Below are 72,089 nucleotides of genomic sequence, written 5' to 3'. Positions count from 1 at the left end.
GCATTAGAGGGTGGTCTGCGTTGGTCGTTAGGTCCCCGTGCATTATCATGCCGTGGGGGGCCTCTGACAGCAGAGCCTAACTCTGAGTTCCTCCTGTTGCCAGGAGGATGTTGGCCTCTGCTCGGAAGATTAGGCTCGTCGCCCCTATGGCGTCTAGGACTGCGAGGCTGCTGCCCGGTCCTATTCTGCCTCTGCTACGGGGGATTTCCGCGACCAGTTTGGGATGGAGGTTGTACTTCAGGGTCCCATAGCGGGACATAGTCCTGAGGCGCCGGTGGCTGCTCGAGCCTTTGTGGGCTCGAGGGTTGGATAGGCGGGCTAGGATTGGGACCCCTCTGGGGTGGCCTATCTGTGGGTTGATCAGGCTGCGAGGCAGGTGCAGCCTGATTCCTAGCCAATTGTAAGGCTGCCTCGAGGACTGCCATGGCCTCCCTCTGGCGATGGTCCGTCTTCGCCTGTCTTTCACTCAGCTCCAGGCGTTGCCGCTCAATTTCTTGTTGCTGCCGCGCCATGATTTCGGCGGCACTCTCCTGGATGACCCTCAGATTGGCCAGTTCCTCGTGCAACGCCCCTAGGGTATTCTTCAGCGTCGCGTCGTCCATTTCTTCCTCATCAAATTCCAAATGTAGCTCATCTTCAGCCACGTTTGGAGGAGGAGGAGGCGGGTTAGATGGTGCAGCGCCGGCCGCCTGTCCAGTTTTCCTGGTAGTTTTCGCCATTGATCTTTCAACGATAACGTATCAAGCTCTCAACGAAATCACCATAATGTTTACTCTGATTTTGGCCAACTGACACGGAGTCAAATTTGCTTGATGTGGACAAACACGTTGGAAAGAATGTGATGGCGATATGATAAAGAATACAAGGGTTTATAGTGGTTCAGCCCCAGAATCTGGTAATAACCTACGTCCACTTGAATTGTTATTGATATAGGATTCAAAGGAGTGATCAAAGAACTAGGGTTCAATGAGTTTCAACAACCTCTGAAGATAAATACAATATATCAAATAGGATAACTCTAATCTCTAATGATCCGAAAGCAAGAAAGAAGAAGAAGAAGAAGAAAATCTCTTTCCCTTGAGCCCTCCTTCTCTATTTATAGGCTCAAGAAGGATTTACATTAATTTGTTACAGATATCATTTCCCAAATAATCGGATACTCAGGAAATCATGGGAGATAATTTCGGATACTATCATAACTGCATAAGATCTTTTCCGCGCATAGCATTCGTACGACCAGGCTGGTCGTATGAAGAGATCGAACATCATGACACTAGATGTTTTCCTGGTCGATAGTCGAGCACGAATTCTGCCAGATGTTAGCCACGTGTACTAAATGTTTGTCATGTCATCCATGCTTGTTTTTTGGATAACAATCCCTACTTTAGAAAAAATGTAAACATTAAGTGTATAATACTATAATTTTAGTTAGAAACAAATATAGTATGAAGATGATGTTTGTTACCTTCTCTTTGACTGAGTGAGCTCGTGTTTCTGTTTGCGACGCCATGTGAACTGATGCGGCCTCTTTCCTACTGCAGGGATCTTCAACATAAAAGCTATCAATGAACAGTTTACTCTGCATCAACAAAGAAGGAAGCAAAAAACACCATGGATTCATAACTTCCTCCAGCTTTGCGTCACTAATCACCGAGTTGTCTGAATCATAAACAGCGAGAGTCCAACTTGAAATAGAAGCCTCAATGCCAAACCAATGTTTCTGTTCATAGTTCTGGCACCAATATACATCCTCAACTCCTCCCCAAGATGCCAGAATGTAATGCCCCAAATTTCCTAATAAGGTTTAGGACCTTGGTTAGGAGGCCGGGAGGGCCATAATTGCTTTATTGTGTTACTTAATGATAATATGCATGTTTTGTTGTATTAAATATGCATGTGAACCCATTTTTAATTAATTGGGTGATTTTCATATTTTGCCCATTTCGGGCATGGTACCCACAGATGTAGCTCGGAAGGAAAGGTTTGTTCAAGGATTGAATCCTGGAATAGCTCAGGGCATTAGAGTTGCCCCAGTGCATGAAGTTTCTACCTATGCTCAGGTGGTAGAGAAGGCTCTTGCTGTTGAGAGCATCAAAGATGAGAAAAAGAGTGCCACGGAGCATGGAGCTCAGATAATGGTATCTCCATTTATTGGAGCAAGCAAGAAGAAAAGCTGGAAGCCTTACCCAGAATGCGCTCGGTGCAAGAGGCATCATTTGGGAGAATGCCGAGCAAGGTCATCTTTTGCTTGTGGCATGGTTGGGCATTTCAAAAAAAGATTGCCCAAGGCAAAGAGAGCTTGAGCAAAAGAGGATAGACAGCTCGACTCCAGCTCGAGTGTTTATTCCGAGGCAGTCAGAGTTTGAGACCGAGACTAGTTCCTCAGGAATGGTAGGTCAGTTTTCTAGTTCTGATTTCTGAGTTATGCTAATTGGTTTTGGTGCCATGCTGTTCCTTTGTTTGTTGCACATAGAAAGGCATAAAGTTGATATGCTGATCACATGGTTACGTGTGATGGGAACGCAGTGTTGTTTTGGCAACTTAAGATATGAGTTGGGTTATGGAAATGACTCATCAGTGATTTTAATAAAGCTGGTTATGAATGGCTTCGGTTTGATCTTAGATATGGATTGGATAATTAAGTGCGGGGCAATGCTAAAAGGCAAGGAAAGAATAGCTTCTCTTGGGCTTGGGAGCTAGAGTTTTATGGCGGAGAAATGCATAGAACTCTTAGCTAGTGTGATGGACACCACTTAGGTTGTGCCAGTGGGATCAGGACAGGCTGGACTAGTCTGTGAGTTCTTGGATGGGTTTCCAGGGGATTATTCAGGGTTTCTTTTATATGAAGAGATAAAATGGTGGTTCGATTAGTGCCAGGAATAGAGTTGAATTGAGGGCATTGTATTGAATGGCTTAGTAGATTTGTAAGAACTCAAGGCTTAGATATTGAGTGAGATGGAATTCTCAAAAGTTGATCTTTGATCTGGTTAGTACCAGTTAGGGATTAGGGGAAAAGAATATGCAAAAGACTGTGTTTATATCAGATAAGAGCACCAGGAAGTGCTGGATTATATTTTGAGAATTTGTTTAATGCTAAGTGTTTATGGATCAGATGAACAGAGCATTCAAGGGATTGTTTGAATGGGAATTTGTGATCGTCTTGGACGATGGTATTGTGGCGTATTCTCTGTGGAAATTCGCCAAGGTCAAGAAACACCTTAAAAGGCAGAAATGACCTTGGACGGGCATGATATTTATGTGTTTTGTGGGAAGAGTTCTGAGTTTCTTTTTACAGATCAGAATCAATTGGTAGGTTGTTATGACACCTCAGTGACACAGAGAAAAGATTGCTTATGCAACATGTTGGTTAAAAGGATCTGATCAGAACTAGAGTAAGGTTTCTGGTGGGCCAGATGGCCAGTTCTGTGTTTGAGATTACCATATCAGAGAATATCAAAAGGAAAGATGACTAAGTGAACCACAGATAGGAAAAGTTGAGTGGGAAGTCTTAGCTGGATTAGCTAAGGGTGTTACAGTGTCAGGTATGAATTTACTGTGATATAAGGATCGGATTTGGGATCCGATGGACACTGGAATTAAATGGGGGATTCGGGATGAATCTCATGTTACTCTTTTATTCTCTTCATTCGGGCATCATGTCAGTATACCAGAGTATGAAAGCTTTATAGTGGTGGCCTGAATGGAGAGGGGTATAATGGAATGCGTGATAAAGTTCTTAACCGGTTAGCAGGTCAAGACAGGATATCAGAGATCAGTAAGGTCATTGCAGCCTTTGAGTATTTGTAATAGAAATAAGAAAGCGACGCGATGGGTTTCGCAGTGGGGCTGCCCGGGAAACTGGGTCAGCATGATTGATTTGGGCCATTGTGGACTAGTGTTGTGAGTAAGTGTATTTTTGTCTGTAAGAATAAGTGATACAGCGGACCAGTATTCAGATCTCTATGTGAAAGAGATAGTGTGCCTTCATGAAAATTTAATGTCTTCTTATCAGATGAAGACTTTATTGTTACTTCCTGCTTATGGAAGGGTGAGGGAAGGCGATGAATATATAGATGGAATTCAGTACAATTCATTGTTCTCGGGCTGATCATAATCAAAGGGAGAATTGTCCAGAGTTGAAAAGGTACCTTATGCGATAAGGTATGGTAGAACATGTTCGTCACCCGTTCATTGGAATAAGATGCGTGAGATGTTATATCTGAATCATGAGATGGTTCAGGGGACCATTGAGATTATTAGAGGTTAGAGCTTAGATGCTCACTTATCAAAGTAAATGGAAAAGTATTACTGAATTGAAAAGCAGGAACATGGAGTTCCAGGTAGGAAGTTGTGTCTTCCTAAATGAATCACCATGGAAAGGGGTGATGAGTTAAGGGCAAGTTGAGCCTAGATTAGTATGACAGTTTGAGTCCTGAATAGGACTGGTCAGATTACCTTTTATGGGGACATAGTTTTGGCTCTAACAGCTGTACATAGAGTGTTATGTATTTTCATGCAATGGACATGGGTTAAAAGAATTCATGAGTTGAGTTATGAGAATCTGGGAACTAAAGCTAAATTATCCTATAAGGAATAACCAGTTCAGATTGTAATAGAAAGAATAAGGTTCTGAGGAACAAAGTATACCTTTATTTAAGGTATGTTGCAGAAGCAGTGAGGTCGAGGGAACCACCTAGGAAAATGGAATCAGTTGTGCGGAATTCATATTCCGGGCGGTTCAGATAAATTTCGATGACAAAATTTCTATAAGGAGGGGATAGTTGTAATGCCCTTCCTAATAAGGTTTAGGACCTTGGTTAGGAGGCCGGGAGGGCCATAATTGCTTTACAATGTTATTTAATGATAATATGCATGTTTAGGTGTATTAAATATGCATGTGAACCCATTTGTGATTAATTGGGTGATTTACATATTTTGGCCATTTCGGGCATTTTTGATATATATGTGAAATGGGCGTGGTGCGTTATTATTGTTTGGTTATGTCAGGGTTACCCATCACAAGACGATCCTAGGAGGTAAGCTAGGGGAAAGTCACAACGGGATTTAAGCTTGACTTGGAGTAAGTCAAGGGGTATTTAGAGCATTACCAGGTTATTGGGTAATGAGAATTAATATTTGGTGATAAATTGGGAGTTAGTAAGATCAGGGGGAAATTCTGGAAGTTTTGACTATAATATCCCCGGGGGTGTTTTTGGGACCCCGAGCACTAGGTTTTATTGGAAGCTACTTAAGCTTGAAGTAATCTTTTTAAGAAATAAAAAGAATGTTCTGTACGTTCTCTATCCCTAAAAGTTCCCTTTTCGTCTCCCGATCGCGTTTTCGAAGGTATCTTGAGTTCTAGGACTCAGATTCAAGCGAGGATCGAGGCATATCAATCCTAAGGAAAATTAGAAGCTTATTAGCCAGAGCATTTAGTTGAAAATAACTCAATCGGAGGTAATTCAAGTTTTAAGTTTTTAAAAGTGTTAAGCTTGAATTGGATTTTGTAAATCATTGAGTTTTTAGTTCGTTTGAGCCTCAGGTTTTGGTGGTTTTGGACCATTGGGGAGTTTGGGAACTTTGATTTGATGATTTGGGAATGTTTAGACATGCTTTTGGGAGGTTTTAAAAGGTTAAAAACGAAGGAAAATGGCTGCCCCGAAGTTGGGCCGCGGCCCTTGCTCAATGAAGCAGGTGCCCCAGCTCTGTTCTTGCTGGGCGCCGCGGCCCTTGGTGTTGGGCGCTGCAGCGCTTGCTTCAGGTTGTGCTGGGGGCCACGGCTCAAGGTTCTAGGATCGCGGCTTAGGCAGGCTTTCGAGCTCGTTTGCGTGTTTTAACCCCGGGAACATGGTTTTAGGCCTCGGGATCATTCCTACTACCCAGATTAGTGAGGATTGATGTCTTGGAGGCTAATTTTTAGTTCAAGGATTGGTTTTAGAACTTGAACTCATTGGATCACCATTTGTGGTTGTGACTAGGTCTTCACTAGAGGCTTAGAATCGAGATCGTGCTTGTGGCTCGTTTGTTGGTAACCTGTGCTTGGACCGAAGGTAAGAAAACTGCACCCCATGTGTGACATGCATGGCTATATATGATGCATGTTGGATGTTTAAATGTAGACTGTAATGCCCCGAATTCTCCGATGTGATTTAGTGGCGGGATTAGTAGGCCGGGAGGGCCATACTTGTTTAATTAAGCCATTAAATGATATTATGCACGTGTATGTGAATTATATTATGAAATGATGTTAAATGCATTCATGTGGGTCCGCACTTTAATTACAGGGGTGTGATGGTAACTTGGCCCGTTGAGGGTATGATTGTATATTTGTATGCATGTCGGTGACATGTTGTGAGACCACATTATAATGTGGGCTTGTTTGAGCAATTCGGCATGAGACGATCCTGGATTACTAGTTAGTGGTCTGGTCATAATGGGTTTAAGTTCAGGGCTCGGGTTGAGTCTCGGGGTGATTTTAAAGATTAGAATGTTGCCGGGAGTAAAAGGGTAATGGGTTATGAATTATTGGTGTTTGGGATTATTGAGAATAACGGGAATTGGGGAGTGTTAATTATGATTAACGGGATAGGTTGGAAAGGACAAATATGCCCTTGGGAGCCTTTAGAAACCCATAATTGACCTAGGGGTATAATGGTCTTTTTACCCCTAGGATAGATATAAACTGAGTTCAGCAGTAAAATTGAAGAGAAAAACAGAGCAAGTTTGGAGCTTACCCGTACCTTCTCCTTCTTCCATTTTCTTTATGATTTTTGGTGATCTTGTTGAGGATTCAAGCTTGGGAAGTAGAACTTGGGATTTTGGGAGAGTGTTCCACCATTGAAGAGCATCACAACCTGAGTTTGAGGTAAGTTTTCTGCCATTAGTTTTCTGGTATGCTCTGTTTTGGTGTTAGTTTTCAGCTTGTGATTTTGTTGTGGATGGTTGGAATTGATGGAAGTTTTGATTGGGATTTCACTTGGGTTTTGATGAGGGAGTGTCATAGATCAAGTTTAGGGATTGTATTGGAGGTTTGAGTGATGTTTAAGCTTGGTTTGAAAGGTTGGTTCCAAGAGAAATTGCAAGGGAAGAAAAACAGGGATTTTGGGTGAACTGGAGGTTAGGCCGCGGCATGGCCAGGGAGGGCCGCGGTCCTTGAAGAGTGTTGAAGTTGGCTGCCTCTGTTTGAGGGGCGAGCCGCGGCATGGCCAAGGAGGGTCACGGCCCTTAGTGGCTTTTTGGCCAAAAATGGCTTTTTGGTTTAGGGATGTTAGTCTTAGGCCTCGGGATCGATCCTACTACCCGGTTTAGTAGTGTTTGATATCTCGGAGGCTAGGTTTTGGTTTGGGAACCCTTTATTATTCATTTTATTGATGGAATCCCATAATTGGTTATGACCAGGTAACCGCTAAAGGACCAATAGGTTAATCGTTGTCAAGGGTCGCTCTTATTATTAATTCTCGCTCGAACAGGAGGTAAGAAAACTGCACCCTGTGTATATATGACATGCGTGATTATTATTGAGGCATGTTGATTGATAAATGTGGACATGGATTGCCTTTTAAATGCTAGCGAATGTTGAATACTTGTATATGTACTGACTAGTCAGGGACACTGACCTAAAGAGTCAGAAATGACATAGCGTCATGAATGTCGAGCCAAATGAAGATTAGATCTAATCGATAACAATGTTGAATGGCTCTAAGGCATTAACACTGGACCGACCCTAGGGTCGATGAACTTATAAGCGCTTGGCTAGTCTAAGACTAGTTACTCAGAGCCAGGGCATGTGGCCCCGGTGACTGTTTGTCACATGGCTAGGGAACGTTGTTCCAAGGTTATGACTCTATGGTCATGAGGAAGGTTATGTTGGTGACTATTCACCATACACCTATCATGTTCAAATTTATGAAAGGTTCACTTATCAATTAAGCCCGAGTGACCCTATCATCACATGGCTAGAGGGGGTTGTACCCACTTTTGTGACTTTTGCGACTGTCACCTATTTGTTTGGACTGATGGTCCTAAATGATTATTATGATCATTGTTGATATTATATCATGCTTTATTGTGTTTTTCTTGCTGAGCCTTTGCTCATGGGCGCTATGTGGTGCAGGTAAAGGGAAAGAAAAGCTCACCCAGCCTTGAGTGGAGAGCTTAGGTGGTGATGTGTACATATGCGGCCGCTTGACCACCACGGCTAAGGCGTTCTCAGAGGAACTAAGGGGTTTACCCTATTTTTGCCGCTTAGGTCGGCGGGATTGTAAATTTGAAACAATAATGACCATTTTGTACTGAGAACAACTTGTAAATGTTTTGATTAGCTCTGCAGAGCAGTTTGTAATGAAAGATATCCATTCCTTTTTATTAGTTTTTCCACCTTAACCTATTAATTACACTTAGAGCACGTTTTTAACCAAAGGACTCGGGCAGCGGGTCAAATTTCCGGTTCACCGTAACTGTTCTGGGGTAATCAGGGCATTACATAAACATTGATAGCATAATGAATGCTTAGCAATCTTGCTCATTGGCATGTGATTATTATTAAGGAATGCTGGATAATTAAGTGTGATGCATGTGATGCACGATAAACATGTGATTAGGGCATGCCATGAATGATGATTATGAGATTGATCAGAGCTTGAGTCTCTGTGTTTGTGCATGATCATAATTATGCTAGCAACTGTTAAGTAAGCATGCTGAATGCCCTACGTTTGAATATTCGACATATGACATGTGTTTGGTGGTAATGCTTACTTGTGCATGGTACTGACTCATTAGTCAGAATTGGCAAAGGTGTTAGAATCAACTGTGAAGCTGTGACTTATTAGTCAGGTTCGACAGTGGTACTAGGCACTGGTCACACAAAGCTGACTCATAAGTCAGGACGGTCTTAGCGTGTTCCACGCAAGCCAACAAAGATTAGATCTAATCGACATCTGCATTAGATGACTCAACAAGAGCATTAATGCCGGATCGACCTCAAGTTCGATGAAAACTAAAAGCGCTTGTGTGATTTACCCATCAGTCACTCATCTGTTAAGTTAGAGACTTACCCATCAGTCTCTCATCTGTTTAAGGCTAGTGGCTTACCCAACAGCCACTCTTCTGTTTATGCTATTGACTACCCATCAATCACTCATTTGGTTAGAGCCATTGTAGGAAAGCCCAGGTAACAGTGTCGTTACACGGCTATGGGCACTGAGCCCCCTAGTGACTTGTTTGGCAGTCACTCATTATGGTTTAACAGGACCTCAAAGTGATATTTACTCATCTGATCAGAGCTATGAGCTCTGTATGATCATTTTGATCATCATATGCATGGCTTTGGGTGCTGAGCCCCGTAGTGACTTTCTTGTTGGTCACTCAGTATGGTTTATCAGAACCTCAAGTGTCGAAACACTCATTTGATTAGGATTGACTTGATAGTCCTCCAATCAGAAGGGCAGGATTTCTTATCCTGGATACCCCAGCATTGTTTGAATTCATTTGCATGCTTGAATAAAGACAATGGGATCCCATATCCTACTTGATATTTTTTTAGAGTAACTTTTATTTCTACAAGTTTCTAATAAATTTATGGTATTTTCGCAAATGTAAGTTTTATTAAGGATTTGTATGTATAGTTTCGTTACTGGTACAAAAGTCTAGAGTAGTGGGTCATTACAATCCTTGAGTTGGAGAGCTTAGGTGATGACGTGTACATATGCAGCTGCTCGACCAATACTTGGACGAGGTTTGAAAGAGGAACTAGGGTTAAACCCTGTTTTGCCGCTTAGAACGGTCTGTTGTAAATATTTTCTTGTAGTAGACTCTGAAATTATATTTTTGGGATCCCAATGTATACAGTAAACGTTCTAATGAAACGTTGTATCTTAACCAAAAATTTTAATCCCTAAACCGCTAATCATACTTAGTTACACGTTTATGGCCAAATGACTCGATTAGCGAGTTTAACACTGTTTGCAATGTGCACTGTAGCGGTCCCTGGAGTTGGGGCGTTACACAGAAACTGCTGCTCGATGCCGGTCAACATGGACATAACGTCAGAATATCACGTGAACTTTGTTTTGTCAGCAATTTTCTTGAACCGATCATATCGGGCAGGTGTCACTTGTGAGAAATAAATGTTCATCGCAACTGCATTTTGTAGATATGTGTTGGGAAAATACTTGTGACGCATACAAAACATTTGTTCTTCCGCATCAATATGCTACAAAGAGAGTACGATATAAAAAGTTAGCAAAGACCATCATAAATGGCTAAAACATGAAACATAAACGAATAAATTGAGTTCTCATCGAGCACTACCGAGCTTATATTGAACTTGTAACACCCTAAACTCCAGGGACTGTTACGGTGTGCATTTTGAACAGTGCTAAACTCGCTAACCGAGTTATTTGGCCATAATTGTGTAACTAAGTATGATTAGCGGTTTAGGGTTAAAATTTTTGGTTAAGATATAACATTTCACTAAAACATTTACTGTATACATTGGGATCCCAAAAATATAATTTAAAGGTTAATTACAAGAAAATATTTACAACCAACCGATCTAAGCGGCAAAATAGGGTTTAACCCTAGTTCCTCTTTCAACCCTCAGCCGTGGTGGTCAAGCAGCCGCATATGTACACATCCCCTAAGCTCTCCAACTCAAGGATGGTCCAGCTTTCTTTTGCCTTTACCTGTACCACATAGCACCTGTGAGCCGAAGGCCAGCAAGAAAACTCCATATGCTCATGAACAGTAATAACATGTCATCAAATCATAATGTGCATGCCTAGCAATAATAGCCTTAATCATGCATGCAAACAAGTTCAGATAATGACAAGGGATTCATGATGAGGAATCCTGCCCTCCTGAATGGATGACTATCAAGTCAATCCTAATCAGATGAGTGGTTTAACACGTTGAGGTTCCGTTAACCATAATGAGTGACTGACGAGCAAGTCACTATGGGGCTCAGCACCCACATCCATGTGATGACGCAGTCACTCGGGCCTTCTGGCCCGGTGTTAATAACACTTAGATACACGTTTTTAGCCAAAGGACTAGGGTAGCGAGTCAAATTTCCGGTTCACCGTAACTGTTCTGGGGTAACCAGGGCGTTACAATGTGAGTTAAAAATGTGTCACTAGCTCACTAATCGAGGTTTTAGGTTAAAAGTGTGACTAAACTGAAATAAAACTCGTTTGACAACATTAATTCTAAAATTTGGACATTCATTGAAATAATAGAAAGTTATACATTTGGGATCCCAAAAAATACTGTTTAGAAAATTGTATTACAACCCAAAATATACACACGGTCGACCTAGGCGGCAAAACAACCATTACAGTACATTTTCCCAAAAATAATCCTGGTCGTGGCAGCCAGGCAGGCAGAACATGTACCTGTCTCTCCACGCTCTCCGTACTCATGGTTGGTCGACCTTTCCTTTACCCTTACCTGCACCATAGAGCACTCGTGAGCCGAAGTCCAGCAAGAAAACTCAACATATAAAATATCACATAACATTCAACAGTATATAGCAAAACAACCAACGGACTAACCACATAGCGACCTACACCGTTCCAGGCGCTTTACCAGGCCCTGGGTTTGCAATCTTCACCGAGCGGGTGGATACAGCACCCTAAAAGGGTCTCACCCTAACGAACTGCAATCAACGTGCTCAACGCCGTACCCAGCTTCTTGTCATTCTTGGCCTTTGTTGTTCCCGGCCCTTGCCGTTCTCAGCCTTCGTCGTTCATTCATAAACATACATAATATTCACATATATTTATTAAAGACAAGCACTAGAGTTGCACCCTGCAATACAAACAATAGGGCCATGCCCTGCTATACGGGTACAACAGTTTTCTTACTTGTGTCCCGAGCTATCTGAGTACCGCGATCCCGAGCACAGTCCTCTAACCCGAGCCTCGTTGAAGACCTAGTCACAACGCATTCATAAAAATCATCCATCAAACCTTAAACCAATAAATAACTTCATAATATTAATCTAGCCTCTGGGACCTTGGATCCTACCAAACCGGGTAGTAGAACCCTTCCTGAGCCTTAACATTTGGGTTCCCGAGCTTAAAACCCTAAAACAACCATTATTTGCATTTGGGCCACGACGCACCCCAAGTCGGAGGCAAAATGCCTCTTTGCTGAAGGGCATGAGCCGCGATGCTCTAGACCCTACACCACGGTGCTTGGGAAAATTCCTGAAGCCCCTAGGCCTCTTCGTTCAAGTGGGTCGCGGTGCTTGAAGAACAGGGTCGTGGCTCAAGCCTCTAAACCCAGAATTCCCCATGCATTTCACGAGCCAACCTCCCTTAAACTCACCAATTCTGAGTCCTAATCCTAGACTTCATCCTAGGATTCATATCCAAAAAACAAAACTAGTATTAACATCCAAAAATCCAATAAGTAGCCTCATCATAGCCTAAATTCAATCACCCAAGTTCCAACTCTCAAAACTCTAAAAAAAAAAGAGAAAGTTATACAAAGACTTGCTTTAATCCTTACTTTTATTCTGATCTCGCCCTGAGCTAACTTTAATTGCCACAAACTTTAAGTCTTCCCAATCTCAGCAAACCTCTAGCCTCAAATTCCTATGCTTCAATCCTCCATAATTTCTCAACTTCCAAGTGTGTAAGAGAGGAAGAGAGAACAGAATATGACAGAGAAAGTGAGCTGAGTTTTTCTTGTTTTGTATTCCCTTCTATTTCCTTCTAAGTCCCTCTAGAGTCTCAACATCCTAAACCATGTATATCCCTTTGCCAAAAAGTCCAAAATGCCCTTAAATCCACTATAAATCCTTTAATGCCCCCAAGGGTAATCCCATCATTTGCCATTTCCCGCTAATTCCTCAAGTGTCCTATAAATCTTCACTTAACCCCGACATGCCCAAATAATTGCTAAATTACTACCCGTTACCCGATAATTCCCGAACACATATCATATTCCCAAAATATCCCTAGGCTTCCTCCGAGCCAGATATTCGACCCCATTATGACTATTTAACTAAACTGCTCCCTAAAATCGTCTTGGATCATGCATCAATGATATATCACCACTCATGTGATAGTCAGAATCTCGTGATCCGTAAGGGGAAAGACCGGGTAAAGCTGTGTAATCCCACACCGCCTGGGGAAGGTTAAGTGTGATGATTCTAAGACTGTGTATATATGGGACTACACAGTTGAAGATGGCTTAAATGGATTGATGGGTACTACCTATGCCAACAAGATGCATCTTCTTTTCGGTAGCTCATCACTTGAGAACTCCAAAGTTAAGTGTGCTTGACCTGGAGCAATCTGGAGATGGGTGACCTCCTGGGAAGTTCTCCTAGGAAGCGTGCGAGTGAGGACAAAGCACGCTAGAAAGACTCGTGTTGGTTTGTAGGGCGAGTCGTCATTCTAGGAAGCAACCATAGTGACGTGGAGCGTTGTTAATGGTATCAGAGCGAGCCAAGGTTTAAGGGTTCCTGAAGACAAGCTGGGCATGTACACTCGTCACTGAAGATAGCTTCACTCAGGGAATGGTAACTATTTCTGTAGTTATGTGCTTAACTACTTAAATAGAATGTAAATGCTTTACCTGCACATTGGATTAGGGAGCATGAGATTCTGATAGAGCCTGACTCTTGACTATATGATTACATGCTCCGTGAATATATATATATATATATGAATGTGATCATATGATTACCTGCTTCATGAATATATAATTGTGATATTTTCATGCTGGAGTTGGAAGCATGAGGTGAATGTTGGAAGAGCGGGGATTGTGATTGATGAATGAATGCCATGGGCATGTTTTTAGCACGACAGTGGCTTGTGAATGTAGTGTGGTATGATTGTTCCCGCGGGGAAAGCTCTTGATATGCTCATCATGATTAATGGGTCAAGTTATTGACTGCAGATTCAATCAGCAGGTTTATATCCAAGGTAGATTGTGAGGCCTGATGGTGTTTATACAGAGGCTGGGAGTTACAGCCAGGGTTTTAGTTCTTCATCTGCCCCTCAGAATTTCCAGCAAATGCTTATAGATGTGCAATTAAGATTGTAGAGATAGGAGGAAGAGATTAGGTGTTTGAAGCAACAACAGAATCTGTTGGGAAACACCTCTTCCTTTGTTGTGCCAGGAGTGCCACCAGATTTGGCTCAGCCTAGGGTTGAGAACAGATGAAAATTTCTCTGTGGAAGATTCCAGGAGTATTACCCTCCAGTTTTTTAGGGAGGCCTAGATCCATTTAGAGCTGAGCAATGGATGGGCATAGTCAGTTCCATTCTTGACAGTGTGGGGCTGGTAGGTCACGATAGGGTAATCTGTGCTACATATGTATTGCGGGATGATGCCCGGACATGGTGGGAAGTAGTATCCCAGACACGAGACACAGCTGTGATGGACTAGAAAGAATTTAGGCAGCTGTTTAATGAGAAGTATTATTGTGATGTAGCCAAGACTGCTAAGATGAATGAGTTTCTGAATCTCGTTCAGGGAAAGGCATCAGTAACAGAGTATGTTAACAAATTTGATGGGTTGGCCAAGTTCGCTTTTGATATGGTACCCACAGATGTAGCTCGGAAAGAAATGTTTATTCAGGAATTGAATCCTAGAGTAGCTCAGGGCATTAGAGTTGCCCCAGTGCATGAGATCTCTACCTATGCTCAGGTGGTAGGGAAGGCTCTTGCTATTGAGAGCATAAGAAATGAGAAGAAGAGTGCTAGAGAGCACGAAGCTCAGGTAGTGGTACCTCCATTTATTGGAGCAAGCAAGAATGAAAATTGGAAGATTTATCCAGTATGCACTCGGTGCAAGAGGCGTCATCTGGGAGAATGCCAAGCAAAGGCATGTTTCTTATGTGACATGATTGGGCATTTCAAGAAGGATTTCCCAAGGCTAAGAAAGGATGAGTAAAAGGGGATGGACAGCTTGACTCTAGCTCCAGTGTTCATTTCGATGCAGTCAGAATTTGAGACTGAGACTAGTTCCTTAGGGGTGATAGGTCAGCTGTCTAGTTCTGATTTTGTATTGTGCTGACTGGTTTTGGTGCCATGCTGGTTCTTTGTTTGTTGCATATAGAGAAGCATAAAGATGATATGTAGATCACATGGTTATTTTGTGATGGGAATGCGATATTGTATTGGTGATTTAAGAGATGAGATAGTTATGATAAAAAAGGACTCATCAATGATTTTGATAAAGCTGGTTATGACTGGCTTGGTATGATTCAGGATATGGATTGGTTAAGTAAGTATGGGGTAATGTTAAAATTGCAAGGAAAGGATAGTAACTCTTAAGCTTGAGAGTGGAAAGCCTTGTGACAGTTGGCACTGTGCATGGATTTTGTATGTTGATGACATCTATATTGAGAGCTAGATTTTTATTATAGGGAGATGCATAAAACTCTTAGCTTGTGTGGTGGATACCACTTAGGTTGTGTTAGTGGGATCAGGACAGATTGGATTAGTCTGTGAGTTTCTGGATGTGCTTCCAGGGGACTTGCCAGGGTTTCCTTTATATGAAGAGATAGAATGGTGATTGGATTAGTGCCAGAGAATGAAATCAGGTCTAGGGCACTATTTTGAACGACTTCAGCAAAGTTGTAAAACCCAAGGAATTCAATTATTGGATAAGATGGATCTTAGATTTGGTTAGTACCAGCTGAAGATCATGGAGAATGATATGCAAAAGACTGTCTATTATATCAAATAAGGGCACTGGGAGTGTTGTGTTATGATTGGAGAGTTTTTTTACTGTTGAGTGTTTTGATGAATTAGATGGACAGAGCATTCAAAGGATTATTTGAATGGGATTTGTGATCATCTTGGACGATGGTATTGTGATGTATCTCTTGTGGAGATTTGCAAAGGTCAAGGAATGCCTCGGTAGGCAAGAGTTTCCTTGGATGTGCATGATATTATATGTGACTTGGAAAAGAGTTATGAGTCTTCTTGCAGATCAGAATCAGTTAGTAGGTGGTTATGACACCTCAGTGACAGGGAGAAGTGATTGCTTATGCAACAGGTAGGTTAAAGGATCTGACCAGAATTAGAAAAGAGATTTTGGTGGGCCAGGTGGCCAGTCTTATGCTTGAGATTAGTATTTCAGAGAGAATTAAAAGGAAAATAATTAAGTGAACCACAGATAGGAAAGATTGAGTGGAAAGTCTTAGTTGGATTAGCTAAGGATTAAACAGTGTCAGGTATGAATTTATTGAGGTATAAGGAGCGAATTTGGAATCCAATGGACACTGAGATTAATTTGGAAATTCTGGATGAATCTCGTGCTACTCTTTTATTCTCATCATTCAGGCATCATGATAGTGTTCCAGAGTTTGAAAGCTTAATATTGATGGCCTGGGATGGAGAGGAACATAATGGAATACATGGTAAAGTTTTTAACCTGTTAGCATGTCAAATCAAAGTATCAGAAACCAGTAAGGCTATTACAATCTTTGAGTACTTTATAATGGAAATAAGGAAACATCGCGATGGGGCTGCCTAGGATAGTGGGCCAGTATGAGTTGGCATTGGGTCATTATGGACCAGTATTCCAAGTGATTCATTTCTATCAGTGAGAACAAGTAACACAGCTGATCAATTTTCTGACCTCTATGTGAAAGATGTAGTGCGCCTTCATGGAATCCGAGGTCTATCTTATCAGATGAAGACTCTATTATTACTTCCAGGTCTTGGAAGGATTAAGGAAGGCGATGAGAATATAGATGGAATTCAGTACAGTTCATTGTCCTCAGACTGATGGTAAATCAGAGAGAGGAGAGAGAGTAATCCAGTATTGGAGAGGTACCTTATGAGATGAGGTATGATAGAAAATGTTTATCACTTGTTCACTGGAATGAGATGGGTGAGATGTTATATCTGGATCCTGAGGTAGTCAGGGGACCATTGAGATTATTAGAGGTTAGAGCTTGGATGCTCACTTTTCAGAATAAATGGAAAAGTTTTACTAAATTGAAAAGCAAGAACATGGAGTTCCATGTTGAAGATTGTATCTTCCGAAAAGTATCACCATGGAAAGGGGTGGGGAGTTAAGGGCAAGTTGAGCCCTAGATTTATATGACTGTTTGAATCCTGGATAGGATCGTTCAGGTTGCCTTTGGATGGGCCTAAGTTTTGGCATTGTCAGTTGTATATAGTGTATTTTATATTTCCATGTTGAGGACATGGGTTAAAAGAAACTCATGAGTTTAGTTATGAGAATCTGGAGATTTGAGGCTAAGTTATCCTATAAGGAATAGCCAGTCCAGATATGAAACAAAAAGAATAAGATTCTGATGAACAAAGTTATACCTTGGGTTAAGGTATGTTACAGAAACAGTGAGGTCGAGGGAACGACCTATGAAACTGGAATCAGTTGTGCGGAATTGATATTCCGGGTTGTTCAGATAAATTTCGAGGAAGAAAATTTCTGTAAGGAGGGGATAGTTGTAATGCCCCAAATTTCCTAATAAGGTTTAGGACATTGATTAGGAGGCCGGAAGGGTCATAATTGATTTATTGTGTTATTAAATGATTATATGCATGCTTAGGTGTATTAAATATGCATGTGAACCCATTTTTGAGTAATTGGGTGATTTTCATATTTTGGCCATTTCGGGCATATTTGGCATATATGTGATATATGTGTGTAATGCTTTATTGTTATTTGGTTATGCTAGGGTTACTCAGCACGAGACAATCCTAGGAGGTAAGCTAGTGGGAAAGTCACAACGGGATTGGTACTTGACTCAGAGTGTGTCAAGGGGTATTTAGAGCATTACCGGGTTATTGGGTAATGGGAATCAATATTTGATGATAAACTGGGAGTTAGTAAGACCAAGGGGAAATTCTGGAGGTTTTGACTATTTTGCCCCCGGGGACGTTTTCGGGACCCCGAGCGTTAGGATTTCTTTGAGGCTACTTAAGCTTGAAGTAACCTGTTAAGAAATAAAAAGAACGTTCAGTAAGTTCTCTCTCCCTCTAAGTTCCATATTCGTCTCCCGATCGCATTTTCGAAGGAAACTTGAGTTCTAGGACTTGGATTCAAGCGAGGATCGAGGCATAGCAATCCTAGGGAAGATTAGAAGCTTATTAGCTGGAGGATTTAGTTGGGAAACAACTTAATCGAAGGTAATCCAAGTTTTAAGTTCTAAGTTTATAAAGTTTTTTAAGCTTGAATTGGACTTTGTGTTTTGATGAGTTTTTGATTGATTTGAGACTTGGGTTTTGTTGGTTTTGGATCATGGGGATGTTTGGGAACTTTGATTTTTGAGTTTAGAGATGTTTGGATAAGTTTTAAAAAGGAGAAAACGAGGAAAAATGGTTGGTTCGAGGTTGGGCCGTAGCCCTATTCTAGGGCGCCGCGGCCCAAGCTTGCTGAAGGGGGAGGAGGCTCTGTCAGAGGGGCGGGCCGCGGCATGGTGTCTGGAGGGCCGCGACACTTAAGGGAATGTTTGCCCAGAATTGTGTTTTTGTCATGGGAACTTAACTCTAAGGGCCTGGGATCGATCCTACTACCTAGTTGAGTGGGATTCGACGTCCCGGAGGCTTGGGTTGGGTTTGGAAGAATTTATTTACTCATTTTGATGAGGTTTTATATTATGGTTGTGACTAGGTTTTTCCTAGGGGCTTGGAATCAAGATCGTGCTTGTGGCTCGTTTATTGGTAACCTGTGCTTGAACCAAAGGTAAGAAAAATGCACCCAGTATGTGATGCACAAGAAACATGTGATTAGGGCATGCCATGAAAGATGAATATGAGATTGATCAGAGCTTGAGTCTCTGTGTTTGTGCATGATCATAATTATGCTTGCAATTGTTAAGTAACCATGTTGAATGCCCTACATTTGGATATTTGACATATGATATATGCTTGGTAGCATTGCTCACTTGTGTGTGGAACTAACTAACTAGTCAGAATTGGCAATGGTATCAGTATTAACTGTGAATCTGTGACTCATTACTCAAGTTCGGCAGTAGTATTGAGCACTGGTCACATGGTATTGACTCATAAGTCAAGAACGGTCTTGGCGTGTTTAACGCAAGCCAATAAAGATTAGATCTAATCGACATTTGCATTGAATGACTTAAATGAGCATTAATGCCGGACCGACCTCAAGTTCGATGAAAATTATAAGTGCTTGTCTAGCCAAAGGCTAGTTACTTAGAGTCAGGGCCAGAGAGCCCTAGTGACTGTTAGTCACATGGATATGGGTGTTGAGCCCGAAGTGACTTACCCAGCAGTCACTCATTTGATTGGAGCCAGGGCCAGAGAGCCCCAGTGACTGTTTAGTCACATGGCTATGGGTGTTGAGCCCAGGTGACTACTTCGTCACATGGCTGTGGGTGCTGAGCCCCGTAGTGACTTGTTCATCAGTCACTCATCTGATTAGAGCCATTGCTAGAAAGCCTAGGTGACTGCTTTGTCACATGGCTATGGGCGCCGAGCCCCGTAGTGACTTGCTTGTCAGTCACTCATTATGGTTTAATAGAACCTCAAAGTGATATTCACTCATCTGTTCAGGGATATATGCTATGTATGATCGTAATGATCATCATTTGCATGGTTGTGGGTGATGAGCCCCGTGGTGACTTGCTTGTCAGTCACTCATTATGGTTAATGGAACCACCAGTGTTAAATCACTCATCTGATTAGGATGGACTTGATAGTCATCCAATCAGGAGGGTATGATTTCTTATCCTAGATTCCCCAGTATTATCTAAACTTAATTGCATGCCTGATTAGAGCTATATTTGCTAGGCATGCCAGATATGATTTGATGACATGTTATTACTGTTCATGAGCATATTGAGTTTTCTTGCTGGGCTTCGGCTCCCGGGTGCTATGTGGTGCAGGTAAAGGCAAAAAGAAAGTTAGACCATCCTTGAGTTGGAGAGCTTAGGTGACGATGTGTACATATGCCGCTGCTCGACCACCAGGACCGAGGGTTGAAAGAGAAACTAGGGTTAAACCCTATTTTGCCGCTTAGATTGGCTGGTTGTAAATATTTTCTTGTAATGAACCTTTAAATTATATTTTTGGGATCCCAATGTATATAGTAAACGTTCTAATGAAACGTTATATCTTAACCAAAAATTTTAATTCCTAAACCGCTAATCATAATTAGTCACACAATTATGGCCAAATGACTCGATTAGCGAGTTTAGCACTGTTTAAAAGGCACACCGTAATGATCCCTGGAGTTTAGGGCATTACAACTCACTCGTGGTAACACATTTATGCCCTCAATGGGCTAAAATTACAAATATGCCCCTAATAACCAGATGGGGCCCACATGCATATTTAATTCACCTAAATATGCATTTCTATTCACATAATCATTAAATTCACATATTAACATAATTAAATCAATTATTGTCCTCCCGGCACGCTAATCAAGGTCGTAAGCCTTATTAACAAATTTCGGACGCTACAACTGCCCACTAACTTTATGGGGAACATGTATCCTGACAGTGTTAGGATGCGGCTACACGTTCGGTCATGTCAGGCGGCGTTGTGGGAAATGTCGATTATCGAGTGTACGAACTCGACACCGCTACTCGAGACTTACCAAAAGTTGTCAAAAGAACTTCTAGTGGGCCACAACTACAGCGATTGACACCTGGCAGCTACTGCAGGTCTGAAGACAAGAATCCTAGACCTGGGGATTGGTGAATGAAGAAGGCGAGAGGACCACCTTACTGGTCCTTGGGGTGTGGCCTCACTTGGAGACATTCATGTCTTGGAAACAGACCACGGGGCGTGGCCTCACTGTAAGACATCCACATTTGGCCGGACCACAACACACTGAGGAGTTTTACACTCTGATGAGCTCTACGCGAGTTGTGTGAAATCTCATTAACGCTCAATGAGCTTAATTACTCCTCTAATGACTGCCATGTGTCCAGTGGTGAAATCACAAACAACATTTGCCCCCCAAGTCTTCACTCGTCCTCGAATAGTGGAAACTTAGATGGAGAGAAGTAATTCGAAAGGTCTTCGGGAGGAGATGCGTGGGTTCTTCATGACGTCACTCTTGAAAAGGTAGTGCCATGTGTTGACTCCCTATTACTGGGACCATCAATCCATGCCATTATGAGGAGTCCACTCCATGACCCAAAACATCTAATCCATACCCTAGGTGTCCTTTCCCCCCATGCCCGAGGCGTCATTTTCCCATGCTAATGATCACGATCCATGCCTTTTGGATCCCGTCTGTTAGATTACTCTCAAGTGCCTATGTCGTAGGTAATCAACGGTTGGGGTGGAGTTGCTTCCACCCCAAGCTCTTCGAGTATAAAACTCGAGAACCGCCCTTGAGTAATCACTTTTAGCATTTGAAATTCAAAACCTCAGAACCTTCAAACCCTATCTTCTTCTTCACTTCATAGCTTCCCAAATATTCCCCATTTTCCGAGTTCCTGACGCCCTGGACAGTTGGCGAGAATCATCCTACTTCTGGTCAGACGACAAACAATTTTTTAAAGTTCGGACTCACTTCAGCACATACAAGCACTTCATCTCAAGTAAAAGCATCAGTTAGTTGAAATGTCAGATCTTTCACTCACCTCACCTTATCCCATTGCGGTGTTTCGTGGAAATTTTATTTGGCAGAATCTATCCCAACAGATCATACACTACTCCAAATATAGGCTTTATCTGCATTTTTTTCAATCTTAAATAAAAAACGTTAAGAAAAAATTTGAACGGGGAGGCGGAGACTTTTCTCTGTGATTATGTTGAAAAAAACCGCAGAGAAAAGTCTCCTTCCCCATATACTCGACCCTGACCCTTCACTCTCCTCATTTCCCTCATTTTAGTCGCGCGCGAGAATGGAAAACCCATCGTCCCTAGCCACGGTAATCACCATCTTCACCCTTTTTATGTGTTTTTTTTTTTAAAAAAAAAATTCCACATTAATGCTTTAAATCATGTATATATTCATAAAAATGATTTATTTTGAAGTTTTAGGGCAAAAATGAAGAAATTTTGAGTGGGTTTAATGGGGTTTTAATGTATGTTTATAGGTTGGGTTTTTTTTTTTGTGCAATTTTTGGACGTATTTTAATGTTTGTGGAGGATTAGAAGACATTTTCATGCTTCAAAACAAGTATTGATTTCTTAAACTTGACTTTTTTTTTTTTATAAATATTTCAGATTTTGGGATATTAATGCCTAATGTATTTATTTTTTCATAATGTTAATATTAATTATGTTAATTATTTACAATATATATTTTTTTACATAATTTTTTATATTATAATATTATTTTTTACATATCTTTTTATATTATTTACATAATGAATTTTTTAAGTTAATTTTTGTTAATTATTTTATGAATCCAAATTTATTATTAATTTATCATTAATTTTGTAATTATGGTTTAGTAAATTTAATTTTAGTGGTTTGACTAATTTATTAGAAAGTTAGCAGTTAAAATTTGAGTTTACTTGTTTTAATTTAATAAATAATTTTGAATATTCTAAATCATACCAACTACCATATTTACTAATCACTGTTTAAACTTTTATTGTAGGAAATACTTGTTTAAATTTGAATTTGTTGACCCTTGATTTGGTCAACGACACGAAGTCAATAAAAACGATAGAAATTAGATGAATTCAACTCAAAAAGATAAATGACACAAGGATTTATAGTGGTTCGGTCCTAAATGATGGTAATGACCTACGTCCACTTAGTGTTATTATTAATATATGATGAGAACTTGCAATCACTAAACGAGGGTTTACTAAGTTTCACAAGCTCCAAAAATAAATACAAAGAACTGTGCAAAAACCCTCATTCCTCTTTTCGTCTCAAGATCCCTCTCATGAGCCTTTTTTAGTCTTAGTTATAGGCTTAAGGATCTATACATGGGCCGATGGGCCTTGTCCATATTTAATACAAACATATTTGAATAATAATGGAAATTACAATTTTGACATAAATACAATATCAAATATCTTTGGAAAATATCTGATATACTACGACCAGCCCTGGTTGCTTATGAAATACTCCCTTTGCGGTACGAATTCTTCTTTGGTCGATGGCCAACCAGAACGTAACCACTTAAATAGTCATGTGCATCCCACGTGCGTACTAATCTTGCCACGTCAACAAATGAATCTTTTTTGGATAAACAGAAGTGTATGTGTAGAAATTTTTGAAGATTAATTTTGAAGGTGAGTAATAATTAATACTTAATGTTTTATTTTTATTTTGATACAAACTATTGTTAAAGGAGTTTGAATATATTAGATATTCATCCATGGAGAAGTTGGTTCTGAGATAAAATTGAGTGTTGCAGAGACACTACAAAAAAAAGGTGCTATACCGAGAACATGTTCTCGGTATAGAACCTTTCAGATGCGCGGGACATTTTCGCGGTTCTGGAATAGGGTTAGTTCCTATACCAAGAACATGTTCTCGGTATAGGGTTTATAAATATACCCACCTCCGCGAACCCCCTTCTCCTTCCTCTCTTTCCCTCTGGTTCAGTCCGTGGCCTTCGCCTCTCCGCCGAAATCCCCCATTCTCTTCCCAAAAATTTCGGTTTTAAGTCCAAAAATCTCCAAAAGTGAAGGGGTTTCTCTCTATTTGTTAAAGGTAAGGTTTAGTTCTTCATTTTATATATATTTATATATATATATATGAAATGGTAATGTATTTTTGTAATTTTTGTTTGAAGGTTGGGTGCGGTTTTTGTTGAACTACAGAGAAAGATTGCAAGGAATTGAAGGTGTTGGTAAGTTGTTTTTAATTTTTCTGTTTTTTTTTTAATTTTTTTTTTCAATTTTTGAATAATTTATGTTTTTTTATATAAATAAAATAATATTAGTTTTAATAAAAATCTGAAATTATTATATTAGGGAGAGTGTATTTATTTTTAGGTTTTAAAAATATTTATTAGTAAAAATAAGATTAGGAATTAGAAAATTGTTATATGATTAATTAGTATTTTTTTTTATTAAAATAGATTCTATGTTGTTTTGGTGAAAATTATGTGTATTAAACATATTAGTAAACATATTAAATATTTGAGTGTTAATTTGAAAATTTTGGTGCTAATGTTAGTATGTTGTTGTTGTCAATTATAATTTTTTTGGTTATGTTAGTAGTAAAAAATCAGATTTTATAAATATTGATGATTTGTTGTTGTTAATTTTTAGTAGAATTTTGATATTTTGCTTAGAAAATTGAATAATTAATAAAATTTAGACTAATAATTATAAATTATATAGTCGTTTAAAATGTATTTGTATTGCTCTCTGCATGATCTAGGTCTGGATATTTTTTATGTGTTATTTGCAGGATTTTAAATTTTGGGATAGATGAAAATATAGTCGTTATGCTGCCGAATTTTTTATAGAATTGTAAAATTTAGAGATATTGTGAATATTAGTAGAAGTACTCAATAAAATTTCTAATTTAATAAATAGTGAATTGATAAGTAAAATAATATATTTTTTAATTAAGATTAAATAAAATTAACATTAACATTATGCAACTAAATTTTAATAAAAATAAACATTAATTAAATAATTTAAGTAATAATTAAATCCTAAAGTAATTAAATAAATTTTAAACAAATCTTAGAAATTTTGTATAAATTAATAAAACTATTCAATAAAGCATAAGTAAAATATATAATTTAATAAATACTGAATTAATATGTAAAAAAATAATATTTGTTAGTTCTGATTAAATAAAATTAACAAATATATTATTAGAAAACCAATTTTAAACATAATCTTAATCATTATTAAAATTAAAATTAATATTTGAAGTTAGAAAAAAATATGTCAAATTTAAATAATTTTAATAATATTTACACTCAAATATATTATAGTTAGATATCATAAAACAACGTAATTAACTTCAAAGAGCATAAGACATTATAAAAACAATATTAAATTTTGTTTATTTTTTTCTTTGGTAATAAGAAATTATTACCAAAGATATGATAGTGTGTTATTATCACCTAGTGATAATTTTTTTATTTTTTTAGTGTTCATCACAAGAAGCCTTAGACCCGTTCAGAGAGGGTGAGTCATTGAAGACTCTTAAATTTGCCTCTCTCTGAATTAGGACACACACACAAATTGATTGTAAGTTTGATATCACTACAAGAAATTAGGCCTTTACCTACCTATATTATTTGTGGGTAAAAGTCGTGCATGTGTAGGCAAAACCCTTTACCTACCAATGTTGACCAATAGCATATTGGTAGGTAAAAGTTAGTCGAGAAAGGTACTATTACCTACGATTAGCATATTGGTAGGTAAAAATCGTGTGGACCCCACAAAAAATGAGTCAGCGGCATTTACCAACAGTTTGACGTGGCATCCTACGTGTCAAGTGACATGGCATTCCACGTGCCACATGATGGGGCAATTATTTAACGATGTGGTAGCCACGGTGGCAGATGACGTGGAAATTTAATATTGGGCCACGTGGCATTGACATTTACCTACACTTTTTCATATGTAGGTAAAAACATAATATATTAGTAGGTAAAAACATATAAATTTGGCTTATGATTGGGCCACGTGGCTATGATATTTACCTACACTTATACATGTGTAGGTAATAGTTTATGTTATTGGTAGGTATTACTTTTACCTACACTTAATTATATGTAGGCAATAATGTAATTTATTAGTATGTATATATTGAAATATTATTTTATAAATTAGGCTGAATTTATTATTTATAAATGATAAATTAATTAAAAAACACACAACTTTTATAGAAGAAAATACATATATAACCAAAAGTTCATACAAATAAACATAAAAGATAATATCGTTCATCAAAGTGCATTGGTCATATTAATTATAATATTACAAACATTAAAAAAAAAACTACGAATCATCTTGTTCATCTTGAATTGAAGGGACGGGAGAATTTTGGACATGTGCATCGGAACATTGATCTGACGGAGGCGGTGGCATCATATTGTTTTTTCTTAATATTTCCACAACAACACTTAGTTGGTCATTTGTAGAATCAAGTCGATTATTTGCTTCATTAAGGCGTTGGGCTAGCTCTTCGTATGTTGGCTGAGTTGACTGAGTTCGATTAGGTTGGGAAGTAGTTGTACTTGAACTAGATCGACCCCAACCTTTCAAGTGTGCAGAAGAGCGTCCAAGAATACGCTCCATAATATCTTTATCAGACATTTCTTCTGGAGTGTGTTGAGCCCTTAACTCTATCATTTTATCCTATATATTCATTTTAGGGTATCATTAGTATAATGATAATTATAAATAAGTTGTAAAAAAAATTAAAGACTCATACTTACATATATTTCTGCTAAATCTGGTCCAGTCCATGTTCCCTTCTTCTCATCATATTGTAAAAAAAATTAAAGACTCATACTTACATATATTTCTGCTAAATCTGGTCCAGTCCATGTTCCCTTCTTCTCATCATAGTGTTTTAGACGCCAAGTCTCGATTTGGCCCGTGGAAGATGTTAACACCATTCCCCTTCTAATGTGATGTCGCGGTGTTGAAACTGATCCATTTCTAGACTCCCACCTTCTCTTTGAACGATTAACAGTATTCTTCAATGATCTTTCCTGAAAAAGAGAATAAGAAAAGTTAGTAAGACAAATAAAATTATAATTACAAGAAAATAAATAATTACCTTAAATTCGTCGGAAAACCAACGATCACACAACATCTCCCACTTTTCATGCCTCCTAGTTTGTCATTATCAGTTACACATCGACTTATATTCGAAGCATATCCATCCGGTAATCTAACACTTCGAATGAATTTACAAAATTCCTTGCATTCTTCTTTAGTCAAAGTATAGCTTGCATGGGGTTTTTCAATCTTATTGTTGGATGACTTCTTCAACCAAAGATCAGAGCGAATATTCAAATTTTCTAAATCTTTACGAGCCTTCAACGTGTCCTTTGATTTACCCTCAATATCTAAAAGGGCTCCAATAATGTTATCACACACATTTTTCTCTATATGCATCACATCAAGATTATGACGCAATAAGAGTTGTGACCAATACGACAATTCAAATAAAATACTTTTTTTACACCAATTCAATTCATTCTCTCCACGCTTACGCTTTCTTAAAGAATTACTTGGAGCCTTACCAGTTGTACGAGTTGGAACTTGTTCAAGTTGTTTTAAAATTTCAGCACCAGTAAAAGTTCTAGGTGGGGGACGAAACTCAGTAGCCCCATCATACTCTCTACTCTTTCGCCAAGAATGGTTGTTTCTCAAATAACATCGATGCCCCATGAAACATTGTTTGTCAGTTATTCTTTTAGATCTCGTATCTTCCAAACAAACAGGGCATGCTAATTTCCCAGCAGTGCTCCATCCCGATAAGTAGGCATAAGCTGGAAAATCACTGATTGTCCATAAGATAGCGGCTCGAAGTTTAAACATACACCCTTCATATGAATCATACGCCTCAATTCCCTCCCATAACTCCTTAAGTTCTTCAATCAGTGGTCTCAAAAACACATCATAATCCTTTCCAGGAGATTTAGGCCCTGGTATTAATAATGACATGAGATAATTTGTTCCATTCGGAGAAGCCCAAGGCGGCATGTTATATGGAATTAATATCACAGGCCATAAGTTGTACGTGGATGTCATGTTTGAGAAAGGGTTAAACCCATCTGACGCTAGTCCCATTCGCACACTCCTCGAATCCACTGCAAATTCAGGGTATTTCTTGTCAAAGTGCTTCCAAGCATCCCCATCAGCTGGATGACGTAATATACCGGGTTCATCTTTGCGCACCTCTTTATGCCATCGCATAACCTTGGCAGTATGCTTTGAGCTAAACAAGCGTTTCAGTCGAGCCTTGATTGGAAACCATCTAAGTCGTTTATGTGGAATTTTATTTCGCACATAACGACTAGATTTGCATATAGGGCACATTGTAGCATTTGCATTCTCACCATAAAACAATGCACAATCATATCGGCACACGTCAATTTGCTTGTACCCCAAGCCAACTTCAGATAGAAGCCTCCTCGTTTGATAATAACTTATCGGGCAATGATTACCATTGGGTAACATTTCTTTAAGACACTTCAAAAGGTCATCAAAGCCTTTATCTGTCCATTTGTTAATCACCTTTAAATTCATTAACTTTACGATAGTACTTAGGACAGAAAACTTTGTACAATTCTCATACAAAGGATTATGAACAGAATCTAACAAGGCATCATACTTGTCATTAGAATTGCGAGGGAATTCATTGTCAATGAAATCACTCGTTGGACCGATATCAAAATATGGACCACCAAAAGCATCTTGTAAGCCTGCAGACAAATCATCGGTTGCTTCAGCATCCTCAACATCAGCTAGCACTTCATCTTCAACACCCTCTATTTCCTCACCATGGTGGGTCCAAGTAGTATAAGTACTAAGAAATCCATGAGTGAGCAAGTGTAACTTGATCACATTCAAAGATTGTGATTGTTTATTCATGCATCGCCGACACGGGCATAATACCATTCCACTATAGTTTCTGAACTCACTTGCAACACTTATGAAATTGTTTATACCAGCAGCGTATTCTGGTGATAACTTATCAAGTATGTGAATCCACCTATGATCCATAAGAAATCAACCTCTGCTGGTATTTTGACACTCCTCCTAGTAACAAAAACTAGCAAGAAACAAAAAAATTACTAAGTTTAAATTTTATGAAAAATTTATATAATTAGTACAAATTTATGATTTGTGTTTTATTTAAGAAATTATAAAAAATTCTTAATCTTATGAATTACACTTTTTCATAAACTAATTATGAAATTTTGTTAATCTTACGAATTAAACTAATTCGTAAACTAATTATGAAGTTTTGTAAATCTTATGAATAGATTCAAATTTTATCATAAATTAATTTTAATTTAAAATTAATTAATGATTTGACAACTATTAATTTCCAAATTTTATGACCAAATTAATTCATCGTATAATCTCTTTATTTAAAATTTACTCTTATAGGCAAACTATTTTTGGTTAAATTTATTCATAAAATATCATTATTAAAAAAAATCATTTTTAAGTTGATTATTGATAAAAAAAAAAAATACTCATTGAAAAGAAAAAAGTTGATTATTGATATTTTTCTCAATTAAATCTATAAAAGCAAAAATATATATATACATAATGTTGGTGGCACAAATTATCCTTAATAATTGAATTTTTTTTTCATTGTTCAAACTTAATACAATGATAAACTAAATATAATATACAAAAAATTCCTATTTAAACTTGTCATTGTTCAAACTTGATACAATATTACATGAAGATTACAAATAAGATATCCCCACTTTAATAATCATAAAGATTTCAGAAATTTATATAATATGAATTATTATGGGCATTTATATGACTAGTGTTGCGGATTTTCCTAAGTGTGTGCAAGTGTACACAATCGTTGAACAAGTAATATAATGAAAGTAATTTTTATCGTCTCCTCAAGGATTGCCAAACAAGTATTGTAAAAATCATCATCAAACAATTTGGGGAGCAATTAATTATCCCTTTTTTTTATGATTAATCAAATTAACTAAAGGACAAAAAAGAACCAAACAAGATAATTAATTTAGGCGTTTAACAATAAAGCTGGAAAATAACAAATTGTGATTACTATGATGATAAAAGTTAGGCATATCAAATCCCCCTAATTTGTAGTTTTGCCCCTGATGTTGCAACAAAGTTCATAGCAAAGTTCTCTTGTAACTAGGATTTCCAATTTAATGCACATGCCATTTTTCCAAATGCTCATGTTAAAATTCCATCAATTATATTCACATATTCCTATGCTAAATTTAATTTCAAGAACATAATTCCTAGCATCAATCCGTCAAGTTTGCAATGTGAATAAAATATTCCTAAGTTATTCACTAATCAATACAAAAGTATCAACATGCATCAATCAAGCATTTCCACTAATTTTTTACCCTTCCGGAATTAAAACTAGCTTGTCTCTCACATAAGTTGATCATTCTCAAGCAAGAGATTTGCACAATAAAATAGCTCAATTGAACAAGAGAAAAATTTCATAAAATAGTCAACAATTTGGGGGCAATTGCAAATTAGGGTTCATCAATATCCCTAACACAAATAACTTAAGTCATAGTAAAAATACCCAAATCACCACAATAAATAGTCAGCATTATCTCAAGAGTTCAAGAAAGGAAGAAAAAGAAAATAAAATTATATGAAAGTTGAGTTTAGAAAAACAAGCCAAGTTGATAGAGATATTCTCTTCTTGTCTTCTAACTCTTAATCCTCTTCTTCTTCTAGCTTCCTTCTCTTTCCTCTTCTCTTCTTGATGATTCAGCTCCAAGAAATTCAGAAATAAACCCCTTTAATGGAGCTTTGGGCAGCTGGTTCTCTTCCTCTTTACTCTATTTTCTTGGGTGAAGAAGATAATCTCTTCTTTTTTTTTTGGGCTCACAAAGGGTATAAACCCTTTCCTTCTCTCTCTACACGTGGGGGACAAAATTCTGTTCCTTTTCAGAAGTTACAGCTCCTTTCCACCTCATCTAAGTACATGCCAAGTGTGCAGACTTTATGTTGCTGACTGTCCATACTTTGCTGCAGCAAAGTTGACTGATGTTGCAACAACAACCAGAATTTCAGCTCTAATATGATTTCCTTCCACATGCTTCACTAAGCTTTCCAAGCACCCTCTTGCTATGCCTTCAAAATAAATACCACATTTTTAGAACATAATTCCATTATTTTCCACAAGAGTTATCATTAATTAAAACAAATTACACAAACAAAGTTAAGAGACAAAGTGACTAAAACCACACAATAACAGCACAAACACTCAATTTCACCTAACTTTTTAAGTCCAAAAGCTCAATTAATAACTCTAAAATATAGAGTTATCAACTATATATACCAACAAATACATATGGGCACAAGAAGCCACATAATCACCAAACATAGCAATCATAATCATTTGTGAACATCATAGGCCAAAAAAATATATAAAACAAGACAAATAACAACTATATATATAAATCAAGAAACTAAAAAAAATATATAAAACTAAGACAAAACATATTATATGTGACAACCAAAATGTCCCTTTTCTATATAGAACAAAACCCCAAACCAATGACAACCATATTATAACAGTGAACAAAATCAATAAAACCCCAACAAGATTAAAACTCAAACCAAACTTCAATGAACATGAACATATTAAAACCCCAACAAGATTAAAACCTAAACCAAGATTAAAACCCCAAACCAGTGACAACCAAATTATAACAGTGAACAAAATCAGTAAAACCCCAACAAGATTAAACCTCAAACCAAATTTCAATGAACATGAACATATTAAAACCCCAACAAGATTAAAACCTAAACCAAGATTAAAACCCCAAACTAGTGACAACCAAATTATAACAGTGAACAAAATCAGTAAAACCCCAACAAGATTAAAACCCAAACAAAATTTCAATGAATATGAACATATTAAAACCCCAACAAGATTAAAACCCAAACCAAGATTAAAACTAAACATGAACAAAAACCCCAAAACAGTATAGAATCCTAATCGGTAAGACAAACCACAGTGAACATATTCTATAAAATATACATCACAGATTATACTAAACACATTATATTAAATATACATCACAAAAAAATATTGAAGGCCTCAGAATAATGATCATCATTAATCTTTCAGATTAGTGGGGATTTAACCAAAATAAATCACAATGTTATACCTCAAAGCCGTCACCCAAGCCGTGTGAATCTCAAAGCCACCAAGCCTCTTTGAATCTCAAACATCCAAAGCCCTTAATCTGATGATCGACCCAAAACCCACAAACCCACTGACATAGCAAAAACCATAAGCCAGGAATATCACAAAAAAACTGATAACTCTAGAAATTAGAGTTATTTTACCACATTTTTTAAGCTAAAAATGATTTAGTTCTTAAGTTTTTAATTAAATTAGTAAGCTTTAATTACTTTTTGAATTTACTAGCTTTAATTTAATTTTATATACTTTTGTGTGTTTTTATAATTATTTTGTTGTAAAATATTGTAGTTAATTAATTGAATTATTATTGTTAAGTTAGTGGTAAAGAAGATGTTGTATTATTGAACTTAATTGTAAAATATAAATTAAGTTATAATTAATATTTTCAAAGAACTAAATTGATTTATTTTATAATTGAAAATATTTTATTATGATTTATTTTATATTTATTTTGTAGGGGAATTTTTATGCTTGAAAATAAAGAAGAGAAAAGAAAAGAAAAGTGATAATTTTGTGAGAAAGACAAAGAGATTGTGGCATTTTTCTTAGGCCCAAAGAGGCTGCCCAGCCAGCCCACTAGAGCCCACCATTTCGGCCCAGCTGAAGACTCCTGAAGTGCCACGCCAAAACCACCTCCCATCAGCTTCAGCATATATCATTCTTCAGCATATATCACACAGCCCACAACAAGCCGAAATACCCATTGCTCTTCCAGCCGTGCATCATTTTGTGATGCATGTCCTTCCTTCAGCAAAGAAGGCCCATGCCCAAAAGCCACGCCTGGCCCAATTCGCATAATGTCCCATGCTCAGCTTTTCTCTCCATCAAAGCAGGCCCAAGCCCATTTCGGTCCAGCCTAGACCAAGCATAACAACCACCAAAAAGACCCAAAAATCACATTTTCATTCCCAATATTTTTCACTCAAATATCAATTCACTTTTTCCTATTTTTCTTACCTAAATAAACATTCCTAATTTATTTTTTTTACCCTAGCTTTTCACTAATCTTTTTACCCAACCAAACATTTCATCTTTCCAATACCCTTACACTTACTCTATTTATCCTACCACTTCCCAACACAATTAAATTAATCAATTTATTTATTTTAATTTGATTAATTTAATCTCCACATTTTGCCTATAAATAGAGTCTTGTAAGACCATTTGGGGGGCTCTTCTTCTTCATCTTTTTTTTTCAACCTCTTCTACACTCCATATTTCTCTCTTCTTTTCACTATTTTCTATCTACCATTTTCATCTTTTGAAGAGCATGTCAAGTATGTTATTTTGTAATTTTTATTTCAATCTAGTTATGAGCTTCTAATCTTTTTCAAAGGTTATTAAGATAATGATGAAGCAAAATGTAACTAGATAGTATTTTTTTGTTGTATGTTGATTTCCCATTTGTACAACATTGTTTATGGATTTTTCTATCAAAGATATGCATTTTTCATCTATTATTGAGTGTTAAAGCATATTACACTTAGTTCTTCATTATGCAAAAATATGATATTCTTTGATTAAATGTTTTTCATTAAATTGTTCACATCTAATTCTTAGAGCATAAGTATCATATTTTGCCTAAACATAATCTCTTTGATTTTTTGTAGTTTCATTAGGTTGTAACACAACTAATGCTTAGAAATTATATCTTATATAAGTGAAGAAAAATCCTACATTTTTGAAAGAGTAACTTGTGCTTGAATAGAAAATATATTTTGAAAAAAATATATAGTGTGATTTATTTCAACTATATCAAAACTTGGGAATCAATATACTTATAAATACTATTGAACTTGCATTTTGTGGATTCTAATATCTTAATAATTTTATTTTACATATATCTTTTGAAAACCATTTTTCTATTTAATCCTAAATCGTTTTATTAATTGTTTTTTATTTTTCTAAAACAAAATCTCATCAAATATTTGGAACTAGGTTAGAATATTCTTGCTTTGTTTGAAATAGTTTCTTTTGATGTTAGTCAACTCCCATGGGTTCGACCTCGTACTTACATGAACATTATATTCCGAAACGATTCGTGCACTTGCGAGTTTAAATATTAAAACACCCTATTTTGGATACAACAAAAACCAACAAAAATAACTCATAGAAAAAATTATCACAAAATAAAACCCAATACCTATACAATCAAATGACTTCAGAAAGGAAGGCCACAGTTTAGAAAGGGAGGCCACGGTTCAAACAGAGGTCGGCGGCTCGTCAAATACAGAGGGGCGGCGGCTCATCGATTACAGAGAGCGGGGGCTCGTATAACCAATCAGTCGAACGAAGAGGAGATAAACAGAGACGCTCGGGGTAAAGAAGAAGAGGAGAGAAGCAGCGAGTCGGTCGGGGAGAGAAGCAGAGAGGCGGTCGGGGTAAAGAGAAGCAGAGAGGCGGTCGAGGGAAGAGGAGAGAGGAACTCGATCGAGTGTGAGGAAGAGAATTAGGGTTAGGTTATATTAGGGTAAGGGTGAAGGATATAAAAAAGGATTTTATAAATCCTTTATTTTAAAAAAATTAAAAAAAAATTAAATAAAAAAAATGATACACGTGTGACACAATAAGTGGTCCACGTGTTAATTAAGGGGTGAGTCAGCGGTCTGGTCAGCGTCCACATCAGCTTTATTGGAGGGAAATATTGGCGGGAATCAACATAAAATTTCCCTCCAAACATAATGGTAGGTAAAGCCTTTACATACGATTAGTAATGGTAGGTAAAAATAAAATTTATAACCCCACCTACTTTAAACGAGAATTTCCTACGAATATTTGCTACAAAAATATAATTGTAGGTAAATAATAATTTATCTACCCATAAATATTGGTAGGTAAAAAATTGGTAGGTAAAAGATGAATTTCTTGTAGTGGATGATTAGTGTTCCGTGCAGTGCTACATTCATACAATGTCGATCGACAAGAGCTGGATTAATTTGACAGATCGATTATTCGATGAGTATGAGGCTGGTGTGATGGATTTTCTTCAGAGAGCTCGGCAGTGCGTTGAATCAAGGGGATTGGTGAAATGTCCGTGTAGGAGGTGTGTCAACGTTGAATTTCAAACGATTGATGTATTAGAAAATCATCTCTTTGTAAATGGTTTTCTACGGAAATATACCAATTGGCATTGACATGGAGAGGATGAAATAATACCAATGAGGAAAGTGATAGATCAAAATGATGAAGATGAAATGATGGATGTTCTCAATGATGTTATGCAAAATGACAATGACGAATATGAAGAGAATGAGCGCGATCAAGAGATACCTACAACAGACTACAGGGGTGGGCAACATTATAACGATTTGTTTGCTGAGATCGAGGCTCCATTATTCCCCGGGTGTCAAAATTATACATCATTGAATTTCCTAGTGAAGTTAATGCATTTCAAAGTGTTGGGAAAAATTCCCAACAAAATATTTGATGGAATGCTGGAGTTGTTACATGATGCATTTCCAGCCCCAAATAAGCTTCCAAAATCGCATTATGCAGCAAAAAGGTTGTTGCGGAAACTTGGATTGGGCTACGAGTCAATCCATGTCTGCAAGCATGATTGCGCACTGTTTTGGAAAGAACATGCTGGAAAAAGCAAATGTCCTATTTGTGGGGAGGATCGATGGGTGGACAAGAACACCAAGGGCAAGAAAGTGCCTCATAAAGTGATGCATTATTTTCCTTTAACCCCTAGGTTAATGCGAAAATATGCATCGAGGCACATTGCTCAACATATGAGATGGCATCACGAGAAACGTATAAAAAAAGAACATTTGCAATGGAACCCAGGAATGTGCGGCTTGGATTGGCTGTAGATGAATTCAATCCCTTTGGTAATATGAGTCTTTCTTATAGTATGTGGTCGGTTGTGTTGACGACATATAACTTGCCACCATGGTTGTGCATGAAAGAAACTAATTTCATGTTGAGCTTATTAATTCCGGGACCTCATTCGCCAGGAAAAGATTTTGATGTTTTCTTAAGACCATTGATTGATGAGTTAAAAGAATTATGGGTGACTGGTGTACAGACTCGAGATGCAATCGATGGTAGTTTCTTCACTCTTCGGGCAGCTTTGATGTGGACTATAAACGATTACCCAGCAAGGAGTAGCCTTTCTGGATGGACTGGCCAAGGTTATCATGCTTGCTCTACTTGCAATGTGGCAACACCATCTATTCGTTTACAAAAGAAGGTTGCTTTTTATGGCTATAGAAATTTTTTACCAATCAAACATGCCATTAGAAGGGACAAGAGGACATATGGTGTCGTTGAAAAAAGACTACCACCAAAGCCATTAACCATGCAAGAAATGTTCACACAAATGAGTTTTATACCTAATTCTCTTCATGGTAAGCATGTCAGTTATGGCAGCCAAAAAAGAAAGCGTACAAAAGAGCAAGTAGGTTGGCGGAAAAAAAGTATATTTTTTGATCTCCCATATTGGGCCAACATAATGTTGCGACACAATCTAGATGTTATGCATGTTGAGAAAAATGTGTGCGACAGTTTAGTAGGCACAATAGTTGGGCTGGAGAATAAGACCAAAGACATAGTTAGTGCCAGAGTAGACTTGGAGAAGATGAAGATGAGACCAGAGTTACAGCTGAGGAAGTTGAATGGTCGGATACAAAAGCCTGCGGCCAAATTCACTTTCACTGTTGAAGATCGCCAAAAGTTTTGTCGATTTCTTAAATCAATGAAGTTTCCAGATGGTTTTGGATCTAACCTAAGGAAAAATGTGATTGACAATGACAATAAGATCACTGGTTTGAAATCGCATGATTGTCCACATCATTATGCAACGCCTTTTGCCAGTTGGTGTGCATGCATTCCTAGAGAAATCGATGAGTACAACTATTATTGAGTTATGCACTTTCTTCAAGCTCATTTGTGCGAGAATTTTAAAAGTCTCATATTTAGAAAAAGTCAAAACTTCAATTGTTGAGATTGTTTGCAAGTTAGAAAATATTTTCCCACCTGCTTTTTTCGATATCATGGTCCATCTACTAATACATTTACCGGAAGAAGCAATACTTGGAGGATCGGTTCACATGAGGTGGATGTATCATTTTCAAAGGTATATGAAAAAATTGAAGAATTATGTCCGTAATAAAGCACGTCCAGAGGGGTCAATAGCATAAGGATATGTGGTTGATGAGGCATTAACATTTTGCTCCATGTACTTGAAAGGTGTTGAGACAAAGTTCAATCGTGCAGACCGAAATGTAGATGTTGGTCCATCACTTAAAAATATGTCGGTCTTTTGATCTCAGGGTCGTCCAATTGGTAAGAAATCCTTGACAATTTTGGAAGATGAAGTGAAGAAAATAGCGGATTGGTATATTCTAAACAACTGAAATGAGATCTTGCCATATCTTCAGTGAGTAATTAAAGTAGTTCATCATTTCATTGCATGCTTATTATAACACTTATTAGTAGCTCTTAAATTTGTTGTTTTTGTTTGTTGCAAAGAGCATAGGGAAATTCTACAAACTAGAAGTGTTGAAAACCTAGACCAATTACATAGAGAGGAATTTCCTAATTGGTTTTATAATAAGATTTATCATCTTTGACAAACAGGTTCCTTGGAAGTACATGTAGAATTAATCTCTTTAGCAAACGGTTCTTCAACTCGCGTTGCGTCGTACCCTGGGTGTGTTGTAAATGGAGTAAGATTTTTGTGTTATGACAGGGACAAGAATCGCAAAACTCAAAATAGTGGACTCTCTGTAGCGGGAGTCAAAAATAATACTTATTACGGCCAGTTGGAAGAAGTTTTATTGATGTCATATCTTTCTGGTTGTTCTGTGTATTATTTAAGTGCAAATGGTTTGACACTAATCGGTCTTCAGGATTAAAGTTTGAGCAAAACATAACGAGTATCAAAACCAATTCGGAGGCCTTCAAAGATGATAAATGTATCTTAGCAACTCAAGCTAACCAAGTTTTCTACATTGATGACCTTAAAAATAAATCTTATTGGAAAGTCATCCAAGAAGTGCATCACAGAAATGTGTGGGACATCCCACTAGTTGAAGAACAAGCGGAGGATGTAGAAGTATATGTTATGCACAACACTAGTTCCTCTAATTTCCAATTATTCTTTGATCTTGGACCGTTGCCACAAATCAGCTTTGAACGTACGGGGGCTCCATTACAATTTGTTGAGATAGATAATGTTGCAATTAAGGAGGAGAGGGAGGAGGAAATGGAAGAGGAAGAGGAGGAGGAGGAAGAGGAAGTGGAGGAGGAGGAGGAGGAAGTTGAATATGAAGATGATGAAGAGGAAGATGAACACATAGAAACCGATGATGATAGTGAAGATTATTATAGTGATTATTAAGTGGTAATTTTATAATATGTTGAAGTAATTATTTTTAACAATAATTAATTTTATATAGTTATTTTTAACCGAGAAATGTAATTTTAATATCGATTAATTTGACAGATATGGCTGATGTTATTGCTCGATCTCACGGGAGTGATGGTGGAGGTTGCGATCCTCCACATGGACCGTCAAATATCCCAGCTGATTGTGAACGAGGTAATACTTTACACATTGATATACTCCTTAAATTTTAACAATTAATCCATTATTTTAACAATTAATCCATTTTAATTTTAAAATATTGAATTTGCATACAATAGCGCCTCCAAACAAATGTGGACGCCATAAAGGATTGAACACGCGGGAAAAAAGGGAACAGTTGGGACGTCCTCTCCCTCTCGAGTGGGATGTGCGGGGAAGAACATATAAAGAGATCGGAGATTACAGCTCAAATTTCTCAAGAGAGCTCGGATTACTTGTTCGACAATACACAGATCCGGACTGTCCTCAATGGTCAAAAGTACCAAATGCCTCGAAACAAAGAATACTTGCACATCTGGAGGTAAGTAGTTTATGTATTTTTATGTTAATTCTAATTTTATGTTATATATCATATTTACTAATAAATATTTGTAAATTAGGATGATTTGTTTGATATTGGACTTACTAGATATGGACAAGGGCACATGCCTGGGATCTTGAGAGGCATTGATACATCGTGTGCTAAAAAGTACTCTGACTGGAAGTACGATATTAAAGAGCATTTAACGATTAATGGGCCACAAAATCGTTTTGGTGGTTGCACAGATACGCAGTGGCAAAAAGCCATTGAATTTTTTCGACGCCCAGAAATTACGGTATTAATTTCTTGCTAAACTTAACCATCTTAATTAAATATATTACTAACGATAACTTTTTGCAGAAACGTTCTGTGGTCAACAAGGAAAATAGGAAGAAACTGAAAGAGCTTAGATATGGAGGTTCTCAGTCAATCCCAGCGTTGCGCTATAAAAAAGTTAGTTAATTAATTATTTTTTAGTTTGTATTTCTTATTTACGTTTAATTATTAATTTTATAAAAATATATGTACGTGACAACGCAATTTAGAGACTGGGCAACTTGAGCCCATCCCGGATAGCTGGATGGATACTCACCATAAATCAAGCACAGGGTGGGTGACAGAGACAGCCAAAAAAACTTGGGTACGTTAAGTTTTTTTACACATTTTTCAAAATTTTAATTGTTTTTTTACAATACAAAATTACATTATACATTGTATCATAGGAGGAATTGCGTACATATCGCGACACACAGCAGACACAGACAACTGATACTGAGAGTTCCACACCAGTTTCGAGTGCGCCTAAAGATAAAGACATATCTTTGGTACAAACTGTCTTCGGAAAACGACGGGGCCACCAGAAAGGATATGGACGTATCCTTAACATAAGGGACCGAACTCCATTTACTATTGATCCTCCACAAACTAGAGATGAAGAGATGTCTGAGATGAGAGAGCGTATTCGGCAATTAGAGGAGCACATTCGGACTCATTGTATCACCCCGGGATCTCAATGTGCCCCACCACCACCTGATGATCCCGATGCTGGAGCACCGAGTCAGTAGGACTTATGTGTGAATTTTGTTACTATGGATTATTACATTTTCATGTTTAGGACAAGTCTTTATTTTGATTCAGTAAATGTACTCTTATGTTTTGATTTATATGTTAAATATAAGTGTTTTAATTTGATTCTATTGTTTTATATTTAATTCAAATTAAATAAATAAGTGAATAAACATTACAAATATATAAAAAAAAAATTATTGGTTAATTCTATACCGAGGACATTGTCCTCGGTATAGCCCATCAATATGAAAAATTTGGGCTGGGTGTGCCGAGGACATTGGTCACTATCTGCCGACGACATGTCCTCGGTACAACTTATACCGAGAACATATTGTATGTCGTCGGTAGAAGTTTACCTCTACCGACACGGCTGTACCGAGGACTTAGTGCTGAGAACATGTTCTCGGTAGAAGCTATACCGAGAACATTCAGGCTTATGCCGATGACATTTGATCTCGGTATAAGCCTTGTTTTTTCTAGTAAGATTATAACAGAAGGTTGAGAACATGTGTGTCTTAGAAAAGTAGGTTCTGCGAATTCTATGTGTTGTGGTGGTTTATGGACGAAATTATGCATGTTGATTGTTGTGTTTGTTTGAATTGAATTTATAGGTAGTAATAATTTGGGATATGCTATAGAAATAAAGGAAATTTTGCCCAATTTTTTTAAAAATTAATATATTGAATGAAATTATGCATAACGATTTTAAGAAGAAGACTTTAACTTAAAATTTGTGTTGTTGTGGACTATGTTAATGATTTCCTGACATATTGTAATATGTCACGGTTAAGCACAAAAGGTTACCAGGGATGTCCAATTTGCTAACACAGGGGCTCGTCGTCTGCCAAATGGGCACAAAATGTGGTTTTATGTATAAAGATACATTTATGATCTTGTAAATGCACCAAATCCGGTAGAAGTTATCAAGAAGAAAGTATGTTATATTTTATACTTTTTTTGTTTAAGAAAAACTATATATATAGTACTTAATAATCTAATATATATTTACTTGTTAATTTTGTAGTGGTTTGACAAAAATGTATATAGTGTCAGACGACCTACTGCCACTACAAATCGACTAGTTTGCAAGATTGATGCAATTTATTTATGAAGTCTAATTTTGCTTATGTGTAACTTACTAACTTGATTCGTATGTTCTTATTAGTTTTTCTTATGTATGTATAATGAACTACTTATGTATAAATATATATATATAAATGACATATTTTAATTAGTAATGATATGTGAATGTTTTTTTTAATTTTAATTTATACATTATGTTTATTTAGATAATAATTTATAAAACTATGCATATAAGAATATGTTATATGTTATATTATTATATAAATTTATTTATATATAATATTGTATTTTTATATTAAAAGTTTTAAATATAATTTTGTATTAAATATAGTATTATTAATATAATTTCATTGATATTAAAAAAAATTAATACGAAATCAAATTATAAATGAAAAGAAAACAAAAATATATATTAAAATACCTATTTTTTATAATTTTTTCGTTAACTTTTATCTGCGATCGAATATATTGCGATTTCAATTACTCCAAAAAAACTACAATATATTAAGAAAAAAAATTGCTAATAGTGATGGTACTTACCATCCTGGACGAGACCATAAGTTCAAAAAGGTTACGTACGGACACTGATCAAAAGCACATACCGTTTCTTGTTTGACAGGGTATCTAATTCTTGAGCAGAAAAATGGATGTGGTTTATTGAATATGAAAAAAAAAACAATGAAATTAGTTATCTCCATTATGTCCAAACGTGGAACTATATATATGTGTGTGAAGGTACTATTTATATTATATATTTTCTCTAATAATATAATAAAAAGTGTAACTAGCCAATCATAATTTGAAGCTATTATAAATACAAAAGCAACCATAGCAAAAATTAAAAGCACACAATAGACTCTTATATATATTACGTTTGCAAAGTACAAGTGTTACACAGCAATAGTGTATAATGTTTCAATACTTATAGCTAATTATTAAGAGAGCTAGCTACACGTACATAGTACTTTCTTATTCCAAATATACTGATTATATATATATATATGGTTAACTCTTATTATAGATTGTAATTAAAAAGAGTTATTTAACTTGAACTAAGCAGCAGAAGGTGCAGCATTTCGGGGAATGGCAGCATTTGCTAAAGCAGTAAGAAAAGGTCCAAGCTTGACATGGCCACCTTCTTCACCATCATCCACGTCATGATCACAACTACTACTAGTAATAGTATTATTATCATTATTAGGGCTTTCATGATCATCATCATGGCAGTAGTCCAAGGATTCGTCATTATATATATCCCACCACTTTTTCACCAGTGTCCTTATGTCTTCTCTATTCATGTTCTCCTCCTCTCCTGTGAACCTCCACGGCTTCGAACCCTACATAAATTTTAATTATTTATTGAGTAATTGGTAGAAATAATTATTTTAAAGTCTATTTTGCACTTTGGTCTTATTTTGATAATATTTTATAAAAACTTGTTTTGAAGCAAAATGAATTTAAGAAAATGTTAAGCCCACTTATAGATATGGATAGATGGATACCGCAGCACAATAGTGAGCAACTTTGATTGCATCAAAGTCTACATTTTCAGGGTGGCGCCACAGCATGGCCAAGACAAGGTTGTAAACATTAGAAATAGGCTTGTATACGTCCTTGAAAAACATGTTCAGAAAGTCCTGCATATACATATATGTATAAAAATACATATTAATTATTACAACAATTCATATATTGTTACTTAATCCATATATATTTATATATATGTATTACCTGCTCAGCAAAAGCAGTAGGAGGGGTGATCTCAAGGGCCTCCAAGAGACTATGGTAAGTGTCAAGAGTAGGTTCGAAAACAAACATGCCGGCGTTGAAGTACAAGGGCGGCGGTGAGCCTGCCTCCGCCGGCCATGGAACCCTCTCGGGGCACTGCTGGCAGTACCCAATCTTATACTGAGTTGAGAAACTCCAAGTCTTTTCGCAAAAGCAGTCCATCACGGCATAGAAGTAGCCATTCGGAGACTCGAATAGGTGATCAATATTATCAAACACTTGTATGTCTCCATCCAAGTACACCATCTTCTCATACTCTTCAAACTATATACATACACAATCAATAAACATATCATATATATGTATGGCTATATATATATATATAATATACTAGCTAGCTATAGCTTTTTTACGTGCGTACGTACCTCCCATATGCGAAGCTTTGAGTAGTTGATGACATAATATGCCATGGCAAACTGAGTTTGGGTCTTGGGAGGATAGACTGGCTCAATCTGACGAACGATGCATCCCTGAGATCGAAGAATCTGACGGTGTTCCTCAGGAACATCGTCCAAAATGGCCACCACAAGAGGGTATGCACTCTTAGCCTTGCGGAGACCCTTGGCCAACCCAACCACTCCTTTCACATAGTCTCCATTGCCAGCCAAAAAGGTCACATAGGCCCTCTTTGAGCCCCCATCCACGTTACTAAGCGACATTATTATATATTATGGCAATAATATTATATCTAAATGTTAAGTAATTAATAGAGACTATATAACTTCAGTATTATAGGCTACTGATATAATCAATTTATGGTTTGAGCAAAGAGTTGGGGGGACTGGCCTCTTATATAGGCATCAGTACGTATGTGGGACTACTCAAAGGGTAAGAATTTGTGTGCATTATTTTAGCACCAACACGTGGCTGATCTTAAATATTCGTATAATTGGAATATTTCCTTGTTTTGAATGATTAAAGAAAAAGTTGATTTTTTAGCTTTTTTTAAATTAAGTCTATACTCTGATTAAGAGAAATGCATTCTATCACATCGTATATAGTTATTGATGGGAATTAGTAGTAGGTTTTCCATATTTTAATTTAAATTAAAACATGTAGCAGATACTTGATATTCATTTGTTTAATCGTGTTCAAATAAATATGGAGTATAGTATTTTAATTTAAATTAAAATGTACGTTACTAAATTGTATCAATAATGACACGATAGTATGTCCTATAATAATAATGTAACTTATAACGATTTGATAAATGATTTATTATGGGAGGTAAAGATGTTTATGGGGATGCATGGGTTACATTAAGAATCTGTATAAACAAGGTAATTACTAATATTCTTAATTAATTTATATATATATATAGACATGCTTTTTTATTTGTAAAATTAAGTAACTAAAGATTTTAAAAGTAATTGTACGTAGAAGAATATTATATATAATAATAAGCCAAACTAGGTAGCAAGAAGAGAAATGAAGAAAATGTTCCGCACGGTTCTAACACTGTATAAATGAATATTCTGAGCTTCCAAAAGTTAAAGTTGTATTTGCAGTTGCACCAAAGATGAAGAAGACTCCCCCTATAGCTATAGGCCTTTCTATTATTATTATTGTCCTTTTTCTCACACCTCATTATTGTTTTTTTATTATTATTTTAATTAAGATAAGTTTAATGAATAATATTTTTGGGTATTTCTAGGGCACACTTTTTCTGTTTTTTGATACCGGGATGATTTTTGGCGAATTTTTTTCATGACCATGTATATTATAATTATTTAGAGTATTCTGTAAATTTTTTGAAAATTTTAAATAATTTACTATGTCAAAAATAATGTTCAAATAGTATGTTGCACGTGTGACTGTTTTTTTTTTTATTTGTATGAAAAATAACTTGTTTGAATTATATTTTCGATATTGTAAATTATTCAAAATTTCTTGAAAATTTACAAAATACTCTAAATAACTACAATGTACACGATCAAAAAAAAAAATTACGCAGAAAATTATTCCAGTACTGAAAACAGAAAAAGAGTGCATCAATGCTCCAAAAAACATGGAGTGCACGACTCTAGAATTTTCCAATATTTTTACACTTATATTAGATGGCGGTTGAACTTAATATATACACCTTATATAACAAGAATATACAAAATTCAGTTAATATGCTCTAGTTTCAACTATCATTCTCACTCACTTAGTTGTGTGATATGTGGTTTTTTTTTTTCCACATGGAAAATCCATTACTTTATTTCCCCATATACATATAATGTAGATATAGTTTTATACATTGGTTAAACATGTGTACATAATGACATAAGACTTGGAATCTATACTTTAAAATGTTCATCCACTTTATTTTTTATTTTTTCTTGTATGATAGGCTGCGAATGGTGGAATATGAGAAAGCAAAATAAAGGTCATTCATAGTGATACGTGTATAAATTTAATTTGTACATATATAACTAGTTTTAACACATTTTCACTTTCCACGCGTAGCAAAAAAAAAGGTTTGGCAAAATTAACCAACAAAAGAAATAAATAAATAAAAGAAAAAAGATGTCAAGCTCAGATGCGCTTTAACCTTAATCAATATGATCAGACGGTTGTGATAGACCCAACTATCACATCAAACGCATGGGAATCATCACAGCGAGACCACTAGAAATTGCACCAGCCGGGAATCGAACCCGGGTCTGTACCGTGGCAGGGTACTATTCTACCACTAGACCACTGGTGCTTCTTGTTCCATGTTATTCTTTAAAAAACACTTAACCCAGTATTATTGTTAAAACAGGCCCAACTGTTTGAGGCCCAGCAAAGGCCCAATAGTTTGATATTTATGGTTTATTGCAATTTAGACCATATAGTTTGATGTAATTATAATGTGAGAATGATGAGACATGTTTTTTGACATATATAGCCATTAAATTAAAACAGTATCAGTATGCCTTATCTAACTTAGCTCAGAACCAGAAATTTCTCACATCACAATCCACATACGAAAGATTTGAACTTTGAGCCATGGCGTCTTTGGCTCAGCAATTCACTGGCCTCAGATGCGCACCGCTCTCTTCTTCTCGCCTCTCGAAGCCTTTCTCATATCCTAAGCAACAACAGACTCATAACAGACCCGCAACGCTGCTCCCCATTGTCTCAGCCGTAGCCATTTCCAATGCTCAGACCAGAGAGCGTCTCAAGCTTAAGGAACTCTTCGAGGAAGCTTACGAGCGTTGCCGTACAACTCCCATGGAAGGAGTCACTTTTAACATCGATGATTTTCACTCTGCTATCGAAAAGTACGACTTCAATTCTGAAATTGGGACCAAGGTACCACTCATTCTCTTTCTTGGTGTTAATAATTCTTTTTTTATGTATTTTGATTCGACCTGAATTATGGACAAATGGGTATGAACTTGAGTGCCCAACTGAAGCGTTTCTTTTGCTATAGCCATGTTTCTGCTGTTTATAATGATTAGTTGGTTGGGGCAGGTTGTGCATTCATGTTATTGGAAAAAAAGAACCTGTATATTAGTGTTACCAGAGTACTAGTTTGTGTTTAAATGGAAAGTTTTGAAATTTTTTGTGTTTATATTGATGTTTGCAGGTGAGGGGAACTGTTTTCTGCACTGACAATGGTGGAGCATTAGTTGATATTACTGCAAAGTCTTCAGCTTACTTGCCTCTTCAAGAAGCTTCCATCCACAGGCTAAAGCATGTAGAAGAAGCAGGGATAGTTCCTGGTTTGAAAATGGATTTTGTAATCATTGGTGAAAATGAAGTAGATGATAGCTTGATCTTGAGCTTGAAGACTATGCAGTATGATCTCGCATGGGAGCGGTGTAGACAGCTCCAAGCAGAGGATGTTGTTGTTAAGGGTAAGGTAAGTACTGTAATTTCAGGCAAGTTGAGTTGTTTCTTATGGGTAGCAGCAATGTCTTAAGTCATCACTAGTGGAAGTGATCGTAGGATTGTTTTTCTGATTTTATTTACTGTCAAGTTTGTTATTGTACAGTTTTTAATTTAGAAAAGTTGTTTAACAATGTACTCAGGTTGTTGGAGCAAACAAAGGTGGAGTGGTGGCTGTGGTCGAAGGCTTGAGGGGTTTTGTTCCTTTCTCACAGATATCATCGGTTAGTCATTACCCAGTGTCCCAATTGTGAGGCTCTTGTTAGCTTCAAAAGTTCATTGTGTTTCCTTTAGTATATTTTTGGTAGTAGGGAATGTGATATTGATACAGTTGTAAGTGATATTCCTTATGCAATACATCGTAAAGAATCTATCATGAGGACAACAATGTATAAGATTGGCTTCTCATTAATTGTGAATATAACAATTGCTCTTCTAGAATTCAAGTTTTATGGAAATCTTTTGTGAAGTCACTTTTGCAGCTTATGGTGTGTGATTTCCTTAAGAATTCAAGCTTTTACGGGTTATCAACCATGACAACCTTCTTAGCTATAGCGCCTGATTTCACAGCTGATTGTATTCTTAAACAGGAGCATCTTCCTGCTCTTTGTAATTCTCTATTATTAGCTGATTTGGCTTAGTTATAATATTTTGTTTTCTTCAAAAAAAAAATAACATGACAACCCAATGTTATTGACATTTAGCGATGTTAGTATGAAAATTTTGCAGCACCAATCATACCAAGTCTTAATCTGTGACCTTTCTGTTTTTGTGCATACTAGAAAACAACTGCAGAGGACCTTCTTGATAAAGAACTTCCTCTTAAGTTTGTGGAGGTCGATGAGGAACAAGCCAGGCTTGTTCTCAGTAACCGCAAGGCCATGCAAGACAGCCAGGCACAATTAGGAATTGGATCAGTGGTCCTAGGTACTGTCCAGAGTCTGAAGCCGTATGGTGCCTTCGTTGACATCGGAGGAATCAATGGCCTTCTTCATGTTAGTCAGATCAGTCATGATCGTGTCGCTGATATTGCAACTGTTCTTCAACCTGGTGATACGCTAAAGGTTAGATACCAAATCAAGCTGTGAGTTTCACTTACTAAGTCAACTAAATAAATAAATTGATAATTTACATTTAAATTGGAACTTGTGGTTCAGGTTATGATACTGAGCCATGACCGAGAGAGAAGCAGAGTTAGTCTTTCTACCAAGAAATTGGAACCCACTCCTGGAGATATGATCCGCAATCCAAAGCTTGTTTTCGAGAAGGTATTCTCTAAATACTAAACCCCTGAACTTGTTATCTGTTGTACTTTGTCATCTATAATTGGCAACCAAAATTTAGTTTCTGTTGAGACTTTAACTGTACACATGTTTGTGGTTCTGTTCTAACAGGCTGAGGAGATGGCTCAGACATTCAGGCAAAGAATAGCTCAAGCAGAAGCCATGGCTCGTGCAGATATGCTTCGGTTCCAGCCTGAGGTACATAACATTTACTATTATGACACCTTAGGCTAAATGATGAACAACAGTGACACCAAATATATGGGAACCTAATTCTGCATTTATGCTTGAAATTACAGAGTGGATTATCCATCAGCTCAGACGGTATCTTGGGCCCTCTTACGTCTGACTTGCCGGCCGAGGGTTTAGATCTTAGTGACGTTCCCAAAGCTGAAGATGGAGATTCAGAATAAGCACATTTTTCATCTTTGACTTCCCCTTCCCCGTTAATTATTATGCTTGTGAAAATTGTTGTGAAACTCATACTTAGGCTTCCAAGCTGATCAGAAAATCATTTTGTTCATTATATAAACTGCTAGTATTTTACTTGTTCAATTTCAAAATGAGTGCGAAATCTGTACTACGCACAAAAAATAAGTAAAAATTAGATTCAAGTAGTTTCGATATACTGAGAACTGATGTTCAAAGTAACAATGTACAAGGAGGGACTAACGAAATTCTTCTACACATGTTTTTCCAAACAAAAAGCTATAGCCCTTGTGTTGAGATTTGACAACTTTGATGTTTACTGCAAAATCAGATTGACTAGGAACAAAGACTTGTCTGGAGCAAAATTTAACATGTACAAAAGTATAAACACTCTGAATGTAGATCCTTTGTGCTCTTCCATTCGTGAAAAAACTTGTGAGTAAGACAATAATGGGCAGGCACTATGCTGGCTAGCTTTTTCCTTTGCTACTCTTATTGCTTTTCTTTTGCTTCTGTTTGAGTTGAGTAAGGCCTGCAGCTGTTATCTTAACATTGCCAACTATGGCAGCAACCAATTCAGGATCCGTGCATGCTTTCATCAATTCCTTCTCTCTAACTGTTGCTTCTGGAGTGTGGCTGAACAAATTCATAGCCGTTTTGGCAGCTATACGAAAGAAGAAAATTAAAAGTGCAAGATTAAATAAGTTAATAAGAAAGCTAAAAGTGAGAAATCGTCAAATTATTCAAGTAGGAAACAAAATGCACGTGGCAAAAGAAAAAGTGATGAGCTTATTTGATTTACAGTGAGTTTTAGGTTTCTTGTTAGAGTTATGGTCTGCTATTCTTCTATTGTTTCTCTTCTACATTTTCTCGCTCAAATTATAAAACTAAAAATAAAACAGTAAAAATGATTAGTCACAAAGGGTATAGGCCATAGACATGCCTGCACACCCAAGCCAAAGCACAAGCATATTATAAGAGCAGGTTCTCCCACATAAGCATGCAATGGGAAGGTGATAATGGTTACCTTTTCCTTTCTTTGCATTGCCAGGAGTTATTTTCACACGGTATTTATAAGATTGAACTGCACTGTAAGGACCGCATACCGGCACGGCATATAAGAGGATATCACTAGGTAGTGGATTCCCGGTTAAGTAATCCACGTCATTCAATTTTTCTTTCTCTTCTTCACCTATCTCATGAATGTCATCCTCTTCCATGACAACTTTGTCCATCTCAGAAGCAGTTTCATCCAATACTGCATGAGGAACTTCAACTCCGCTCACAAGACTTTGTGACACCTCACCTAGATGCTCTTGACAGTCCCGGGATAAGTGACCAGGCTTCTTACATTTATAGCATATTTTAAGTGCATCATCTAGAGGACCTGCCAGATAAAATAAAAGGAGAAAAAAGATAATACTAAGAATTAAAAGACACAATGGTACTAAGAAGCAACAAGTTCAATCAATGAAAACTTTAGAAGACATATCACCATCAGATTTGGTCCCTATAGTCAGAGCTACATTTTCATCCTGTGACTCGGTGGTGTCTTTCTTGTTTGCGTTTCCTGCAGACTGAAATTAACAGGTCAAAAATCAGCAACTAATTAATTGGATGGACAAAAGTACAAATCAGTAATAGCTGTGCAACAATTGATACTTACAGCAGTCCCTAGAATTATCCTAGACGACACACATAGTATCAGCATAGAGAAAGGTTAATATAAAAGTGAATTTACACGAAATACTTATATTTTTTTTAAGGTTTTAAAAAGGTAAACGTGTACACCTTATAGAAAATCACCCTACAGAAGCTGAGGAAACACTAATTGGAAGCAGGAATGGAAAAAGAACATGGATTACAATGCAAAAATAAATCAGGTACAAGAATATATGCTTTTATTCCCAATGAATCAAGTACTGTACAAGCCATAGTACTTACAGCAAGTAAGGCCATACGGATGCTTCTTTCTTCCTCATCTTGATCAGCATACTTCTCTTTCATCTTCTTGAGCTTACTCTTCTGTCCTCGACTGATTTTTCCACCAACTGGCTTTGCATCAGGAACATGTTTTTCAGAATGAGTGGAAGAATGATTGCCTCCTAGTGGTTTTTTCTTCCCTTCCTGCTCAACATTTGCAGCACCATTTTTCTGGCAATGATTGCTTCCTCCTGGATTTTTTTTCCCTTCCTGCTCAACAGTTTCTGTGTCATTTTTCTGGCCTTTCTTGAGCTTTCTTCTTTCAGCTTTTGAGACATAGGGTTTGTCTCTTGTCGCTGCCTTCTCTTCATGATCATGCTCCTCTACCAAATCTGCTTGAGAAGTTTCAAGCTTGTACTTTTTACCAGATATAGTGGCAGATCCAAGCCCAAGAGCTCTATCAATGAGATCCTCAAGTTGTGGGGTGACTGATGCAGCATTAGATACTTTCTCCTCACTGACATCAGTAAACGTCTTGCTGTCATCGGTGGAGAGTTCTGATGAGTTTATTGGTTCAGCTGGGGAAACTGTTTGGAAATTTTGAGTAGAATCAACTCCAGATAGACTTTCGGGCCCAATTAGATTTGTAGACGAATTAGGAAGGCTTTTTGATTCTTCAAGTTCTTCAGTCTCTGACTCAGTATCAGATTCTTCTTTGAGAGGGCCACTTTCATCAACCCCATCCATCCCTTCTTCCTCACCTCTCACCCTCCTTTCATTCAAATGTGAACCCAAGGAACTCTCATCCAAGCGAAATAACAAGGCAAAGCCCATAACAAGAGGATGTGGAGGAAGAAAGTTCTTCCTCCCACGAATCATGAAACTACCAACTGTAAGATATTCCCCTGTAGGAGCAGTTTTACTGACTTGGTGAGGATAAACCCACCAAGCGCTAGTGACAATCTTTGAATTCCATGCCTGGCTGTGGCACACCTATATAATGGTATTAAAAGCTAAATTCAATCCAACGCAATCTTGATGTGAAGGTAAAACATTATTACCATACAAACTAGCGCAATACTGACAAGAATACTACAGAAAGATTAACAATTATAAAAAAAACCACACTTACTGTGAAACATCCAGCTTGGTTTAATGTCAGTGGGGGTACTGGTTGTTCAGGCCTATGGTTCTTTATCACAGTGGTAGAAGCCCCATGCAGTTCTGCGTGAACATACCTGTTACATAACCATATCATTATAAATAATAAATTGCTACCCAGATATAACCAAAAAAGCAGCAAATTTTTAGCAATTCAGCATATTAGTAAAAGCTGGAATCACTTAACCATGGAATATGCTAAGAGAAAATATTAACAGATATTAACTTACAGATCCCCTTTTGACATATAGCGCTTTACTATCATCTCATTCTGTTGAGCATCACGTCCACTAATAACCAAATAGTTCTCACTGCTGATGAACCAGTTAAATTTTTCAAACCAGTGAACTCTTCGCATATGTGAAATTGAAGCAACAGTTTTTTCCTGCGTATATTTTTTTTAAGAAAAAAATGAGGATCGAACACTTAGGGATCATCCCAACTTATATTCTTTAAAAAAGTATACTGAACAATTATAGCAAAAGTGGCTTCATTGCCACCCTTCTCCCCACCACACCCATGGTCTAATGAGACTCGTTGTAAATTTTATAAAATTAAAACTTTCTTTTCTTCCACCTAAGTTTTATTCCTTTGCCACGTTCTATTTAAAATTTTATTTCTTCTTCTTTAACTTTCCTTTCATCATCTTCTTCATAATAGATAGTTTAATTTTATTTCATAGTAGGTGATAAGAAACAGAATTATTTCATCAATATATTCATCATTAACTGTAAAAGCTTAAACTAACTACAGTATATGATATTTTGGTTCCTAATAAAGAAAATTTCTCTTGCATTTCTTCTTTCATTTCTCATTCAAGATCGTGTGATTCATAGCAATGCATAATTAGAAAAATAACATTTTTTTCCTCTTGTTCACCACTCATAGAATTTATAATCAATATTATTCCTGATTATATTAAATTTATATAAAACTGTATTTGATTGTGATCTTCTAGTTTGTATGTTGTAACAGACATGCTAGTTCAAGAAGTTTCCCCCATCACGAGTAATTGGAATGTGTCTACTGTCTATTGAGCACACAACAAGCTCACAAAAGAGTCAGAGAATCAAAACATTAATGGATTTTTGTGCAATTAAGTTGTCAAAATAACAAAAACTTTACAAAATTATTGAACTGTGATAAATCTCGTAGGGAAAAGAAAGCAACCTGGCTCAGCTGGAGGCGAGTCTTTCTTTCTGCAGCTTTAAATGCTTTTTCATGTGCTGTAACAGTCTTTTCCTGTTTGCTCTCCTGCTTTTTCTTTAGTTCATACCACCGCCGTGCATTGGCATGAGCTGAGAGAGCCAAATCAACTTCTACCTAAAATAGTCAAGAGATTGTCGTGAAGTGTAAATATAGATATCGACATAAGAAAATTCAGATAGCACATATTCCATACTAATGTAAAAACCATACATGTTATAATGTTAGAGGGCATTCCAACAACATAAAGAGATGCTCAATCTATGTTATTGAGCGTGAAGAAAAGAGATTACAAGATGATGGTGCAGAGATAATGAAAAAGAAAGATCATTTCAAATAGGAATTATTTTATATAAGTACATTGATAAAGCCTAAGATAGTGTGTGCAGATCATTTACATCTCTAAAATCATCTAATAGTGTGTGCAGATCATTAAATACTTAGGATTAGCCCAATACCTTGTAGAAACAATTCAAACATTTACATGCATGAAGAGAAGAGAAAAAGAATATAAATTTAAAGTTCTTCATTTACAGAAAATATTGGCAAGGCCTGAACAGTACCTTATCTGCCGGGAGTGTTTTTTCATCGTCATCCATTTCATCAAGGTTGTTGCTTAAAAGCAATGTCATACAATTTCTCTCTAGATAAAGCTTGTCAATGAGGCCAGCAACTGGATTACCAGATTTCTTCTCTTCTTTTACCATACGAGCAAGATCCTCCCAACTCATACCATTTGCAAGAGCCACACGAACAGCTAATATAGCAGCATCCACATCTTCTAAGTTGTATTCTATCAGTTCTGCCATTTTAACACTACGGTCAACTTCTTGTCTAAGAGTAAGCACACGATTTTCCTGCATCACAGAATTGAACAAATTAATAAGATAGATGAAACAAAAATAGACAGTAATCAAATGAAAAGTTAATTTTAAGTCCAAAGGTCAAATAAGTTGGAAGACTGAATTTACTAATGGCGTCAATATGCAGTACTCTTTCCAAACACAACAATGTAGATATCTTTGCAATTAATTATTTTAAGTAGAATCTCCAATTGACATCAATTTACAGAAGTTTTACTGATCCACAGGACGGCAGATATCTTGATTACTAATAAGAAAGTGGGCGAGCATTTAACTTTTAGTTCAAATCAGTAGAATTAAAAGCATGGCCTCAAATGGCTTGTTCTCATTTAAGCATTGTCCCATTATCACCATTAGCTGGCCTCAAATGGTATATTTACTTTCATCAAGTATGGATATTGACACAAATAATAATAAGTTCCTAAGCATTTCTATTTGCACAAGAATAGCCTTCTGGTTTACCCTCATCTAACAACTCAAACACGGTGTAGGAAGCATAGGAATTGCTGGAAGTGGGCCTTTAGAGGAGAAGAAAACATAAGAACACCAATTAAAATAACAAATAAGTACCTGATCTGTCCGTATCTTTGTAAGTTTCTGGATGGCAGAGATCTCTTTTGATTTCTGCTGTTGGTCAGCTCTTTGACTCTCAATTTTGCTGTAGAACTCATCCAAAGCTGCATCAAATGTCTCAAACTGTGTGTGCTCCCGAGACTTGAACTGGTTTAGTAATATGGGGCAAAATTCATCATACATCTGCAAAGTGAAGAAAAAAAAACACTTACGTTGAGAATACTGAATGTACAAAGAAATGGAAACAGTGGAGTAGTATAATGATAGATAACCTGGATTCTACTTCCTGTTCCTGGTTCAGATGAAGGGCCATCCTTCCCTAAATTTTTATTCTGCATCAAAATGTATCCTTCAGGAATTCGATCACCTGATATAATATCATGCAGCCAGTCCTCAAACCTCTCAACACCTTGGGCCAAAACCTGAAGTGTACTATCATCCAACATGCTATCTTTACTAATTTTCATGTTTGGAGCCAAACCAGAATCTAATATGATATGCTCAGAGAGTGCAGGCCCATAGCCAAGTGCCTCCCCAAGAACAATTTTTAAAGTAGGCTGTTTGGCACGGGCACCACCATCAGAAGGCTTTCCCCCTTTGTGGGTACCCTGTTTTTCTTTCGAGGTAGCACGCACCTTAATTCCACTATCATTAACCTTATCAGATTCAATGCTATCAGGCTCCTTGTAAGTAGTAAGAGCTGTCTGCAACTTAGCAATAGTAGTCCGCTCAAAAGTTCTACAAATTTCAGTTGGATAACGATGTCTTGACATGATTGCAACCCCTTTATCATCATCCCTGTTAAAATGAGACAGTATTATTTATCTGCCAGGATGCCTATTACTGCAACGAAAAGCAGAAACACTTCCTATAAATGTAAAAGAAGTAGGAGAACCACATACTTAACATATATCCAACTTCAACCAAAACAACAAGCTAATATAGCTACTATTTCCTAAAGCTAATATGTAACAATATGACTGCTAGATTTTAACTTCTATTATACTCAAATTGCACATATTAAGTAGGCCATTATAAATAGTTTCAGACAACAACTCCATTATGATATGCCAAAAAAGGGAGTGGGGAGAAAAGAGAAAAGAAAACGAACAATTTTGATGCATCTAAGTAAATCTGTATTCGTCATAATTAATAACAAAATGGATGTCAATCACAAACCTGTGGGACCGAAGTAGAGTCAAGACTGTAAAATCACAATCTGCGAGAATAATGTTTCCTTGGGCATATAACTCCAATATAACATAGTATGCACTAGCGCCCAATCCAAATTGAAAGAGAACAATCTGCAATGTGCCGATGTTTAAAAGTAGCAGACAAGAATACACATATATACTTCTAATTTCAAAATATACACATAACAAAGTGTTAGGGGAACAAATAACTGTAGTAGTGAAATTCAGTAACAGTTCTCAATAAAATTTATTTCCAGTATCAATGTAGTGAAACAGTGTTTAAAAATAAGAATCATAAATTTAGGAACTATCAAATGAACTTTTCAGTTTAGGATAACTCATACAAACAATTGAAAACAAACACCCTTATTGATTCTAATAATATAAACGTGGAAACAATGAATTTTGTTATACTCCCTAAACACAAAAAAAGGAGACCCCCTTTAAGTGATGATACACACCCTATCATATCCAAGCTGTCTCACATCCTCCAATCTTCTCGTCCGTATATGTTTCCTCAGTTTCAGAGTAAACCCAGATGGAGTATTACTCTTATCCCTGTAAAAAGCAAGAAACAATGCTAAGTTAACCACATTTCATTGGTGCCACACCTTGTTTACTTTACAAATTCTTAAAAAACCAATACAAAGTTTTAGCTAATCTTAATTGAAGAATCATAAAGGGAAAGAGTTGCGAGAGAATTGAGAAGGAATCACAAATATGAATGGCTTTACCGGACATAAGCAGTAGTGTGTAGCCTAACACCACTTTCCATGAGAAGAAAAACCTTTTCACTCTCCCCAGACTCAGTGACGCCACTACTATACATGAGCTTGAACATATATGTCTGCAAAAAACAAAATCAATAGAGTTTATCAAAGCAAATTTTGAGAGACAGGAATAAATTAGGGGAAAGGAAAGGAAAGGAGAAGAAGACCTTAGGAGAGATATCGTAGACATTGGAACATCGCATTCCGATTAATCTACGCAAGCACTTGACCTCTGCGGCCACATCGGCCGTGTTCATCCGGACCTTCACCATCTTCGCTGATTCTCTCTCACTCTCTCTTTCTCTCTCTCTCTCTTACGGATGATGATCAGAGTGAGACCATGGAAGAAGACGAAGGTTGGCGCTCACCATCTACTGCCTTAAGCCTCCATTTTACCCAAACTAATTATTATTATATTTATTTGTATTTTTATTTTATTAAATTACTATTATTTGTAATTATAAAAAGCTAAATTTAACTCACTAATTAACATTTATTAGAGGGAAAAAAAGACAACAAAAACAAAATTACTATTACCAAATTCTATAAAGATAAATTAAAATATATATAATGTATTAAGTCTAAAAAAATTAAACACTATATTCATTAAGAACTAGAATTATAGTTTGGACGACCTTCAATCTTTTTTAATAAAATAAATGGAAATCATTAAAAAAAATAATAATAAACTTACATACATATTAAATAATTTTTCCATCAATAAAATTTAATTTTCATTGATAAATATAACTTTAAGTGATTAAACAGAATCAATTCAAGAAAATATAATTTCGGTTTAGAATTTTACCATAATTGAAGTATACTTACTAAAATTAAAGTTTTATAAATTGAGTTAGAAGAATTACGCTTGTATATTTTAGATAAATTGTAAAAATTTCAATACAATCTCAAACACAATTTTTACAATAAAATTACTTTACGTACTAAATGATTTTTCCAACAATATATTCAATTATTATCACTTAATAGTGTTTTTCCTGTGGCATGCATAATTAATATGATTATATGAGTATGTGATATGCATGTTTATGTATATTAGATATGCATGTGGGCCTTTTATAGCTTATAAGGGCATATTTATAATTTTGGCTCTTTGAGGGCATAAATGTGATTATTTGTGATAAATTGTTGAGACCACATTATTATGTGAATATATTTGCAGTGTATGGCTCGAGACGGTCCTAGTAAGCGGATTAGCGAAATAGTCACAGCGAGGTTTAATACCCGACTCGGGAGAGCCTAGAGGTATTTTTGGGAATTCAGATAATATTTTAGGAATTATTAGATATTGAATAATTGATTGGTAAATAGTTAGATATGACGGGGTTAATTGGTGAATGTTATAAACACTTGAGGAATTAGCGGGAACTGGGAGAGGAATGACCAATTTACCCCTAGGAACAATTTGAAGACTAATAGGCAAAATAGTCTTTGTTAAGCAAGGATATACTTAGAAAAAACACTCGGGATAAGCTCAGTAACTCTAAGAAATAACCAGAAACTGAAGGAAAGCTTTTGGTGATTGAGTTTGAGCAGCTGAAGGAATTGAAGGACTGAGGAGCTTAGGCTTGAAGTTGGAAGTGGATGAATTGAGGCTTTGGAAACCAGGAGGTTTAGCTGGGACTTAAGCTCAAGGCTTGGAGGTTGTAGCCTGTGAAGAATCAGTCATAATTGAAGTAAAATTTTAGCTCTTCATCTTTGAGTTTCTCGTTGGATTTAGATAGGACTATAGGTGCTTGGTTAGTTCTGAATTGGAGAATTGATTCTAGTATGTTTGTTAAGGTTTTGGTGTCCAAATATGTGATTAAAGGTCCTAACCCGTAGTTAGGCTTGTTTGTGGTTGGGAGGTTTTGATTAATAGTGAAAAATGTGCATTTGTTTATTTTAATTGTCAAAATAAATTAAGTTTTAATTAATATTTTCATGGGATTAATATGATTTATTTTATAAATGAAAATATTTGATTATGATTTAATTTATTGTTATTTTGTATGAATTAAAGTTGTATTTTGGCACTTTGAAATGAAAAGAGAAAGAAATAATTAAATTTGAAACAAATGAAAGAAAATTGGCAAAACTGAAAAGAAAAGGCCCAAGAATTCAGCCCAAAAGCCCAGGCCCAGCCTCCTCCTCCCTCTCTCCCAGCGCCAGGTGGCGCGCCCGCATTGCGCCATGCGTCCGCAAGCCAACAACCCAGCAGCCTGTCGACACGCGTGACCTGCCCACGTGCCCACCTGCTGACTCGGTTCGGGTCTCCTTTTCCCTCAACCCAGCCCACGTTGACTTGGTCAAACAAGGCATTTCCCACCATTTTGAGTGCCCACGTGGCATGTTTCTATTGGCCACGGGTGGGTCAATGGACCAGCTGCCACCAGCCACCTTTGGCCCAATTTTTTGTGCACTTTGGGCCTTGCACCTTTCATTTTTGAGCTTTAAAGCTCATATTTTGTGGTATTTTAAAAAAAAATGCATATTGACCATGTACCAAAATAACTAGATTAATATTTATAATAAGATTTTATTTTTCAAAATCATATTTTATTATTAATATTTCAGATTTATTTTGTAAACCTCATTTTGTTGTTTAATTTATTTTTAGTCATTTTCTCCCTCTATAAATAGGGACTCTCATTTCACATTTTCTTTGTAATTTTTAGGTATCAAAACTCTACCAAATTTTAGTCTCATTTCTCATATTTTCTCTCTAGAATTTCATGAGAATGTCTAGCATAATAGGCTAACCTTCTTAAGAAGGTTAGGATGATCATATATGCACTATGACTTTGTTTTATATTTTTGATTCACCATGTGCTTAAAGTATATTTGAGGGATTTATTTTCTTTCATCTCTATTTCTTCATCTTGTTATCTTTATTTATGTTTACTAATAGTATATAGATTTTGTCAAGCACTTTCTATGTATTATCAAATTAGTAAAAATAATATAGATAATATCTTTATCATTTTCTCCACCTCATTCATATATATTTACTTTTGCTAAATCTATATAGAATTAGTCATGATCTTTCTATGTATTTTATAAATATTAAAAGTAATATTTGTGTTAGGTTTTATGTCCAATCTGTTATTGCATTATTTCCAATGGTATAATGTCATTTTTAGATTTCTCGTAAGATTTATCTCATCCTTCCATGGTAAAGAATAGTAATCACTTGAATAAATTTTTGTAAAATATATTTGTGCTTCAATGTTAAATCTTCCAAATAAATAGTTGGGATGTAAACTATCAATTTGTGTAATTTTTGTGAATCAAAGATCCAAATAAATAAGTATGCATATTGGTGACTCTTGATCCTTCCTACTTGTTACCTATTGTTACATCACACTTTAGTCTATCTCTATTTCTAATTGTTTATCCATAAATCAGCTGCTGATGACGTGGCGAGGATTTTCGACACGTGGCGGACACGTAGCAGAGATACGGCTCGCCTATCGACCAGCATTATTTCCACATGAAAAGATCAAGTTTTATATACGACCAGCCTGGTCGTATATTCCGTTCATTTATGTAAAGATCTATACAGTTGTGATGATATCCGATAATATCTCTTCATTATGACCTGCAGATCCAATCATTAAGGATAGATATTATTTCCTAATTCCTGTAACTCTTCCTGAGCCTATAAATACACAAGAGATAGCTCAAGGAAGGGGATCGATCTTTTTTTTCTTTCAGAATTATATTACTATTATCCATCATTGTATTGTTTTCTTCTTTCAAGGTCTGTGAAACTCAAGAACCCTAGTTCTTTGATCACACCTTTGGAGCTCAATACTAATAATAGTATCAAGTGGACGTAGGTCATTACCAATCACTGGGGCCGAACCACTATAAATCTCTGTGTTCTTTATCTTTCCATTAGATTCTTTTCTCAAGCTCTATATTACTTTCTTGTCGTTTTCTAGACTCCGTGTCGTTGACCAAAATCAGGGTCAACATTCTGGTGCTTTCATTGAGAGACTTGAATTCAAGAGAATCTAATGGCAAAGACTACCAAGAAGACTGGACAGGCTGCCGTGCACCATCCCAGCCTCCTCCCCCAAATATGGCTGAAGACGAACCTCATTTGGAGTTCGATGAGGAGGAAGTGGACTCTGAGGCCCTGAAGACAACACTGGGGGTGTTGCAAGATGAGTTGGCCGCTCTGAGGGCCAATCAGGAGAGTGCCGCCGAGATAATGGTATCACAGCAGAGGGAGATAGAGCGCTAGCGCCAAGAGCTGAGCGAGAGACATGCGGAGATGGACCGTTGTCAGAGGGATGCCATGGCAGCCCTTGAAGCAGCCCTCTAGTTGGCTAGGAATCAGGTTGCGCCCGCCTCGCAGCCTGATCAACCCCCAAGTGGGCCACCTCAAAGAGGTCCCAATCCTAGCCCTCCGCTCCAGCCAACAAGCCCTCAAAGGCCGGAGCAGCCACCGATGCCTCATGATGATATCCCACCTAGGGATCCTGAGACGCAGCCTCCATCCCAGGCTGGTCGAGGCAATCCCCCGCAGCCCTAGACGCCCAGGGGGTGAAGAGCCGCATCCACCGAGCAGGGGGCAGTGTCCTTCTGCCAACAGAAGGAACTTAGAGACAGGCTCTACGGTCAGGGGCCCTCCACGGCATGACAATGCACGGGGACCCACCGACCAACGCAGGCCTCCCCCTAATGCTCGGGAAGTTCCAGCCCAAGGAGGCAACAGAGGAAACAGTCGGTCCCACCATAGCCAGTCAAGGTTCAGAGATGGCCACGGCTACAATGAGGCCGACTCAGGCAGAGGGAATGCTGATCGGAGGAACGAGGAGAGAGGTGGAGGCAAAAGCCCCCCACCCAGAGAAGACCGACAAGCAGGACATAATGCTGGGGGGCAGCCCAGACAAAATAACGTCTTTAGCCGGCTCGGAGCCAGCGAGCAGCAACGAAGAGACGATGACTTGAGGGATGTACTCAACGACCGCCGAGAAAGGCACGATGAGTACATCCCCCCAACACCAGAGGCCCCAGCAATTCCTGAAGCTGTTCAGGCTCAAATCGATGCCCTGAACCAAGCTGTGCAGCAGCTGGTCGGGGGGAGGACATCGCATATCGAGTACGATCGAAGGAGAGGCACCCCTTTCGTACAAAGGATTGCTGTGGCAGAAACCCCCAGCAAGTTCAAGATGCCGACTCTGCCAGACTTTGACGGGTATGGAGACCAGGTATCTCATGTAAACAAATTTGAGATACAGATGGATATTCAGAAAGTCTCTGAAGATGCTCGCTGCAGGATCTTCCCAGTGATCCTTTCTGATGCCGCTCAGGAGTGGTTCTTTAAGTTCCCTCCTGCAAGTATAGTATCCTGGGAGATGTTCGTGAAGGAGCTTTACGGACAGTTCTATGCGGGTCGTGTGCACCCCACCGAGGCGAACCAATTGGTCGAGATACGCTAGAAAGAGGGGGAGCCTTTGAAGGAGTACGTTCAGCGCTTCATGCGAGCCGCAGCAGGAGCCAAGACTGTGGGCGATGAAGGCAAGATGATGGCCTTAATTACTAGGGTTAGGCGTCATTCTCCTCTCTGGAGTAGCCTCAGGAAGCATGGGGTTAAAAGTATCCAGGAGTTTTTATATCGAGCTGATCGGTACATCAAGTTCGAAGACGCGATTTCCAATGAAGGAAAATCACCAGCAAAAGACAAGGGGCCTAAGGAAGAACCCGCCAAAGCCGCCAACGGGTCTAAGCCCAATGGCAACGGCAAAGGCAACGGGAATGGCAACGGAAAAAATACTAGAAAGCGGGCGAGTGGCGAACCCTCGGCCTCCGAGAGTTCACCAATTCACCAATTACACCGCCCTTGTTGAAAGCCGAGCCGAGGTTTTCCAAGCGACCAGCTCGAGCGTGCCCTACAGGCGACTCGCGCCCATAAGAAAAGATATCTCCAAGAGAGATTCAACAAAGTTCTATCGTTACCATAATGACTACGGGCACGACACCAATGAGTGTAACCAGCTGAAGGAAAAGATTGAGTTCCTGATAAGACAGGGACACTTAAGAAGATATGTACGAGCTGCAGGAGGTTCTCAGCGAGAGGCTCAAGGTGGCAACGAGTCGGCGCCTACACGCCAACGCTCGCCACCTTTACAGCCAGCTCCCGTGGCAGGTACCCTGCTCACCATCTACGGAGGCCCACATCTTGCAGGAGATAGTGGAAAAGCGAGGGAACGATATGCTCGAACCCTATGCCACGAACAGGACATCAAGATGATGAGTTTCGAGGATCGTGCACCAAAAAAGGCTCGAATAGAGGAGGAACCGATCACCTTCTCTGACGACGACGCCCAGCATGTGCGATTCCCACACTCCGTTCTGCTAGTCATGGATGCCCAAATCGCAAATATAATGGTGAAGAGGTGTTGGTCGATACAGGAAGTTCGGTCAACATCCTATATAAGTCCTCGCTGGAAATGATGAAATTGTCCGTAAAGGACCTAGAGCCATGCAACCAAACCATTTATGGATTTTCTGGAGAAGGGCTCGCCCCAGTGGGGTTAATTAGACTCCCAGTCACAGCAGGTATTGTGCCTGCTAACAGGGCATTACTCACTACTTTTATAGTAGTTTATTGTCCTTCGGCGTATAATGCCATGATAGGGAGACCAATTCTGGTTGACCTTCGAGCCGTCACTTCTATATGGCACCTCGCCATGAAATTCCCAATAAACGCAGGAGTAGGATGCGTGTTGGGAAACCAACGGGAGGCGAGAGAATGCTACAATGCCTCGATCACCAAAGCAAAAAAGGGTGTATTGAGGGATGCCGCTGGGAAGGAGTTGCAAATGACAACTAATGTTCAAGCCCGCTCAGGTGATAATCTCACCAAATAGGGTGTTGCCCAAAGTGAGGATAGAGACTTAGATCCTCGCTTTGGGGATTTCGAAGAAGAAGTGGGCCCCATCGAGGACCTTGAATAGGTCCAACTCGATGAGGGAAATCCGACCAAAGTTGTGAAAGTCGGTAAAAACTTAGAGACAACAACAAAACAAGCACTGGTGGAGTTCTTAAAGAGGAACCAGGACGTCTTTGCCTGGTTGCATAAAGACATGGTTGGGATAGATCCTGCAATCATTAGCCATGTCCTGAACATTGACAAAAGCTTTCCACCTGTGCAACAGAAAAGAAGGCTGCTCGACAAAGACCGATCAAAAGCTTTGAAGGAAGAAGTCAAGAAGTTGAAGGAGAATGGGTTCATCAGGGTGGCGTTTTATCCATCGTGGGTCTCCAATCCCGTACTCGTGCCCAAGCCGAATGGAAAGTGGCGTACGTGCGTGGATTTTACAGACCTCAATAAAGCATGCCCCAAAGACTGTTTCCCACTCCCGAGGATCGACCAGTTGGTTGATGCCACTGCATTACACGAGATCCTCTCATTCATGGATGCATACTCTGGGTATAATCAGATCAATATGCATCCCCCTGATGAGGATCACACTAGCTTTCGAACCGATATAAGGCTCTACTGTTACAAAGTGATGCCTTTTGGTTTGAAAAACGCTGGTGCGACTTACTAGAGACTCGTCAACCACATGTTTAAGGAGCTGATCGGGGCAAACATGGAGGTTTACGTCAACGACATGCTGGTTAAGTCGAAGAAGGCAGAAGGACGCGTAAGGGATTTGCAGGAATGCTTCAACGTCCTTAATAAATATAGGATGAAGCTAAATCCCCTTAAATGTTCCTTCAGGGTTGGATCAGGGAAGTTCTTGGGATTCATAGTTAGCTCACAAGGAATTGAAGCTAATCTCGAGAAGATAAAAGCCCTGATCGAGATGAAGTCGCCAGTGAAGATTAAGAATGTCCAAAGCCTGACCGGGAGAATTGCTGCTCTCAGTAGATTTATTTCAAAATCAACGGACAAGTGCGTCCCATTTTTCAATCTACTCAGAGGCAATAAGAAATTTGAATGGACAGATGAGTGCGAACAGGCCTTTCAAGCACTAAAAATGCATATGGTGCAGCCACCCATCCTGTCGAAGCTGGTTGTTGCGATAATTTTGCTATGCAAGTGCACACAGTCGCAAAGTCGTAATAAACTGGTAAAACCAAGTATCGTCCTCAAGGACTGAGTTATCAATTACCAGTCAATTAATTTCTTGTTCTATTTGATGAATTGAAATTCTTGATTTTTGTAAAATACAGCAAAAGTAACAATAAAATGCAGAAATAATAATCGAAATTAAATGGAATAAAAACTAATAGTAAACTTTTAGTTTAATCACTGAGAAACAATTAGGATATTCAATCTCATCAACTATCCTTCCTATTATTCCCTAATGCAAAATGTGAATTCTTCTTATTTTTTACCTACTTCAATTAACAAGTTGATACAGCAGCCTATAATCATACTATGAATTATAAACTCAACCTAGGTGACAATTTCCTATATTTCTATGGTAAATTGAACCACAAAGGTAGCATTAATTTCCACAACTTAACAACAGTTACACAATTAATTCAGATACTTTCGTTCTAAATCAAAATTATGTCCAATATAACCAAAGCATAATTAAATCTCACTTCTCAGATTTTGACTTAAAAACATATGAATATGACTAAAGATGGCCAATCAATAATCACTCTATAAGAACAGATTATATGGAATTGAAGAAGATTGAAGAAGAGGAAATTAAAATTGCATTAGGTCATAACAGAAATTCAAGAGATTCAATTGAACATCCTAAACAGAAAATTAGTTCATAGTCATAGTGCTAATCACAACAGAAATTAAAGATAACATCAGGAAGAAAAACATGTAAAAATACTCTAAGCTTGAGCCTTCAAAACCAGCACTTCTCCCTTCGTCCGTGCGTCTTTTCTTCTCCTTTTTCGTCCTTTAAAACCTAAGATTTCAGATTTTAAATAGGCGGGCCGCGGCTCTTAAGGAATTTTTCAATTCTTCAAGTTTTCATCCCAAAATTTCACCAACACTTCCAAATTGTGTTGAGAACCATTCTTTATCAAAATAAGATGAAAAACTTTATTATTTCTTCCATTTCTTTGGCATTTTCTTCCACATGCTCAATTCTTCCTGACATTCACAAAAACAACCAAACAAAGCATAAACCCGCACTAATTGAAAGAAAAACGAAATAAAAGACTACTAAAAACATCACCAAAACATAATAAAAACTAGACTCATCACTGGTCGATAAAGAGACTTTGTTCATCTACCTGGAAATCACGGATTACGCTGCTAGTGTTGTTCTGGTGAGAGAAGAAGAAGGTGTGTAGAAGGCTGTCTATTACGTAAGCAAAAGGCTGATCGGAGCAGAATTGAGATATCCCCCCATCGAAAGGTTAGCCTATTGCTTAGTATTGGCCTCTAGGAAGCTACGGCCTTACTTCCAAGCCCATCCGATTATGGTATTGACCGAATAGCCTCTTCAGCAAGTCCTGCAAAAGCCAGAGGCTGCCGGAAGATTACTAAAGTGGGCAGTCGAACTCGGGCAGTTCGACATATCTTACCTGCTGCGAGCAGCGATAAAAGGACAAGCCTTAGCTGACTTCATCGCCGAGCTCACAGAGCCCGCGGGTGGCGAGCAGATCGAGGAGCCTAACAAGCCTGAATGTCAAATCCAAGCACCCTCATGGAAATTGTTTACAGACGGTTCATCTAACGAATCCCACGCAGGAGCAGGAGTGATATTGATAACGCCGGAAGGGCATCAATTTCACTGTGCAATAAGATTTGACTTCATCGCCTCTAACAATGAGGCTGAATATGAAGCATTGCTCGTTGGACTGCGATTAGCCAAGGATATGAACATAAAAGCGCTTGATGTCTATAGTGATTCTTAGCTAGTCATGAATCAAATCTTGGGAGAGTATCGGGCGCGAGGATTGAAGATGTTCGCCTATCTTAACAAAGCAAAGGATCTGTTAGCCCAGTTCGACAAATACACTCTCCAGCAAGTACCTCACGATCAGAATTCCAACACAGACGCTTTGGCAAAATTAGCAAGTGCAAAAGATGCTGATACTCTGAACATAGTACCAGTCGAGCGACTATCCGTGCCCAGCATCCAAGCAACAGAAACCACTCTAGTCATCCAGATGACGGATACATGGATGGCGCCATATGTAGAGTATTTATCAAGCGATGTGCTACCAGCGGACAGAAACAAAGCTAGGACCCTTCAGCGGCAAGCTGTTAGGTATATCTTGGTCGATGGAATCCTATACCGAAGGGGATACTCACTGCCACTCCTGAGATGTATTACAAAGGAGAAAGCCAAAGAGTTGATGAAGGAGGTACACAAAGGCTTTTGCGGAGACCACGCTGGGGGGCAAAGCCTGTCAAAAAAGATCTTAAGGCAGGGATATTTCTGGCCAACCATGAATGAAGACTCAATGGAGTTCGTACGAAAATGTGACAAATGTCAAAGGTTTTCTAAAATCCCGCGAGCAGATCCCAACGAGTTAAAGCAGATGCAGAGTCCATGGCCCTTTGCAATTTGGGGAATAGATCTAATCGGATCTTTGCCTACGGGGAAAGGTGGTGTAAAATACGCAGTGGTTGCCGTCGACTACTTCACCAAATGGGCCGAAGTTGAGCCACTCACGACCATAACGACAAAGAAAGTGCTTGACTTCGTAGTCAAAAACATCATATGTCGCTATGGATTACCAAAGAAGACAGTCTCAGATAACGGCACCCAGTTTGACAATGATCTATTCACGAACTTCTGCAAGCGTCACGACATTATCAAAAGTTTTTCTTCAGTCACTCATCCCCAGGCGAACGGGCAAGTCGAAGCAGTTAACAAAACGCTGAAGGATACCCTGAAGAAAAGACTTGAAGAAGCTAAGGGAGCATGGCCAGAACAGTTGACTAAAGTCCTCTGGTCGTACAGAACTTCCCACCGAACAGCAACAGGTCATACCCCGTTTTCCTTGGCATACGGGTATGAAGCCATGTTGCCTGTCGAGTTGGATCCACCCTCGCACCGCAGATTAACATACGACCAGGACTCTAACAGCTAGCTACTGATGGAATCCTTGGACTCGATTGATGAAAGGCGTGAACAAGCCCAGCTCCGAGTAGCTGCATACCAGCAGAAGGTCACCCGGTATTTGTGCGAGAAAGAAAATTCAATGTTGGAGACCTTGTGCTCAAAAGAGTTTTCCTTAACACCCGCGACCAAGCTGCTGGAGTACTCGGGCCAAATTGGGAAGGGCCTTACCAGATTGATGAAGTCCTTCACCCAGGCACTTATAAACTTGCACGCTTAAACAGAGATCTCGTTCCTCGATATTGGAATGGAGAACACCTGCGCAAGTATTATCAATGAAAAATTCTTCTTAACGAATTGGCTTGTACAAATTTTACTTTTTACAAGTTTTGTGTAAGATCTTATTGATCTCTCATAAAGACATGTTTAGTCCATTTACTACGAGAATAAAAGGGACTGTGCTCAGCCAGTCATTTCTTGCCAACTATTGTATTTATTACAAGTATTTGCTCATTACGTGTGTTGTTTTGCTGTATTATAATTCTAATCGCATTGCTACGAGCAGTAACGTTCGGGTAGGTTCTAGTCAAGGCAAGTGACCAAGGACCTAAAGCTCCCCGATCACTTGGGGGGCATACAAGGTACAAGTAAGCAAAGCATATCGTTAAAAGGTATGTAAACACATGAGCAAAATAAGTGAAAGCATGCTAGGGCACTTAGAGTATTTTTCAAAATTTTGATATTTTGTTAAATCAAACCAAAGTGTTATGCTAAGTTCGGTCATGCGAACAAATAGATGTTATAATAATATGCAAATATATTATAATATCAAAGCGATCCTTTTACACCGCAAGCAGTAACTACTTGGATGTAATTGTTCAAAATAAAAGTAAGTACTGCCCATGCAGCAAACCAAAAAATTATAGTCTTTACATCACGACCCGTGGGTCGTGTAATTAAAAAAGAAAGAAATATAAAAAGAAAAAAACTAAGGAGCTTAAGGAGCTGGAGGATCCTGGGGAAGATTCTGATCGACAGCTTCGTTGTCTGCACCCTCCATCCCGGCGGCCAGCGAGATTTCGGGGGAAGCAGGGACTCTCGATCTTTCTTCTTCAGTCAACGGAGCCACGCAGCGAGCCAGCTCAGCTTCCCTCGCATTCTCAGGAAGGTAGTCAAAGTTGGCACCCTGATTGTGCTTCTAGAAATTGTAGAAGCACCTCAAGGTGGCATTTTTGTACCTCTCCAAGTTGGCGACGTTGGTCTTCTCCAAGTCCTCAACCCGACCCTCCAAATCTCTGGTTTCCTGCCTGCTAGCGATCAAGTCGATCTCGAGCTGCTTAGCCACTTTGAAGTTAGAGCGATTGGACTCCTTGTATTGGCCCCTCTGCTCGCGGGCTTTTTCCATAGTCACTGCCGCCAGCTGATCAGCATGTCTGGCCTCAACAGCTTTGAGTTCGTCCTCGTGCCGTTGCTCCAAGGTCCTGGCCTGCTCAGTGACAGCACCCAGGCGGATGCGGCCGGTAGTAAGGGTTAGCATGGCCTGCAGTTAGAAAAAAAATTAGATAAACAGTAAACTAACGAAGACCTATTTTCACAAAAGGAGATGACTTACACTAGTGAACTCGTTTAGGGCACGGTTCAGAATTGGGTCAACACCCATCGTCTTCGTGGTAGCCATTTCCTCTCGGGAGCGTTCATGCTTCGTGATCTTGGTGACCCTTTCCTTGATCAGCTTGAAGGCACGACCGACCATCTCGTTCCCAGCTGAGGCAGGATCAGCCTGCTGAGGTTGGTCAGATGGGGCAGCAGGAGAAGTAGTCGACCCGACCGCAGCAGAAGGAGTCTGCTGCTCGCGGGGAGAAGCCGGAGTCGTGGTGACAGAGGGCCTGTCCTCCGAAGGACCTGCATTCCGGGCCTCCTTCGCCTGAGGCTCTTTGCTGCTCTCCCCAGTATGTCTCTTACTGGTTTTCTTCTTACTTGGAAGGGCAGCAGCAACCTCTGGGGTGCTGTAAAGATCAAATATGTTGGTAGAGTCCATGTCTGAAAAGCAAGAACAAAGTCAAACAGTAAGATAGCATGAATAGCCAAACACATTACATCAGAAAAAGAAACAAAAAAGGATTACAAAGTCCAATACCCGAGTTATTATTACTGGTCGCTACACTACAGACTCTACTAGTCTTACACTAATTCTTTGACATAAAGAAGTCTGGCCCTAAGTGTGGAGCATATTTAAAATTGTCGTCCCCATCGAATTGATGACAAGGAAATGGCAACTTGTCTAAAAGCAAAATAACTATACCGTTGTCATCCGACGAATCGTCAGAGAGGTCGACAGGCTCGGTGGCCTTCTGCTTTCCTTTCCCTAAGGGGGCCGAGGGCCTCTCTGCTCGGGGAGTCCCAGCAGGTTCCCTGATCGTGACCCAGTCGGTCTCCTCCGTGGAGGTGACGCTTAAGGTTGCTGCTCGGGTTCCTCTTCGGCGCAAGCACTCCCTGCCGAGGGCCCCCTCGTTTCCGATTGAGGGGCCCAGAGGCCAGCCAACCTAAGGTTAGCCTCTGTAACCAGATTCTTGACACTCTTTTCAGCATCAGACATGCTGGCTAAGAGTGTCGATCTCGACTCCATGCCCGGAGTTGGGTTTGGTCGCAGCCACGGACCTGGAAGACATCAAAAGTTTAAGACATTGTGGAGGAAAACACTAAGTGAAGAAGTCAGCCAGCGATACGAAAGTTTTACCTCCTCGTGCGAAAGTCAGGTTGTCCGCAACCAGGTCAGCCATAAGGAAGTACTCTTGGTAGCACCTCCCCACGTTTGAGATGTGGGTCGTGTCAGTCAGGAAAGTGCGCCCAGCTTCCTGATGGCAAAGGTGAAAGAACCCCGTGCCTTCATGGTTGGGGTTAGATTTGAGGTCGAACAGGTAGTTGACCTCATGAGGCGATGGCACGGGCCATTTTTTCTGGCTATACATGATATAGAGTGCAGCAAGCATCCTATATCCATTCGGGGTTATTTGAAAGGGGGCAACTCCAAAATAGTTGGTCACCCCCTGAAAGAATGGGTGAAGAGGCAAGGTGGCCCCAACCTCAATATGAAACCGCGACCAGGCGCTATAGGCGCCCCCAGGCAAATTAGCCCTTTGGTCTAGGTTGGGCTTGACTAGAGTCACCCCTGGCAAGCCATATTTTCTTAAGTAGTTGGCGATCATTCTGATCGTCACCCTACTTTCAGAGACTACATGCCACTTAACATCCGGCTGAATGGCATGTCGAGGGCGGGCATGCCTTTGGATGTTTGGATCGGGAGCATTTTCGTCTCGACCACTGGTCGAGGGAGCATCAGCCGAAGCAGCAGGCTGATGAGAAGGGTCAAAGTTTTTTCTTTTATGGGCCTTGGTTTTGGTGCGAGCCATGTTTCGGGTCAAGACTGAGGAAGTGTTTGGATTGGTACGAGAAAAGGGAATATCGGGTATCAATGTCGAGGGTTGTTCTTCGTCCTCGAGCAGTTGAGCTAGCAGATCGTCGTCGATGGGTCTTTCTCCTCCCCATGGGTCTTGCATATAAACTACAAACAGACAAAGGAGGAGATAAGACACACAGCCTGGGAGCTTATGTTGAAAGTTGGAATAACGTTGCTCGCGTCTACGACCAGCAGCATTCTAACTGAAACACTAAGTTTTATGGGAGCAGTTTGAAAAATGGATCAAAAAGTGAAAGTAAAAAGTTTTTATGAAAAAAACTTTTTCAACTCCGAAGGGGCGGGAAAAACCCAGTTTTTCAGCTAGCCTAAAAATCGATTTTTTACTTCGATTTTACGCCCTAAACCCATGATCCTGACTATCAAACTGATTCCTAACTTCTACAGAGCAAAACTACACTACCATATCAAGCATCAAATGGTATATACAAAATCTTCACAAATTTCTACCCAAGAACACAAAAATTTTCAGAGCACGAAAGCAGTATGCATGGCATCTCAAAGGGTTAAACGTCAAAGAGATTTACCTGAATGAAGATTGGAGATTCTGAAAAGGAGTAGCTTTGGGTTTGCAGGCGAAAGATCCTTAGCAAAGCGGCTGAAAACCTTGAAGTTCCGAGCTCTGAAATATAATTCTTGAGAGTTCTTGGCAAAGAGATGGCATGTAAAGAGTTAAAAGAAGAATGTGGGGATTATTTATAGAAGCTGAGGTGTGCCGAAAAAGGGTAATCATGAGTTACCTTTTTCAAGGCATGGGGGAGTGTAACAGTCGTCGGAATGGCTTCTTGAAAACTAAAAAGGCATGATTGGACGTGATTAGGTCACAGTTTTCAAGAACGTACGAGAGGCTCTGACAGATTTCGTGGGGCATACGAAAAGCTAGTTTCCTAAGTTTACTTATTGCTGGTCATAATAAATAAACTTGGGGGGCAAATGTTTATCCATAAATCAGCTGCTGATGACGTGGTAAGGATTTTCGACACGTGGCGGACACGTAGCAGAGATACGGCTCGCCTATCGACCAGCATTATTTCCACATGAAAAGATCAAGTTTTATATACGACCAGCCTGGTCGTATATTCCGTTCATTTATGTAAAGATCTGTACAGTTGTGATGATATCCGAGAATATCTCTTCATTATGACCTGCAGATTTGATCATTAAGGATAGATATTATTTCCTAATTCCTGTAACTCTTCTTGAGCCTATAAATACACAAGAGATAGCTCAAGGAAGGGGATCGATCTTTTTTTCTTTCGGAATTATATTACTATTATCCATCATTGTATTGTTTTCTTCTTTCAAGGTCTGTGAAACTCAAGAACCCTAGTTCTTTGATCACACCTTTGGAGCTCAATACTAATAATAGTATCAAGTGGACATAGGTCATTACCAATCACTGGGGCCGAACCACTATAAATCTCTATGTTCTTTATCTTTCCATTAGATTCTTTTCTCAAGCTCTATATTACTTTCCTGTCGTTTTCTAGACTCCATGTCGTTGACCAAAATCAGGGTCAACACTAATCTTTAAATCTCAAAAACAACAAAAATATCACTTCTTCTATTTTTCTCATATTATTTATCTCTAAACTTTATTAATTGATTAACTTTATTTATTTGCCTCCTTGTGGAATCGACCGCTCGATCTATACTACAATCACTGCTTAGTGGATGCATGTTTTGGGCGTTAAACAGGTTTCTTTGAGTTTGAATTCTGGGTAAGCTGGTTGGGAGAA

General features: G+C 38.1%; 3 protein-coding genes, 1 non-coding gene and 1 pseudogene across 4 annotated transcripts; 1 reads left to right on the top strand and 4 right to left on the bottom strand.

Annotated features, from left to right (window-relative positions):
• Positions 1 to 41,654: 41,654 nt before the first annotated feature.
• Positions 41,655 to 43,361, bottom strand: LOC133819594 (galactinol synthase 2). The gene is made up of 4 exons (XM_062252877.1): positions 42,970 to 43,361; positions 42,548 to 42,868; positions 42,319 to 42,453; positions 41,655 to 42,153 (listed from the first exon to the last, which is right to left on the bottom strand). The coding sequence occupies exons 1-4, from the start codon at positions 43,261 to 43,263 to the stop codon at positions 41,869 to 41,871; spliced, it is 1,035 nt and encodes a 344-aa protein (XP_062108861.1). The 5' UTR covers positions 43,264 to 43,361; the 3' UTR covers positions 41,655 to 41,868.
• Positions 43,362 to 45,120: 1,759 nt separating this feature from the next.
• On the bottom strand, positions 45,121 to 45,212 carry LOC133820388 (small nucleolar RNA snoR114; annotated as a pseudogene).
• Positions 45,213 to 45,225: 13 nt separating this feature from the next.
• TRNAG-GCC (transfer RNA glycine (anticodon GCC)) lies at positions 45,226 to 45,296 on the bottom strand. Its single transcript has one exon. It is a non-coding gene; the product is annotated as a tRNA-Gly (tRNA).
• Positions 45,297 to 45,504: 208 nt separating this feature from the next.
• On the top strand, positions 45,505 to 48,303 carry LOC133819593 (small ribosomal subunit protein bS1c). Its single transcript, XM_062252876.1, has 7 exons — positions 45,505 to 45,886; positions 46,164 to 46,439; positions 46,609 to 46,689; positions 47,248 to 47,529; positions 47,623 to 47,733; positions 47,860 to 47,946; positions 48,048 to 48,303. The coding sequence occupies exons 1-7, from the start codon at positions 45,581 to 45,583 to the stop codon at positions 48,159 to 48,161; spliced, it is 1,257 nt and encodes a 418-aa protein (XP_062108860.1). The 5' UTR covers positions 45,505 to 45,580; the 3' UTR covers positions 48,162 to 48,303.
• A 26-nt stretch (positions 48,304 to 48,329) lies between these two features.
• On the bottom strand, positions 48,330 to 56,254 carry LOC133819592 (uncharacterized). Its single transcript, XM_062252875.1, has 14 exons — positions 56,034 to 56,254; positions 55,831 to 55,943; positions 55,558 to 55,654; positions 55,083 to 55,207; positions 54,176 to 54,701; positions 53,901 to 54,086; positions 53,031 to 53,324; positions 52,432 to 52,584; positions 51,492 to 51,646; positions 51,233 to 51,338; positions 50,122 to 51,093; positions 49,673 to 49,754; positions 49,205 to 49,564; positions 48,330 to 48,841 (listed from the first exon to the last, which is right to left on the bottom strand). Exons 1-14 carry the CDS (start codon positions 56,136 to 56,138, stop codon positions 48,648 to 48,650), a joined length of 3,468 nt encoding a protein of 1,155 aa, XP_062108859.1. The 5' UTR covers positions 56,139 to 56,254; the 3' UTR covers positions 48,330 to 48,647.
• Between the last annotated feature and the right edge of the window lie 15,835 nt (positions 56,255 to 72,089).

The sequence above is a fragment of the Humulus lupulus genome, chromosome 2 (genome assembly GCF_963169125.1).
Source record: "Humulus lupulus chromosome 2, drHumLupu1.1, whole genome shotgun sequence".
Taxonomy (NCBI): Eukaryota; Viridiplantae; Streptophyta; class Magnoliopsida; order Rosales; family Cannabaceae; genus Humulus; species Humulus lupulus.
The sequence above is the reverse complement of the archived record's forward strand: the minus strand, read 5'-3'. Positions and strand labels throughout refer to the sequence as shown.

Excerpts from the sequence above, each read along its gene's own strand:
- LOC133819594 (XM_062252877.1), bottom strand. The coding sequence starts at position 43,263 with ATGTCGCTTAGTAACGTGGATGGGGGCTCAAAGAGGGCCTATGTGACC. Across the intron at positions 42,869-42,969 it reads CAAAGCTTCGCATATGGGAG|TTTGAAGAGTATGAGAAGAT; the intron begins GTACGTACGCAC and ends GTATGTATATAG. Across the intron at positions 42,154-42,318 it reads TTGCTCACTATTGTGCTGCG|GGTTCGAAGCCGTGGAGGTT; the intron begins GTATCCATCTAT and ends AAATTTATGTAG.
- LOC133819593 (XM_062252876.1), top strand. The coding sequence starts at position 45,581 with ATGGCGTCTTTGGCTCAGCAATTCACTGGCCTCAGATGCGCACCGCTC. Across the intron at positions 45,887-46,163 it reads ATTCTGAAATTGGGACCAAG|GTGAGGGGAACTGTTTTCTG; the intron begins GTACCACTCATT and ends TGATGTTTGCAG. Across the intron at positions 47,530-47,622 it reads AACCTGGTGATACGCTAAAG|GTTATGATACTGAGCCATGA; the intron begins GTTAGATACCAA and ends CTTGTGGTTCAG.
- LOC133819592 (XM_062252875.1), bottom strand. The coding sequence starts at position 56,138 with ATGGTGAAGGTCCGGATGAACACGGCCGATGTGGCCGCAGAGGTCAAG. Across the intron at positions 53,325-53,900 it reads CAAAGATACGGACAGATCAG|GAAAATCGTGTGCTTACTCT; the intron begins GTACTTATTTGT and ends TCTGTGATGCAG. Across the intron at positions 51,339-51,491 it reads TATATGTCAAAAGGGGATCT|GTATGTTCACGCAGAACTGC; the intron begins GTAAGTTAATAT and ends GTTATGTAACAG.